The 54,825-nt window shown below is 41.9% G+C and overlaps 1 protein-coding gene across 1 annotated transcript; it reads right to left on the bottom strand.

Annotated features, from left to right (window-relative positions):
• Positions 1 to 13,291: 13,291 nt before the first annotated feature.
• Positions 13,292 to 22,444, bottom strand: LOC135429319 (uncharacterized). Its single transcript, XM_064683586.1, has 6 exons — positions 22,278 to 22,444; positions 17,680 to 18,075; positions 16,352 to 16,730; positions 14,577 to 16,013; positions 13,533 to 14,434; positions 13,292 to 13,481 (listed from the first exon to the last, which is right to left on the bottom strand). Exons 1-6 carry the CDS (start codon positions 22,442 to 22,444, stop codon positions 13,292 to 13,294), a joined length of 3,471 nt encoding a protein of 1,156 aa, XP_064539656.1.
• Positions 22,445 to 54,825: the final 32,381 nt, after the last annotated feature.

Genomic DNA, 54,825 nt, shown 5'->3' with positions numbered 1-54,825 from the left:
ACTGCAAGGAGCTGCGTCAGTGCCTTGGGATGTCATCGCGGTATCGACGCTTCGTCCCCAATTTTGCGTCGGTGGTGCAGCCGATGAACGTGCGGCGTGGAAGAGCAGGATGCGCTGGAGCAACTCAAGGAGCGACTCACAACCGCGCCGATCCAGGCTTGCCCGGATTTCAGCAAGAAATTCGTGCAGCAAACGGATGCGAGCGATTACGGTCTCGGCGCCGTCCTGACACAGACCATCGACGAGGAGGAGAGAGTCATCGCTTACGCCAGTAGGAAACTTCAGAAGGCAGAGATCAACTACTCAGCCACGGAGAAGGAATGTCTGGATATAGTTTGGTCAATCCGCAAGTTGAGATGTTACTTGGAGGGGTACAGGTTCGACGTCATTACCGACCACATTGCACTTAAATGGCTCAACTCCATAGAGAGTCCATCTGGAAGGATAGCTCGATGGGCCTTAGAATTACAGCAGTTCCAGTTCGACGTGCAGTACAGGCGTGGGAAGCTGAACGTGGTAGCTGACGCACTATCCCGATAGTAAGAAAAAAGATGAAGTAATAATATATTGTAAGCATAACTTCAGAGCAAAAATGAAGTCAGTTATCGGTTAAGAACATGCTTACTAAATTAAGAGTGTCCGATTGCGAGCACAATCGAATCACTAGCAACTCTGTTGATATTATTAGGAGTAAAAGAGAGCCAAGCATATAGAGAGGATTTTCGCCGCAGGGCGAAAAGAGGGTCGTGAGCTGCTGCCGCCGATCAGCAACTTCACTTTGGAACCGACAAGCGTGAGTATCGGGCGTGCTTACGTGACGAAGGACGGAAGTAAGGGACCGCGAGTTAGCTGCCAGGTTAGGTAGGAACGACCTAGAATTGAAGGTGCAGCAAGGCTAGGAAAGCTAAAAAGAGAGAATAAAACGAAAGTGAATGTATACAGAGTAAAACGGTGTTTGGCTGTTCTCTGTGTAGAAATTGTGCATTTTCAGGCTTTCGTTTGCGGCGGAGCGATCCCAGCAGCACCCATCACGTAGGCCGACTCTAACCTAACCGCAGCGGAGCGATCCCGGCGGCTCCCCTTTTTCCTTAACAGAATTAGTAACCACTCTGTGTCGGAGATATCCCTAAGGCTCCATACCCCCCTTTTCAGCTTCGCGTCTCGGCAAACTACAAATTTCTTGTAAAGTGGACCTGGGTAAGACTGAGTCATCACCCCGGCCAAGAAGCTACTTTACAATCAGTTATTCATTACAGGCTACTTAACTCATATAAAATCGTTCATAGCAGGCTGTTTAACTGCTATAAAAACGAATAACAGATTAGTCACTATTCTAAAACTGTAACGACTTAAGAAAAATGGATGAGAATTTACTAAAGGAATTACCAACGACTACAAATGCTTTAAAAAAAATTTCAAAGTATTATAATAGGTAAAGGTTAATCCGCTTTACAACTGGAAGAAACATTAAAGCACCATTGTAGAAACTCGTAAGAGTAATTAATTACATAATAATTTTTTGAAACCGAAAAAAAAGAGCAGTCGTAATCAATATTTCAAATACTGGCATTAAATCAGAGTTAGATACTTCGCATTTTAGACGACGCAAACTAGATGATGAGAATGATTATGATGATGATGATGATGATTTTATTGATGCCAATACGAGAATCAATAAAACTGATGAGTATGATGATGATATTAATGCTAATACAGTTAATCAACTCTACACTCAATCTAATGTTGAAGTTGAATATATATTTTATCTAAGTGAATTACCTAGAAAAAAGATACTTGACATAGCCTATGGACCATATAAAGAATTAAATGGGGAATTAAGGTTAGGAAAATCTAAAATTCATATATCAGAAGAAAAATGTATCCCAAAAAGATATTGTTCAAAAAACAGTACCAATTGCCATATCAACACCAAATCAATCAAAATCATCTATAGCCGGTAGTGGTCTGAAGAAGCTCAATACAAATAAAAACTATATTTACTGGGATGATCCTAATGAATTTGTTGATCGATTAAAGCTTCTAATCGCCTCACCAACAGCTGGGCATAGTATTCATAACAATGAGATAATTTCAATTGTTGAAGAACTTGGTCAAGAAAAAATTATTGAATAAATTTATAAAAGGAAACATAATTGTATTGTTCACACAAGAAGTGTATCTGGCAGTCGCCATCCAACCGCCAATGTAACTCCGGAACCAGAAATGGACATTTCTTATTCACCACACTCATACTAATACATTGTACATATATTCTGAAAATATACCGACCAGACCAAAAAATAACCTTCAAGTGAAAGAACGTGTTTAATTTCAACTTCAGGAAAAAGACAATATTTCAGAGCAAAAACGCTCCCACAATTATCAACAATTAAAACAAGGTTAACCGGAAGGCCTGCGGACGCTCTACTACAACATTTGGTCCTTCGAGCCTGATATTCTTCTACAACACCAATCATATCCAGTTCGCCCCAGCAAGCATTGGTGGGTCTGCAATAGAAGATCCAGGAACAGCTACAATTTAAAGCAAGATAACATGTCCATTGCCAAATTTCCGGCAACTCCAGTCCGATTTATTAATATTTGTCTAATATATGTATTGAACATATTTTTTCGCTTCACATTGTCCATCGTTAAAGCGAGGGGCAGTTTTATTCAAGCAAACACAAAAAACTCTCAAAAAAATATTATTCGTGGCCATAAGGGCACCTAAAAAGTGACAAATATTAAAAGAAATAATACAGAAAGTGACTCCAAAAAAGGTCGCCATATTGGTGTCTGTACATATGTATATATATGTACAAGTGCATCCCCAAAAATTTAACCGATCGCCTTATTGATGTACGCAAGTACATCAAGACATATCTGCACACGTATGCTTTCGCTCCGTTGAAAAATAAGTGTATGCGCTTCTCCAATCTATCCTTCCAAAATACCTAAATTAAAGGCACACATTTCCAATTTATATTTAGTAAATTAAAAACCGAAACACTATGCAAATACACACACACACATCACATTATATGTGTAACGTTTGTTATTCTTTCTCCACAGCAGCTTCAAGAATAATTTATATTTATTTTTTCAAATTAATTGGCAAGAGCAAAAAGTAAACAAACATCAGGGTTGTCAAATATCAAGATCGGTTTTCGATAAACTGAGTCTGAGCCACTTTTATATTTTTTGTATGTTTCCACTTTGCCATTTGCGTTTACATAATAAAATACAAACATATTATTTTTTCTTTATTCTTATAATTTATAAATAATAATTATAAGTTAAGAAGTTCCATTGTGCGGCGATTGCGTAGTTAATCAAATATACGTGCGATTTTTATTCAAAAACAACATTTTATTTATAATAATTATATGTCAAAAACTTTCCATTGAGCTGCGTTTAGAATAAACGTGCTTCTGTCTGAGCTCAACAATTAATAAACAATAAGCATAAATTTTTTTGCTTGATCCGTTTCCACTACACGGCCGCCCTGTCAAAATAAAATTAATCTTTTTCTGTTTTAATAAGGAAATCATTTTATTTTTTTCCGATTTTTTTAAAATTTTCCGATTTCGTTGGGCTCAACATTTCCACCGTTTCTGTGCCATTTCTCATTCCGTTTTCGCTCGGCTGATTCAAATTATTTGTATTTGATCACATCTCACCCGATTATTACAATTTTTAGCTCTGTGAAGAGCCTAGTATGCCAAGCGGTGGTGATCAAAACAGCAACAAACGTTTCACCGCACCCTCCGTTAAGGATTCAAAGCGACCTTTAACGTCAGTTAGAGCGGTTTTCGGGAAACTCAAGGTCGAGGGTACCAGCACAACCGTCCGCAAGACTGTGAGTCCGATTCCAACAAGAGATATTACACCAAAAATTACCCGTTTGACTACGCAAAAGATGCAGAAGTCTAGTGAAATGGCACTGAACGACTTCGTTTCGATAATTGACCGACCAGGCCAGTTTGAAGTAAAGATCAATGACGCAGCGGACAGTGACTTGTCACTGTTCACTCTCCAAGTCCGACGAGATCAGATTAAGACCTTATGGGAAAAGGTAGAACGCGAATACGAGTTATGCTCCAAAGCTCTCAACCAAGGCGCCTGCAGCAGCAGTGACCTGGTGGCTATGCAAGCGAAATATGATTACTCGTATCTCGTTTACGAGCGATGTGCGGCTCATCTATGTGAGAAAATAGAAGAAGCCACTGCCTTTAATAGACAAGCTGAGCAATCCCCCTCAAACTTCTCCATGTCCAGGGGTTGCAGTCTCCCGCCATCCGACACTGAAGTTTTCAGTGGGGATTACCTACGCTGGTTTGATTTGAGATTAAGCGCTGATTTGAGATTAAGCGACTATTAGTCAATAGTCAATTGAAAATTCTTTTCAATCTCCCCTCAGCAACACAAGAGTCTGGAACCACCCTTAAAGAGCTTCAGGGCACAATCAATGTTTAACGGCTCTTGACTTGTCCAGGGTGAGCACCGAAAATTTGAATTGTCTGCTCATTTTCTTGTGCTCCTCGAAATCATAATGGGAACAATCGCTAAGATAAGGCAGAGATACCTCAATGGTCCGAGGTGAATTTATTTCTGATCGACCGACATCGCACCTTGGAGGCGATAGAGGATGTACAAACCCACAAAAAGAGAGTCCAACCACCTGAGTCAGAAGGAAAACCATCCCGTGTGTCTATGCCCACGTTTTCTACAAATGTCCGTGCCCGAGAGAGTTTCCGTTATTAAGCAACAAAAGTTGTGCTTAAACTGCTTCGCCAGACAGCACCAGTTGAAAGACTGCACTAGCGCACCTAGTTGTTTCACGTGCAAGGAACGTCACAACACGCTCTTCCACCGTGGCAGACCCCAGGTGCCCTTCGCTTCCACAATTTTTTTGAACCTTCCTTCGTCTATACAGTCCACTTCTACCTCCACCCAAGCTACCGTTCAAAACTACTTTCCCGCAAACTCACATGGTATTGTCCTCGGTACGGCTGTCATCCAAGTGTGTCATTTGGGCACAAAGTATACAGCTCAGGCATTAATCAACTCTGGGTCAGAAGCGACCTTTATATCAGAGCGGTTATTCAAAAGGGTTAAATTTCCATATCAACCCTTCGACGCATAGGTCTCCGGTTTAAATCAAGCTATTTCGGATTTACCCCAAAAACGTTGTCATATTAATATTGGCTCTCCGATAAAGCCCAGGGTTCACATTGAAACCTCGGCCTATGTTCTTCCAAAGCAGGCAATTTGCGCTCCTACACCATCCCCCAAACTGCTTTGAAAGAACTTCCAAAATTACACTTTGCCGATCCCTCTTTCTATAGAAGCCCACAGATAGAAGTGCTTCTCGGCGCCGATATCCTCCCATCCATATTGTTAGGTGGCTCCTATCCCAAAATATGTGGCACTCTCCTTGGTCAAGAAACGATTTTCGTCTGGATCCTTACAGGCCCCGTTTCTAAGACCAGTGCCAAATCTGCCGCATCCTTTTCAACTCAAGTCTCGCTGAATCCAAATGCGACATTGGATAAACTGCTCACAAAATTTGGGAGGTGGAGGATATTCCAGTAAGGCTGGAAAATGAATCCGACCTGTTTTGTGAGCGCAACTTCCAACAAGCCACTAAAAAAGATAAAAACGGCAGATACTTGGTCACACTGTCTTTTAAGAATTCCGATCAAATCAAGTTAGGCCATTCAAGGTCCATCGCACTAGCTCAATTTTTTCGAAACGAGAATCGTTTGGCAAAAAATGCCCCCCTAAAGGAGCAGTACGATGCGGTGATCCAGGAATATATGGATTTAGGTCACAGGCGACAAGTCCCTCCAAGCAATGGTTTGGATAACTTTTATCTACCACACCATGCTGTTCACAAGACTGACTGCTCCACGACCAAGCTCCGCGTAGTATTTAACGCCTCCCACCCGTCATCGAATGGTAAAAGTCTAAACGATGTGCTACATGCGTGGCCCGTTCTGCAATCCGACTTAATCATTCAAATTCTAAGATGGCGCTTCTTCCGATATGTCTTTAATGCCGATATCTCGAAAATGTATCGGCAGATACTTGTGCATCCCAAACGCACGCCCTATCAGAGAATTCTGTTCCGAACAAAGCACAACGAGCTTCGTGACTTCGAGCTCAACACAGTCACGTTTGGAGATAACGTTCGTTCGCTCTATCCCGTAGCAAGTTACATTATCGCAAACAATATGTATGTCGACAATGTACTAGCGGGAGCCCATTCCAAATCAACAGCAGGTCAAGCAATGAATGAATGAATGAAGTCGTATCACAGATTGCCAAACTGTTCGATCCAGCAGGTTGGCTGGATCCAGTCATTGCTCAGACAAAAATATTCATGCAGGAGATCTGGCTGCAAGAACTGGGATGGGACGTTCCGCTACCTGAGAGTCTTATCAGTAAGTCGAATATATTTCTGCAAGAGTATCCAGGCCTTAGTGCGATTCGCATCGTTAGATGGGTCGAATTTCACCCACAGAGGACTATTCAATACCACGGGTTTTGTGACGCTTCGCAGCGTGCATACAGGGCCGCCATTTACGTGCGCACTGAGATACAAGATCGCATCTCAGTACATCTCCTTACAGCGAAAACGAGGGTCGCTCCGGTCAAGACGGTATCCTTGCCACGACTAGAGCTATGCGGAGCAGCACTTCTGTCCGAGTTATCCGCTGCACTCAGTCCCCAGCTACCTTCCGCTGGCGGCGACTGTTTCTATTGGACAGATTCCACAATTGTGCTAGCCTGGCTTCATAAGCCACCATGCGCCTGGACTACCTCTGTAGCAAACAGAGTCGCAAAAATTACGCAGGCCACCGACTCCAATAAATAGTCCCATGTACGATCTGAGTACAACACAGCGGACCTAGTGAGCAGAGGTGCCCCACCAAAAGCGTTAGTCAACAATGAGCTGTGGTGGCACGGGCCAGAATGGTTACGCCCATCTCAGAACCAATGGCCCATTCCTTCAGATCCCCTCCCAGATACGACAATAGAGCAACGCACGATTAAAGTAAGCCTCGCAAGCACGACTCCCTCATTTTCTTTCCGCGAACGCTTCTCCAAGTTCGATCGAGCTCTGCAAGTGTTGGCATACATCTATCGCTTCTTCAAGCGTTGCAAACGATTGTCGCTCCCGTCATCTATTGAACTTGCCTGTGAAGAGAGTAACATTCTCTCGGCCGCTCACTCACACAGTTGTCGATTTTGCAGGCACCTTCGATGTTCAAAATTACACAGGTCGCGCCTGCCTTATTACAAAAGGCTACGTGTGCGTCGCATAAAGCCGCATAACTAATGTCTATTATGTTTTTCAACCTTCTTCACGTAACAGCAAGATGTCTCCACGCCAACAACAAGGCCGATCCAAGAGCCGGCTGGCAACGGAGTCGTTATGATGCCGAGTATGCCGAGGAGTCCACGCGCTGCGAAAGTGCCAAACGTTCATGCGGCTATCTCCAGAGAAGAGACTCCGAGCAGTTCTGGTAAACAAATACTGCCCAAACTGCCTAGCTCACCAACATTCCTGGGAGTCCTGTCGCCGCAAGGACAAGTGCCGCAAGTGCCAGGGCGACCATCACACCCTGCTTCACCTCCAAGTAGCGCGTCGCATGCCATCGCGATCTCCGGAGCGATCCCAGCCAATGCGCACCACCTAGGCCCGAGTGCGACGCTCCACGCTGCCTTCATCCGCTGGTTTCATCCCTCTGTCCACCTTGATGGAGCACAAAAGTACAACCGTGCTCCCGAGAGCACTCATCCGACTTGGAAACGGCAAGGCGACCCGCGACACGCGGGCACTTTTAGACCCGTGCTGTCCGGTAAGTCTTATCGACGCATCTTTGGCATAGGCCTCCGGGCTATCCGTCACCTGCGTCGGTACAGACAACGCTTGCTCGGCCATCATACGTTCCAGGACCTCCAACTTCCAACGAGAGGTCATCCTGCAGGTGCTGCCTACGCTTCAGTACCAGACTCCATCCGAACTCATCAGCGAGAAACTAAATGAGCCATTTCAAAACGTCCAATTGGCAGACGATCGCTGGTTCCAGCCGGAGACATCAAGTCTTGTGTTGGGCTCGGACATATATCGCGGCGCACCATTGGCCCAAAACACGGTCTTCGGGTGGATACTGTCCGGCTCCTGCGCTCACCAGTAGGAACAGAGCCACTTTTACTTCTCCCCTATTTTTTTGCAATACTGCAAGGCGGTCGGCATGTTCACACAAGAAGTGTACTTCTGCTGCGAAGGTGCTGGCAGCGTCCCACTTTTGTGCGGTCTCTATCATGCTCGTGACCAGGTTGTCCACCGTGATAGGTCTGCCCATGATGTCCTCCAGTTCCTGTCTGTTCGCTGCGAAACGTCCACACTCGAATATGACGTGATTGGCGTCCTCTATGATTCCTCTGCCGCACCAAGAACACTCGTCTGTGTTGTCGTGGCCGAATCGCTTTAAGTAGCTCCTGAAGCATCCGTGGCCTGATAGGAGCTGCGTTAAATAAAAATTAGTATTGCCATACTTGCGATTTATCCAGGCTTCCAAGTTTGGGATAAGCCTATGCGTCCAGCGTCCTTTAGATGCGCGATCCCAGCGTGCTTGCCATCGTGCTACGCTCTGCATCCTTGCCTCAGTGCGAATCGAGTTTGCTGTGTTGCTTCCATTGTGGGCTCTATAGCAAACTACAGCTTCTGTTGCCAGTTCGTCTAGCGGGACCATCCCTGCGATAACCAGCGCCGCTTCGTCCGATACCGTCCGGAATGCGCAGCTGACCCGTAGAGCGCTTAGGCGATATATAGAGTGTACGCCCCGGCTGTAGCTGGGAACAGCCATTGCTCTGCTCCAGATGGGGGACGCGTACATTATTACCGCTCTGTTTACGGTCATAAGGAGACGGCGTCTCTGCTGTTTCGGTCCCCGTGTGTTCAGCATAATCCTGGATAGCGCTCGACAGGACTCTGCTGCTTTCTTGTGCACGTACTCCAAGTGCTCTCTGAACGACATCCTTGTGTCTAGCATGACACCCAGGTACTTTAGCGCCCTTGCTGATTCTATTGTCGCACTGCCGACTCTTATGTGCGCTGTTTCCACTCTTTTTCGACTGCTGACTAACACCGCTTCTGTTTTATGAGCAGCCAGCTCGAGTCCAGCTGCTGCTAGCCAATGGTGCACACGGGCAATGCTGTGGTTACACGATTCCTCTACGACTTTCAATTCCTTGCCGACGACTACAAGGGCCACGTCGTCCGCGAAGCCGATGATACTTGTATCGATCGGGAGTTCCAGTCGGAGGATGCCATCGTACATGATGTTCCAGAGGAGGGGTCCTAGAACTGAGCCTTGGGGCACTCCAGCGGACACTTGATGTGTAGTGGGGCCGTCTGCGGTGTCGTATTGCAGCAATCTTCCAGTAAAGTAGCTGCGTATCGTCTCCTGAAGATAATATGGGACGCGGAACGTTGACAGTGCATCCAATATTTTGTCCCACCTGGCTGTGTTAAAGGCGTTTTTAACATCCAGCGTGACGATGAGGCAGTACTTTTTTGTGCCGCTTTTCCATCTCGATCCTTGGATGGCGTTTGTTGCTATGCCGACCACTTTCTCCAGAGCGTCTATTGTAGACTTTGCCTTGGTGAAACCAAATTGGCTTTGGGACAGGCCACCATTGTTGTCGACAGCTGCCTGGAGCCTGTTGCAGATTAGCTTCTCCAGCACTTTGCCTAACGTGTCCAGGAGGCAAATCGGCCTGTATGACGATGGGTCGCCGGGCGGCTTACCAGGCTTCGGTAATAAAACAAGCGTTTGGAGTTTCCATATTGTGGGGAAAGTTCTCTCCATCAGGCACATGTTAAAAAGCTGCACGAACTGCGCGGGCTGCAAGGACATGGCTAGTTTCAGCGCTCGGTTGGGGATTCCGTCCGGACCCGGTGCCTTACTGGGCTTTAGGCTTCTGGCGATCGTCAGCACCTCTTCGACTGAGACTTCGTCGATGAGAGACGGCATGGCTGCTACGTGGCTCGATGGGCTGGCTTGCGTATGTAATACGTCGGGTCTGATTGGGAATAGCGTTTCCACAATCAACTTCAGCTCACTTGGGTCAGAAGGCTGCGCTTGTTTGCCGGCGTAGAGTCTTTTAACGACAGTTTTGTACGCCTTGCCCCAAGGATCATATTCGGCTGAGTCGCATAGCTCCAGGAAACATTCTCGTTTGCTATCTCTTATGGACTTCTTTAGCATTTTTCTGGCACTCTGATACCTTAGCTGCTGTTCGGCATAGTTGGGTCTACCTCGGGCTCGCTGGTATCTCCTCCTGGCTTGGATGCAGTTCCGCCGTGCTTCGGCAATATTTTCGTTCCACCAGTACGTGGGTACATGGTGGCGCCGAAACGTTTTCCGGGTTTGCATGCTCTCGTCACAGGCACGCGATAGCTGGCATGCCATTTGGGAGGCTCTTCTCTCTGCGTTGCCAGCAGTGACAAGCGAATGGACTGCATTCGAGAAGGCCACGGGGTCGAAAGTATCCAGGCGGTAAGCTTTCCGACTTAGGCTTCTAGTGCTGGCTGCAGTTCCTTCACCAATCGTGCATATTATTGCGGAGTGGTCGCTTGCGGTGTATACGTCGCTTAGTTGCCATTTTGTTGCGCCGAAAAGTGACGAGCTTGCGAAGGTGAGATCGATTATGGATCCGATACCACCTCGAGATTCAGGTTTCTGCGAAGCTTTCCAAAGGGCACGACCTCTTGCGTTAGTTGCTTGGCTGCCCCATTCCACTGCCCAGGCGTTGAAGTCACCAGCAATAATGCGTCATCTACTAATGCATCTAATGCAGCTGTAAATTCGCAGAGCTGCATGCTTGGGGCCAGGTAGCAGCTGTATATCCACAGGCTGCCGTATTGTGCGCGTACAAACCCAGTAAAGGACTTTGTTTTTGTCAGCGATGTCGATGGGTCGCCACATACCCAGAGCGCAGCTTTTCCATCCTGATCCTCGGTCCATATTCTCGGGCAGTTGGTTTCTCGGTGGTGAGGTTCGCTGATAATGGCAATATCAATGCGCATCTCCCTAACAGTCTGCTCCAAGATGGCTTGAGCAGCTATGCAGTGGTTAAGGTTTATTTGAAGTAACCTTAACATTTCATTTTGCGTACTGCCTCGCGATACGCCGGACATTTAAAGCTTCCTGTAGCGTGGTCCGTTGATTTTTCTCCTTTCCGTGTGCAAAGGCTACATTTTGGTGGCTTGGAGCAGCTCTTTGCTTCGTGACCTGTGTCCCCGCATCTGAAGCATGCGCCTTTCATATCGTCTCCGCTGGTGCAGTTCGCTGCAATGTGCCCAAAACCCTGGCATTTAAGCACGCTTTGGTTGGTCTATTGCACGAATACGGCAGACAACCCATCCGATCCTACCTTGGCCCTCACAAGCGTCCTGGCTTTTGGCGCTGGGAGAGTAACTGTGGCCCTTTGCTGGCCGCCAAATGCTGGTCGCAGCGATTTGATCGCTTCAATCGACAAGGAGTCGTCTTGTAAGGCACTTTTAATCGCTTCGAGCACTTCCTCCTTAGTCGCCAGCTCATCCAGGTCCTTGATCTCCACCTGGGACGTTTCGGTCAGCGTTCTTACTACCGCCCGGTCACCCAAGGCCTTTCCCACAGCTTCTTGCAGCTCATCTGCGGAGTGCTCCGGCTTCCTATTGAGGCGCAGCAGAAGATCGCCCTTCGCGGTCTTGCGAATGCCCTGCACATCGCCACTTAGGTGCTTGAGGGCCGGGTCGCTCTTCACGAGCCTGAGCATATCGGCATATGTGCAGTCACCCACTCCGTGGACTGTAATGGCGTCGGCTCTGGGACGCTTCTGCGTTCGCTTACGTCCGTTCACTGCTGTCCAGCTCTCTGGGTTGCCATTATGGCCAGCTAAGTTGGAGTTTGCAGGGGCTGTCTTTTGATGCGTGAGCACCGCCTGCTTCGCTGGGTTTTGACCCTGGCGTTTAGCCTTCTTGGAGGGAGTTCTGCGCTGCTCTGGCATGCCATCCCTCGGCCGTTTGGGCGTGCTTGCCTCTTTTTGGCCCCCGAGCTTCGTTGGGCGCGTCTTTAGCACGTTCGGCTCCGCACGTCTGGCAGCTCGTTTGCGCCTCGTCGCACTTCGTTCGGCACACAGAGCTTGAGCGCCACCTTTGCAGGCTTTCTACTCTCGCGAGTTCCTCTCGCATCAGCCCGTTAATGTGGCTTGTCCGTTGCAGCGCCGTTAAGCCGTTTAGGACTATCCCATCTTCTCGATCGTGCCTCTTAGCGTTCTTGGCAGCTCTCACTCGCTTTTGCCGGCGACGACGCAGCCACTCTTTGCTGCACTGGCGTGACCGCCTGGTGTGGGGTGATCCTGTAGCGCGGAGCGGCGCGCAAAGGCATGCAGCTCATCCTTCATTTTTCTATTGGCACCTGCTCTAACTACAGGGCTCTACAGAAAGTCCCTCGGTGGCCAAAGGTTTCCCTCAGGCTTGACCGCTGGGAGTTATACCGCTCCGACTCGGTCACCAGAGCCCCGTTTTTATGGCACCGCCGCGGCGGGGGGGTGGAAATTGGTCTGTTCCGCGACCTTTGCTCCTTTTTGCCCTGTAGCCTGTAGTGAGCACCGATACTGTCTTTCTCCAAAGCTTAACTGCTTAGCAAGAACAGCGTAAGCCCGAAGTATGCTGTACTTTCTGCCAGTTACAGCTTATCTCCTGGTTGATGTCTCCGCTACGCAGTTTGGCAGCTGGCTCTATAGTGCAGATCAGCTGGTTGTGAACTGCCTAGCCAACACTACCAACAGCTGTTAGAGTGAATGCAAGCAGCTGCACAAATACTTTGCGAGACGTTATACACTTGAGTGGTAAAACTACAAAAGCGCACAAACACGCCAAGTAGACGCCTCCACTGCCTCGCCTGGATCGTGGAACTGTAGACGCCACCCCAGGAATGGTCTGCACGGGCTTCGCAGTGAGTACCCCAAGCACCTTTTGGTGTCTTAGGCCTGTCTCGGTTCCTGCACACGTGCACTAACTTCACTTTAATTTCCAGGTTATTTGTTTATTTTCACGGAGCAGTTACAAACGCGTCCGCCTCTATGAAGACAATCTCATCTGTGTGTGTGTGTGTTTTTTTTTTGTATTCAGTTTATTTATGCTCAGTTATTTAGCTTAGGTTATAGTTGGGGTATTGTTTAGCTAGCGTGGATTGCCTGCGGAACGGTCCGCGAGCTCCGTCTGCTGCGCTCAACTCTCCTGAGTTCTGATTACTTCTGCTGCGAAGGTGCTGGCAGCGTCCCACTTTGTGCGGTCTCTATCATGCGTGACCAGGTTGTCCACCGTGATAGGTCTGCCCATGATGTCCTCCAGTTCCTGTCTGTTCGCTGCGAAACGGCCACACTCGAATATGACGTGATTGGCGTCCTCTATGATTCCTCTGCCGCACCAAGAACACTGCGTCTAAAGTGTAAAATTAGCATTGCCATACTTGCGATTTATCCAGGCTTCCAAGTTTGGGATAAGCCTATGCTTCCAGCGTCCTTTAGATGCGCGATCCCAGCGTGCTTGCCATCGTGCTACGCTCTGCATCCTTGCCTCAGTGCGAATCGAGTTTGCTGTGTTGCTTCCATTGTGGGCTCTATAGCAAACTACAGCTTCTGTTGCCAGTTCGTCTAGCGGGACCATCCCTGCGATAACCAGCGCCGCTTCGTCCGACACCGTCCGGAATGCGCAGCTGACCCGTAGAGCGCTTAGGCGATATATAGAGTGTACGCTGTAGCTGGGAAGAGCCATTGCTCTGCTCCAGATGGGGGACGCGTACATTATTACCGCTCTGTTTACGGTCATAAGGAGACGGCGTCTCTGCTGTTTCGGTCCCCGTGTGTTCAGCATAATCCTGGATAGCGCTCGACAGGACTCTGCTGCTTTCTTGTGCACGTACTCCAAGTGCTCTCTGAACGACATTCTTGTGTCTAGCATGACACCCAGGTACTTTAGCGCCCTTGCTGATTCTATTGTCGCACTGCCGACTCTTATGTGCGCTGTTTCCACTCTTTTTCGACTGCTGACTAACACCGCTTCTGTTTTATGAGCAGCCAGCTCGAGTCCAGCTGCTGCCAGCCATTGGTGCACACGGTCAATACTGTGGTTGCACGATTCCTCTACGTCCTTCAATTCCTTGCCGACGACTACAAGGCACGCGTCCGCGAAGCCGATGATACTTGTATCGATCGGGAGTTCCAGTCGGAGGATGCCATCGTACATGATGTTCCAGAGGAGGGGTCCTAGAACTGAGCCTTGGGGCACTCCAGCGGACACTTGATGTGTAGTGGGGCCGTCTGCGGTGTCGTATTGCAGCAGTCTTCCAGTGAAGTAGCTGCGTATCGTCTCCTGAAGATAATATGGGACGCGGAACGTTGACAATGCATCCAATATTTTGTCCCACCTGGCTGTGTTAAAGGCGTTTTTAACACGACAGTTTTGTGCCGCTTTTCCATCTCGATCCTTGGATGGCGTTTGTTGCTATGCCGACCACTTTCTCCAGAGCGTCTATTGTAGACTTTGCCTTGGTGAAACCAAATTGGCTTTGGGACAGGCCACCATTGTTGTCGACAGCTACCTGGAGCCTGTTGCAGATTAGCTTCTCCAGCACTTTGCCTAACGTGTCCAGGAGGCAAATCGGCCTGTATGACGATGGGTCGTCGGGCGGCTTACCAGGCTTCGGTAATAAAACTAGCGTTTGGAGTTTCCATATTGTGGGGAAAGTTCTCTCCATTAGGCACATGTTAAAAAGCTGCACGAACTGCGCGGGCTGCAAGGACATGGCTAGTTTCAGCGCTCGGTTGGGGATTCCGTCCGGACCCGGTGCCTTACTGGGCTTTAGGCTTCTGGCGATCGTCAGCACCTCTTCGACTGAGACTTCGTCGATGAGAGACGGCATGGCTGCTACGTGGCTCGATGGTCTGGCTTGCGTATGTAATACGTCGGGTCTGATTGGGAATAGCGTTTCCACAATCAACTTCAGCTCACTTGGGTCAGAAGGCTGCGCTTGTTTGCCGGCGTAGAGTCTTTTAACGACGAGTTGCGACTGCGATCGTCCCCTTGCCCTAAGGATCATTTTCGGCTCTGTCCTTAGCTCCGGAAACTCCTCGGGTGCTATCTCCTCTGGCTTGGATGCAGTTCCGCCTCTGGATATTTTCGTTCCACAGTACGTGGGTACATGGTGGCGCCGAAACGTTTTCCGGGTTTGCATGCTCTCGTCACAGGCACGCGATAGCTGGCATGCCATTTGGGAGGCTCTTCTCTCTGCGTTGCCGGCAGTGACAAGCGAATGGACTGCATTCGAAAAGGCCACGGGGTCGAAAGTATCCAGGCGGTAAGCTTTCCGACTTAGGCTTCTAGTGCTGGCTGCAGTTCCTTCACCAATCGTGCATATTATTGCGGAGTGGTCGCTTGCGGTGTATAAGTCGCTTAGTTGCCATTTTGTTGCGCTAAAAAGTGACGAGCTTGCGAAGGTGAGATCGATTATGGATCCGATACCACCTCGAGTGAAGGTATTTTCCGAGCCGAAGTTTAGCAGGGCTATATCCAGGGCTGCGAAGCTTTCCAACAGGGCACGACCTCTTGCGTTAGTTGCTTGGCTGCCCCATTCCACTGCCCAGGCGTTGAAGTCACCAGCAATAATGACCTTCCGCCCCCTTGCGTCATCTACTAATGCATCTAATGCAGCTGTAAATTCGCAGAGCTGCATGCTTGGGGCCAGGTAGCAGCTGTATATCCACAGGCTGCCGTATTGTGCGCGTACAAACCCAGTAAAGGACTTTGTTTTTGTCAGCGATGTCGATGGGTCGCCACATACCCAGAGCGCAGCTTTTCCATCCTGATCCTCGGTCCATATTCTCGGGCAGTTGGTTTCTCGGTGGTGGGGTTCGCTGATAATGGCAATATCAATGCGCATCTCCCTAACAGTCTGCTCCAAGATGGCTTGAGCAGCTATGCAGTGGTTAAGGTTTATTTGAAGTAACCTTAACATTTCATTTTGCGTACTGCCTCGCGATACGCCGGACATTTAAAGCTTCCTGTAGCGTGGTCCGTTGATTTTTCTCCTTTCCGTATGCAAAGGCTACATTTTGGTGGCTTGGAGCAGCTCTTTGCTTCGTGACCTGTGTCCCCGCATCTGAAGCATGCGCCTTTCATATCGTCTCCGCTGGTGCAGTTCGCTGCAATGTGCCCAAAACCCTGGCATTTAAAGCATCGCTTTGGTTGGTCTATTGCACGAATACGGCAGACAACCCATCCGATCCTCACCTTGGCCTTCTCGACAAGCGTCCTGGCTTTTGGCGCTGGGAGAGTAACTGTGGCCCTTTGCTGGCCGCCAAATGCTGGTCGCAGCGATTTGATCGTTTCAATCGGCAAGGAGTCGTCTTGTAAGGCACTTTTAATCGCTTCGAGCACTTCCTCCTTAGTCGCCAGCTCATCCAGGTCCTTGATCTCCACCTGGGACGTTTCGGTCAGCGTTCTTACTACCGCCCGGTCACCCAATGCCTTTCCCACAGCTTCTTGAAGCTCATCTGCGGAGTGCTCCGGCTTCCTATTGAGGCGCAGCAGAAGATCGCCCTTCGCGGTCTTGCGAATGCCATGCACATCGCCACTTAGGTGCTTGAGGGCCGGGTCGCTCTTCACGAGCCTGAGCATATCGGCATATGTGCAGTCACCCACTCCGTGGACTGTAATGGACTTTCTACTCTCGCGAGTTCCTCTCGCATCTGCCCGTAAATGTGGCGTTGTCCGTTGAACAGCGCCGTTAAGCCGTTTAGGACTAAGCCCATCTTCTCGATCGTGCCTCTTAGCGTTCTTGGCAGCTCCTCACTCTCTTTTGCCGGCGACGACGCAGCCACTCTTTGCTGCACTGGCGTGACCGCCTTGTGTGGCGGTGATCGCTGTAGCGCAGAGCGGCGCGCAAAGGCATGCAGCTGTGTGTTTGTGTGTGCAATTTTGTGTGTGCTTGTGTGTGTGCGTAAGCCGTGTATGTGGGTGCGTGTGTGTTTCTGTGTGCGTGTGTCTGTGTATGTGTGTGTGCGTGTTTTTTTTTTTTTTTGTATAGGACAGAAAAGCATCAAGAGCCGAAAAGTGTGGGATTTGCACCCAATCAAAACCCAACTACTCTCCGTATCCCTCTCATGGCACCACCGATTGGTATCATGGCATGAAAGCCTCAGCTAGATTCTCATCTGTGATTGACGATTGCGTTGTCTTTCAGCGCGACGCAAGGATTTAATTATCTCTGCAGCTGTGGTGCTAATACCAATCCAATTATTTTGCGAGCTTAGTATGATATCTAGTAAGTCGTTGACTATAAAAGGTCTCCCAATAATTTGACCAAGCTCTTCCCGTTCAGCAGAGAATCTTGGACAGACGAAAAAGACATGTTCAGCGTATTTTATGGCCCGCGCACAGAGTGTGCAAAACGGGTCCGATTCTTGTTTAAACCTATATAGGGTTTAAAGCACCCGTGTCCCGTCAGTAATTGAGTCAGGTAGAAATCGGTCTGACCGTGCTTCTTACTCACCCAAGGCCGCATGTCCGGGATCAGCAATCGTGTCCAGCTGCCATTGCTAGTATTTCTCCTCGCCTACCATTCCTCCATAGTTTCAGCCCGCCTTGTAGTTTGGGGGCTGTTGGTCCTTGTCTCCATTGTCAGAAGATCTAGTGGGATCATTCCGGCCAGCACTAGTGCTGCATCCTCGGAGACAGTACGGTAGGAGCTGAGGCATACTCCCAAGTATCTAATGGCTGGCTTCGAGTGTAAGAGACAGTTGTCGACGCATATTGTGTCTGTCTCCACTACCTTACGGCAGCTGACCAGTACTGCCACCGTCTTGTGGGCAGCCAGTGTTAAGCCATTTGTCGGGAGCCAGTTCACCACATGGCGGATAGCGGTGTTTGTTTTCTTCTCAACCGCAGGCAGCTCCTTGCTGACCGTAACCACCGCAATGTCATCCGCAAAGCCATTATGGTGTGCTGCCGCTGTCCTGCAGAGGTGTCATACAGGAGCACACGATTGGAGAAATAGTGTAACTTATCAGTTACTCGGATATCTAGAGTCCCTGAAGTGCGCGTATGATAATTATTGAATTAAACGCGTTCTTTGCGTCCAGGGTCGTGATGAGGCAGTATTTCTGGTACCCTTCCGCCATCGGGTCCCCTCGATGGCTTGTGTGTCGATGCCCACCACTCTTCTGAATCCTCAATGCTATGAGAATTATCTAACTCGTTGCAAAAGGCAATTTGCCCTAAATCCGAGACAGTTTTACAATTTTGTAAACTTTAAGCGTAAATCTTCAAGTTTGCCATCTTCTTTTTCTCTCGGGATGGTTAAAGCTAGCAATGACTCTGATTCTGCTAACATCCTTACTAATTTTTTACAATCAAGTAACTTTTCAGTCTGTCCTAATAATAATTCTTACCCTTATACTATTACTTCCTCTAGTTCTATGTCTCCTCCTATTATTTCCCATTCCTCTTTAGCTTTAAATTCTTTAAAATCTTCTTTCTCTCCTGGGCCTGACAATATTCCTAGTTGTCTACTCAAGGAGTGTAGTTCTTCCCTTGTTTACCCATTGCTTAAGCTTTTTAATCTATTCCTTGAATCTTCTGTCTTTCCATCTCTTTGGAAAGGATCTTATATCATTCCCCTCCACAAGAAAGGTGGAAAGTCTGATATACAAAATTACAGGGACATTGCAAAACAGTCCGCTATTCCTAAATTATTTGAAAAAATAATCACTTCGAATTTGCAGCATTTCTGCAAATCAGTTGTTTCCCCTGTTCAACATGGATTCGTAAAGAATAGGTCAACTACGACCAATCTGCTTGAGTTTACTTCCTTGGTAAATGATGCTTTCCTTTCGAAAATGCAAACTGATGTCATTTACACTGACTTCAGTAAGGCGTTTGACTCTGTGCACCATGACATTTGACTTTTTAAACTTGACCGAATAGGTTTAAATTGGGAACCTAATTTTCGGTTCCCATTCTATTCCAGCAGGCTGCTTATTCTTAATCTTCCGTCGTTAACCAACCGTAGGACAATTCTCGGTGTTCTCTTTCTACATAAGTTGGTTGTTGGCGATATAGGTTCTCCTTTTCTGCTACGGCGTCTTCAATTCTCTGTTCCGGCTAGACCAACCAGAAATTACCGCCCCTTATTCCTATCGACGTGCAAAATTTTATAAAATTTTATAAATTTTCCCCAACCGGGTCGGTGATTTCCCTTCACTTTCCCAATACTATCTCTTTATCCTATCTACTTAACACTCTATATATCTAGCATACAGTTCTTTACTCTATTAACAATCTTCTTACTTTCTTTTCTCCTATTTATGGTATATTCTTAAATAATATAGCAAATTAAGATTATTTTTAATTTTAGTTAAGAACACTTTTTCCTACTTACACCCTTCTTCTTAGATGTAGGCTCTAATAGCGTCACTGACAAAATGGCCGGACTGGCAAATAAAACACCTCCATCGGTCGGTGATGCTATTAGAAATTTGTGTTCTCTAACTAGGCTTTTAGCATTTAATTTTCATAGTTGTATATATAATGTATTGAATAATTAGGAAAACACTCGTTTTGTTGACCACTAATAAATAAATAAATAAATATATATTGAGACACGTTTTGCGATTTCACTCCGAACCGAAATTTCCATAGAAATTGCTAACACGTCGAAGTCCTCGTGCAATTGGCTACCAAATTCATCAAAAGTCTCGTTCTTCGAGACTGGTGTGAGTAATATCGAACGAGGCCTGAAGCCGCTCGATTTGCTTCAGACTAACAGTAAGACCGCACTCATCAATTGCACTAAGTGTCGAATTACTTAGAGCATATTGAAGTGTTTGCAAACTTTCGTAAATTGAAATGGTTTTGCACTTCAGAAGAGTCACCCTGTTTGCAGAGGGCACTGCACTAAAGGCATTTTCTGTTGCCATTATAAGCGTTGATAGAAAGTGTGTGCGAAACTAGCTGACTACCTAACATTGGTAATCGCTAGTACATGTAAACCGTTCAAAAACAATAGCTGTAAGAACTTCTGCGAACGCAAGTGTCAAGCTATGTAACAAAGCAACGGCAATAGCTTGTACATAAGTTACGCACGAAAGACCATCAAACTTTAAGCGACCGAGAGAGTAAGCAAAGCGACGGCGATAGCTTATATGTATATAAACTGCACAAAACGAAATGTCAGGTTGCTGATCTTTTAAGTTTACTGCTTTAATGTAAGGCAATAATATAACAACTAAAAATAAATCTCGTCGATGTCACCAAAATGCTGCGCTATTGCGCTTTCACAAATAGAAATAAATAACTTTATTTTATTTTTTGTGTTCCAATTTATTTATATATTTGTTATAAGTTACGAAAAGCAGTCAGACCCGAATTGGTCTGGGTTTATTATTTCGGAACAATAGTTATATTCAGGCAAGCGAACCCGAATTGGTACGTGCCGATTTAAGCGAGGCGACAATAGCGGCAAATTAATATGTTTTTATAATGCAAGTGGCCGATGCGTACCAAATGCACGAAGCGAAGGAACTTAACTAAACTCGACGCACAGCATCGAGGCCTTCGCAAAAGGTAATGTTAGGGCAATAAATGATCGTTACAGCGAAGAGCGCCAGCTTAATGTAAATAATCTTAAGAGCGAAATTTAAGCAGTTGCTTCGCAGAGCAAGTATTACAAGATAAGAAGACGATGCTGCTCTTATCAGTGGCGAGGTCGCTCCAGCTGTTTTGGCTGCGCAGCCAAACAACGTTTTTAATTTAATTTTCAATTGTCATCCATTTATAACTTGTCTTGTACTTGTCTGTTCGTTATTGCTCACTCCGATTTATTTATTATTATCGCCGCCACGATGATTTAACGGCCCTTTTGTATTCTGCAGTAGCCGCATCAAATCAGCATAATCAAATATTCATGTAAACATAAGAAGAGTTTGTAATCTTAGTTTCGTGAAACCTTGTTGCAAACAAGGTTGGCAAGCCTATCTTGCACTTATCGCAGATGCTATAAATTGCATATTCTCTTTTATCTCGTCTCTTGTTCATTGTTGATCGAGGTGAAGCGAAGAACTATTTCTGAGCCACAGCCAAATAAATAAATTCGATAAATGAAACTAATTTATAGCGTGTTTTTGTGAAAAGTCAAAATTGACTTTAGTTCTTGGCAGTAGTTTTCAAAACAGTTGCTAAAAAACATTAGTAATTCAGTGCGATTGCCTTTGACGCGGAGTGCAGAATTGCTAGGAGTGTCTTATGGAGGGAGCTATGCGGCAGAGTGGGGCTCTTCGAAGAAGCTGATGTTGAAATCCATGGATTTTGCGATGCCTGTGTGGATTCCTAATTAGTCTGCATCTATGTGGTGGCCAGATATTTTCTAGCCATAAGTCGGAGTTCGTCTCAACCCACGCGCATCCAAAAAGCCAGAACAGTTCTCATGACCGACGGATTGAAGCTTCGTCTCACTATACACCACTCTTTTAGGTACGGGAAAGAGGGTTATGTTTAAAACCGGCTAACCACGGTGCCCGAATTTGTGTTAATATGAAGTAAAAAGGATTAGCAGACATTCTTTGTTAGCATCGCTTTATTAACGCTTTCTTCTCTGTTAATATTATGCACTACCCTACTCTGTTTCCCTACGTTAAGGCCCTGCCGCACTGTCTGGAGCCTTAGCGCTCCGCTACCCGCTTAGGGTTATGTTCGTCGCTTTAGCTTCTACTTACTCTGATCGTCACCGCAAACGAGCCGTACGCTTGCCTCGGTCGCCCAACTTCGCCGCGAGCTTTCGAAACTTCACCTCGGAGCTTTCTCTCTTCGCCGCCGAATTGAAGTTGCGCTCTCGAAGTCGGTGTTGAGCAACCGATCGGCAACGCATGGTTGTTGCGGCGGCCGGCGGTTACATTCTCTTTCTAGCTCCTTGCCCTTAGTCAACTACATGCTTTTCTAATACAATATGTTTAATAATGCCTATATACTATACTATATATATATATATATATATACTATATACTTCCTTACTACTCATACTTAGGATGCTTATAAACTAACAAAACAATAATACTATAAACCTAACGGCTTGCGACCCTGCATTACTCGCTTAAACTATAAACTTAAGGGCTCCTTGCGTGAATCAGGGCTGTGCGGTGGCTGATCCAGGTAGCCACCTCACACCGTGTATTGCACCTCCACGCCAACAGAACTCAGGAAGTGGTGAACTGAGTATCCGTTCACAGAGTATCCGTTCCACTTACTAAACGCATCCTGGAATACCGACAGGGCCCTTGGAGTGATCTTTCCAGATGGACTCTTTATCGAGTTGAGCCATTTGAGTGCCATGTGGTCGGTGATGACTTCGAACCTGTTCTAAATCTCACCTCAGCTTGCAGATTGATCATACTATGGCCAGGCACTCATTTTCCGTGGTCTGCGTGAGAAGGGGACCCAGGCTATGATCACTCGAGACCGTCGGTAACACGAATTTATCGCTGAAGTCTGGGAAGCTTTTATCGTCGCCGTTGTGAGTCATTCCTTAAGCTGGTCTCGCTTATGATGATGATGTCATCCAGATAGGCGATGGCATGGGGGTTCCGCTTATGCCCCCCCCACTGAATTCAAGGCCCTCTGGAACGTGGCGCACGCAGAGTGCAACCCCAAGGCCATCACCATCCACTGGTATAGACCCCCACCTAGACTGTAAACGCTGTGTATTGTTTACTCCTTTCCTCCATGGGTATCTGCCAATATCCCTGCTCCAGCGTGGATATGTAGCGTGCGTGCTGTATGCGGTCCAAGATGTCGTTTATCCGGGTTATATAATCGATGCACATTCGACATTCCCCCGTCTTCTTCTTCACCTGCACGATCGGCGCGCTGTACTGGCTGTACTGACCAATCACTCGTCGATGACTCGCTGCATCGCGGGGTATCTTGGCTAATACCTCTGCTTGATGGGCTCGTTGTCCTTCATCACGATACGTTGGCTGGCTATATGGGATACGCCCTCCAGCCCCTCGAATCGTGCCAGAAGCTCTTGCTGACTCGGCTCCAGGTCTACTGGCCGGACGTCCTATCTGTGCGGACTCCCCTCTCAAGAGCCTTCACCACCACTAACCTCGTGGCTGGCTCCCGCGGCTGGGATTTCCCCCATGGCTAGCACGCCTGTTAGTACGACATCTCCTGTCAGTCCACCCTCGTCGAGCCCCCTTTACGCTCCCATTTCGACTCTCTTACTGGCACCCTCCCGATTCTCTCCACGGGACAGACGGTCGCCCCCTGCGGAATCCCTAACCTTGCCTCCGGGATCGCCTCCGCAGGGCAACCAGTCGCCCCTTGCCGAATTCCCGGTCACTCCACTGTTCCTAGCGTGATCTCGCTGTCTCCACAGCCTATTCTCGTGCCTATCGCACGCAGGAAATCCATGCCTAGGATCACCTGGTCTAGCATCGACGCCATTATTAGCAGAGGCACTTGAATCGTGCGACCCGCTGCACCATTCGTGCAACATCTAGCCCTGAGCCGTCCGCTAGCCGTGTCCTAGTCCGAACCTCCCCGTTCTTGGCTACTTTCGCCGCAAAAGCCCCACTGATTAAATATCGGGTAGAGCCGGGGTCGATTTTGATCTTCACCCCTCTACTCGCAATTGGTCTAGTGATTCCGGGCTTCGTTGACGTCGCTGCCAGCCCGCTCTCGGTCCGGGTGGTGCCGCTAACCGTTTCCCTGAACAGGCCGCCTACAACATTCCTGGCTGCTCACCTCTTTGGGAGCGCATTGCGCACAGAAAACCACCTGAGTATTGGGACATGCGCTTCTAAAATGGTATTTTTACCAGCACCGATAGCATACTGGACGTCGCCTGGCATTTACTCCTGGTTCTTGACCGATCATCCTGTTGACGGCCTCTTCTCGTTGTATTGGCAACGATCCAATGACTATCCCACCGGGAGTCGCCTCGATAACTGGCGGTAAAGGATCTCTGAACGGGTTATTCAGTACGATCGTTGATTGCGCCCGAAGCCTAGATATGCGCCCATGCTACTCGACGGGTACTGTTGACCGTGCTGCCTTATGCCCTCATACTCGACGGCTAATTGTATAAGCTTGGACAGAGACGAGAAATCTTGTCTCCGCACATACAATTTATATTCCGATGCTGCGTTTTCGTAGTTCCTTCCCAGGGCTGTAGTCCGCATGGTGCATTAACGCCCACATATTGCTCGAAGTACCGCGGGGGCAGAAAAAAATCTAGAAACCCCTCTTTGAACTTAGTCCACGATACGTCTCTTAGCCCAATCGTCATGAGCCACCGAGCGACCTCGCCAACCATGACCTCATTGATCGCCCTCGGTAGTCTATCTATATCGATGTCATAGGACAGGGCGCGATCCTCCAAAGGACAATGGATCGGCCTGCCCATCGAACCGTATACCCCACTTCCTCACTTGCTCGGGTACAATACAGTGTCCCCTCATGACGGGACACCCTTAGCACCACGGCGCGTTCCCAACTCTTTCATTTTATCCCCCGCCTCGCTTCGCATCGGGCCCTGTAGCCCGTGATCACCGGAACTTCGAGCAGGCCGGGGGTGCTCAGACGTGGGCCGCAATCCGATTTGGATTTCGAACGCCTATCCTATTCAATTGGCTCGGGTTCGGGCTGGGCCTTATGTTCTGAGGCTCGTATGTATTTGGCCTCCAACTCGCCGAGTGTGAACTCCTGGAAACGAACCTCGCTAGGCGACGACTCAAGTCTTCAACCCGCCCTAGCTCGCTCAGCCCGAACTCGCGAGCAATCGGCTCTAGCTCCTCGTTTCGCCACAAGTGGATTCTGGCCCTGCATTCTGACACACGTATGCATCCTCTTTATTTTTGTGTTCGTTCTCTTCCTTGGTACTTGGGGTTCAGTATTTTCCTTTTAGGTTGCGCTTGTATTCTCTTATATTTATCTATATTTATCTTATGGAATTCTTAATATTTTATTGTCCATGTTGTATTTCCTTTTTTTTGCTATTTATTTTACATTTTTATCTTGTTTGTCAGATTGACTGACTGAGTGATTGATGTTCAACGCATAGCCCATACCGTAAGAGCTAGGAAGCTGAAATTTTTACTGTAGTTACCTTATTTGATAAAGGTTAAATTCATTTGAGGGGTGTTTCACACTTTTCCAAAAATACATTCCTCCTTGGTGGAAATGAGGGTCAAAGATTTGGTGGGTGACGTTTCGCGCTCAAATTCATATCCATGGACTTACATTAAAAATTATTTGAGACGTGTTTGCCATTTTTCGCAAAATAAAAGCTTTCTCGGTGGAAAGTGTTGTCGGCTTTGTTTCAACTTTACGTATTTCAGCAATTTGGGAAATTTCACCCGCAACAGTGGTAAATTGGTGAAAAACGTTAGTATGAAAGTTGTTGGTTTACCGTCCGATAAGTTGCAAAATCATTTTCAAAGCTTTTTGAAAAATTTTATTCTATACGTGCCACGGGCAAGGCCGTGACGCGTAATTTACGCGCTAGTTATTTATAAATATTTAGTTCCGTTTCTTTTTTTTTTATTTTTCCTTCCTGCCAATATTTATTTTATATTAAATTTATTTAATTCCCGTTATTTTTTTAGTTCTTGATCCCGACCGTTCGATTGTTTTTTTTTGTTATTTATGGTCTTCGCTTATTATTTTCTCTGATCACCAAGCAATTTAAGCAAATAAAATAAAAAAATCAAATCGCCGCCTTACGATTTGGAGTTCAATATTCACGTTAATTATGCGCACTATTCATGTTGTTTTGTCTCCCCTTTTTTCTCACCCAAAAAAATATATTCACTGCGTACCAGCCTCGCCCTCCGTTGTTATTGGCCATGCTCGCTCACTCCTATACCGTGGTACCGTGCTCGCGATTACATGCCAGTCTCACTTTGCTTTTATTTATTATTTCACTTCGATTTGTTTCGATTGAACAAACGGGCAGTCAGTGGAGAGAAAAAATGTTTAAAAAATCTTTGGTATCCTTGACTCGCGTCTTCTCGTTTTGTTTTGTTTTCACTCTCTCTCTTTTTTATACCCTGAACCCATTAAAAATGCGAACAAGGGTATAATATATTTGTGCAAATGTATGTAACAGGCAGAAGGAAGCATCTCCGACCCCATAAAGTATATATAGTGACATATCCATAGTCGCACCCACCCTTTAACATAACTTAGCACACAAGCATAAGCATAAGTATAAACACTTCCAATATTGTAAACAAAAAGCCTGGTGATAACATCGACATTGGTCAAGATCAAACTGTCCCCCTTTGGTAGACATAAACAATTCACCCTAAATATCACGCCACTGTCAATGTTCCCATCAGAGTACTATCCCACGCATAATTGCTGACGCAGCTCAAACTTCACTCAATTTTGACTCAAACTCTCTCAAACCGAAGTTTGCTAAGCGACCGCAACAGATAAATGAATCAGTCAAGATTCGGGAAGCAAATCTAATTGTACTCATCATAAGTAGTAGCCGTTAAGTGAAAATAAAGAATATAAATATATTTTTTTAAAGTAATTAAACGAGCAAAACTTAATTGGCGCAGCCGGTAGGATACGTCGGGAAAAAGTAAAGATCGCTAAAGGATAATTAATTCCTAGATCTAAAAACACAATCGCGACCGAAATTGTTGTCGGTAATTGTCGGTGTGTAACAAACTTTTTTTTCGAATACGTATCCGCATAAGAACCTTCGGGTCACTAGTAGTCTAATAACATCGACCCTTCGGGCAATAAAACTACTACAGTTAATAACGACTGGCTTTGCATATCTTTTGATCCCTGCAATACGTTATTACTGGGTCTTATCCATAAGACACACACACAAAAAAAAAAACATTAAAACAAAGTGCAAAGAAATAAAAGTGCAAGAAAACCACAAACTCAAAGAAAAAAAAAACTATTTAAAGTGTATTACACCAAAACCATGACGATGGAGTTATCAGAACAACACCTAAACCAGGCCCTTTCGCAACTTAGACAGGTGCCATGTTTTGACGGATCAACAGAAAATCTCAACGCTTTTATTAAAAGGATCGATTACATCCTACATCTTTATCCAACCCGAGATGTCAGACAACACAGCATCTTATACGGAGCCATCGAATTGCAAGTTGCTGGAGATGCTCAGAGGGTTTCACAAAGGACAGCAGCCAACACTTGGCAGGAGTTGAGGAACGCACTGATTGAAGAATACAAAGTACAAACACCATTTGAAGAACTCCTTCGACGCCTATACAACACGAATTACCAGGGAAACGTCCGTAAGTTCATCGAGGATCTCGAAAATAAATCTTATGTTATATTAAACAAGTTAGCTTTAGAAAATATACCTAGCAATACGACACTTTATACAAATGCCATGAATAAACACAATTAAAGATGTAATAACAAAAAAATTACCTGATAGGCTTTTCATGATGTTAGCCAGATACGACATAACGTCGACACAGAAACTTAAACAAGTAGCGCAAAGAGAAGGATTATACGAAAATAGCGTAACTGATAGACCTAAAACTAATAACGTTCAGGGAAATCAAAATAACAATCGTAGGAACACGGGAAATTATCAGCAAAATGCTAGCCCAGCCACCAGTTCAAGTGGCTATTCCAACACGAATCAGAGTTATCATGTACAAAATAAACAGCACACTAATTCCGAAGACAATCAAAAGGCTCACCACGAGTTCCAACAGAAATTAAATCAAGGTAGAACCCAAAATCCTTTAAACTATCAAAATCAGCCCCATTCACGCTTGAATGCGCCAAACCCTCCGACTAAACGTCAAAGAGATAGCAACAGTGGACAGATGAAAATGGACACATCCGAAAATTTTCATCAGCAAGCCTCGGAACAAACAGAAGAAATCCATTCATAAAATTGATTATGAACGACGAAGTTTTAAAATGTGTCATTGACACAGGTTCAACTATAAACCTAATGAAAACAAACTGCTTAAATTTTCCAATATACAACGAAACACTAAAGGTTCACACCATAAATGGTGTTATTGAATTAAAACAAAGCATAAGATTAGGAGCAAGCAAAATTTGTCCGAGTAATCAAAAATTCTATATTCACGACTTCTCAGAGCATTATGATGTTCTGATTGGGAGAGAATACCTTGAAGCATGTCAAGCAAAAATAGACTATGCACAAGGATCCGTAACCTTAGGAGAGTTTACCTTTTGTTTTAGATATAATGACGAAGAGGTCGAAGAGGACATGACCGCACAAGAGTGCCTTGATCCACCCTCAAAAGAGGACAGACCATTTAACTTCGCTATTAATAACGAATTAACAGAAAACAATGAGTTTAGGCTAGAGCACCTAAACCCAGAAGAAAAAGAAAAAATTAAAAATGTTTTACATAAATTTCGTGATATCCAGTACCATGAAGGTGACAATTTGACTTTCACTAGTACAATTAAACACAAAATTCTAACAAAACATGAGGACCCAATTTACAAGCGTCCATATAAATATCCTCAAATATACGATGAGGAAGTAAATAAACAAATAAGCGATATGATAAAACAAAATATCATACGTAAATCTAAATCCCCTTACTGCTCACCAGTAATAATCGTTCCAAAGAAAAACGATGCATCTGGAAAACAAAAATTCCGGTTAGTCATAGATTACCGCAATCTCAATGAACTAACTATTAATGATAAATACCCTATCCCGATCATGGATGAAATACTGGACAAACTTGGAAAATGCCAATATTTCACAACCATTGATCTAGCCAAAGGCTTCCACCAAATTCAAATGGATCCTGGTTCAATACCCAAGACCGCATTTTCGACTAAACATGGCCATTACGAGTACACTCGCATGCCATTTGGTCTTAAGAATGCACCTGCAACGTTCCAACGTTGTATGAACAATCTCTTAGAAGATTTAATTTTTAAGGATTGTCTGGTCTACTTAGATGACATTATAATTTTTTCCACTTCATTGGAGGAACACATATTGTCGCTACAAAAAGTATTTGAGAAGCTTAGAGAAGCTAACTTAAAACTACAGTTGGATAAATGCGAGTTCATGAGAAAAGAAACTGAATTTCTCGGTCACATCATCTCAACTGAGGGTATAAAACCAAATCCCAACAAAATACAAGCAATTGTCAAATTCCCAATTCCAAAAACCCCAAAAGAAATTAAATCATTTCTAGGATTATGTGGTTTCTATAGGAAATTTATACCAAATTTCGCTAATATAGTAAAACCATTAACACTTAAATTAAAAAAAGGGGGCAAAGATCAATATAAATGACAAAGACTACGAATCAGCGTTTGAAAAGCTAAAAGTACTCATAACATCCGATCCAATTTTAATATACCCTAATTTCGAAAAACCATTTTCATTAACTACAGACGCGAGTAATATGGCAATAGGGGCCGTCCTTTCGCAAGAGCATAAGCCTATATGCTATGCAAGCAGAACTCTCAACGAGCATGAGATAAATTATTCAACGATTGAAAAAGAATTATTAGCAATCGTTTGGGCCACTAAATACTTTAGGTCCTATCTTTTTGGTCGACAATTTCAAATCCTTAGTGATCACAGACCACTCGTCTGGTTAAATAACCTGAAAGAACCTAACATGAAATTACAACGATGGAAAATCAAGCTAAATGAGTTTGATTTCCAAATTAAATACGTCCCAGGAAAAGAAAACTATGTGGCAGATGCTCTGTCCAGAATCCAATTAAACGAAAACTTTTTAGGCGAAGATACCATTAGCACAAGAGCAACTATACATAGTGCTCAGGAAGATAACAGTAACCATTTACAAATCACAGAAAGACCCCTTAATTATTATAATCGGCAAATAGAATTTGAAAAAGGAACCGAGAACGAAACGAAAGTTACAAATTACTTTCATAAAACCAACATAAAAATTACATACAAAGACATGACTAACGCACATGCCAAAGAATTAATAAAAGAATATTTATGCACAAAGAAAAGTGTGCTATACTTCCACAATGAAGCAGATTTTCCAATTTTTCAAGAAGCCTACTTAGAAATAATAAGCCCGAATAATTTAACAAAGGCAATGAAAACTAGTAAAAAATTAATAGATCTTCAAACATTTGCAGAATTCAAGGAACTAATATTGAAAAAACACAAAGAACTATTACATCCAGGAATTGAAAAAACTATTAATTGGTTCAAAGAAACCCACTATTTCCCAGATTATCAAAATTTAATTCAAAATCTAATAAACGAATGGAGATTTGCAACATCGCAAAAACAGAACACAGGGATACAAAATTAACTTTCGAAATAACTCCGGAAATCGCTAATATCCGAGAAAAATATGTAATGGATTTTTACATAGTAGGAGATAAACAATTTTTATCTTGCATTGATATCTATTCAAAATTTCATCATTAATAGAAATAAAAAGTAGAGACTGGTTAGAAACCAAACGAGCTATAATACAAGTATTCAACCAAATGGGTAAACCCATCAAATAAAGGACAAAGACTCAGCTTTTATGTGCACAGCTTTACAATTATGGCTAAAATCAGAAGAGTAAATATTAATATAACCACTAGTAAAAACGGCATATCCGGTAGAACGATTTCATAAACAGTTAACGAAAAATTAAGAATCATTAACAGCGACTCAGACGTCGAAAATAAACTTACAAATTTGAAACAATACTTTACACATACAATCATAAGACAAAGCACAAAACGACTAACAGAACACCAGCGGACATATTCATATACGCAGGTACACCAGAGTATGACACTCAAGCTAATAAAGAAAAACTAATAAATAACCTCAACAAAAAACGAACGAATTACGAAACTGACACAAGATACAAACATTCACCGTTAGTTAAATCAAAGACAACAACCCCGTTCAAGAAAACAGGAGAACTAAGACAAATCGACGATAAACATTTTGAGGAAACAAACAGAGGCAGGAAGATAATACATTACAAGACCAAATTCAAAAAGAAAAAGAACTAATCAAAGTAAATATAACAATTACAGGTCAACAACAGACAGCGACCAGAACATACAAGCACCAGCTTAAACTAATTATTATAATATTACTATCAATAACTGTAAACCATATAAATGCACAAAGCATTGAAATTAATCCTATTAAAGCCCATAACGGTTATCTCATATTCAAAACAGGAACCATAGACATTCCGACAGATTACGAATACCATTGTTTAACGGTTAACATAACAAAAACCGAAGAAACTTTTAACAATTATGAACAAACTAAAGAATTTAATAACCTAATACAAATCGAATACCTAGTAGAAAAATTAAACAGAGAAATAAACGGCTTAAAAATAGCCAAACGCAGCAAGAGAGGTTTAGTAAACATAGTAGGAACAGTATACAAATACTTATTTGGAACATTAGACCAAGAAGATAAAACAGAAATTGAAAAAAAATAAGCAGCTTAGCAGAAAACAGCGTTCAGTTAACGAATGAATCACATAAAGAAGCTGTAAACAAAGGAATAGAAGTCATGAATGAACTAAATCAAGACAGAAAAAGGAAAGAAATTAGATATCCTTATGTTTAACCTACAACACTTTACAGAATATATAGAAGACATAGAGATGGGAATGCAGCTCACAAGATTAGGTATTTTTAACCCAAAATTATTAAAACATGACTATTTGTCGCATGTTAACTCAGAAAAATTGTTGAATATAAAAACTTCTACTTGGCTTAAATCAGATACAAACGAAATACTGATAATATCCCTTATTCCTCGAGAAATAATAAAAAACCCGGTATTTGAAATAATTCCATACCCGGACGAAAATAATAACATTTTGACAGAAATAGCTCATGAAAAATATTTTACACAAGACAAAAAAGTCTATAGCAAAGAAATCAAAAAAATTAATTAATAATGAATGCATGACAGGAATTTTAAACCAAGTAACATCAGAATGTAGTTATACCAAAACTTTGAAAAATTTTCAAATTAACTATGTAGAACCAAATATTATTTTAACTTGGAATTTACCAAAAACAATATTAAACCACAATTGTATAAATAACGAAATAACAATAGAAGGAAACAATTTAATAAAAATCTTTAATTGTTCGCTACAAATTAATGAAATTTCAATTTCAAACAACATGTTAGATTATACTCAAAATATTTATGTAAGCAATGATGTCATAAAAATAGAACCACTTTCGTTTGCACAAACGAAACAAATTATAAATGAACATACAAAATTTAACAATGTATTCCAAATAATTACAATAACCATATTTGTAATCATATTAATAAGTTTAACACTGTATTTAACATATAAATTCAAAAGCATACCTAAGGAATTAATTATAAAATACAAAAAACCAAAAGTAGAAGAAACACCTACAAAAATAGAACATACACCAATTGTAAAAGAAGAAAATATTACACTATACCCAAATTTAAACACCTGAGGACAGGCACTTTTCTAATGGTTGGGGGAGTGACATATCCATAGTCGCACCCACCCTTTAACATAACTTAGCACACAAGCATAAGCATAAGTATAAACACTTCCAATATTGTAAACAAAAAGCCTGGTGATAACATCGACATTGGTCAAGATCAAACTGTCCCCCTTTTGGTAGACATAAACAATTCACCCTAAATATCACGCCACTGTCAATGTTCCCATCAGAGTACTATCCCACGCATAATTGCTGACGCAGCTCAAACTTCACTCAATTTTGACTCAAACTCTCTCAAACCGAAGTTTGCTAAGCGACCGCAACAGATAAATGAATTAGTCAAGATTCGGGAAGCAAATCTAATTGTACTCATCATAAGTAGTAGCCGTTAAGTGAAAATAAAGAATATAAATATATTTTTTTAAAGTAATTAAACGTGCAAAACTTAATTATATATATATATATATTCTTTATCAGCATCAACAGCCGAGTCGATCTAGCCATGTCCGTTTGTCTGTCCGTTCGTCAGTCAGTCCGTCCGTCCGTCTGTCCGTATGTCTGAACGCAAGGATCTCAGAAACTATAAGAGCTAGAGACTTGGAATTAGCTGTAGGTCCTCCTAGCCGAGTTTGTTTCCGATATTCGATAACTTGCCCCGTATCCAAGTAATCTACATCGAAATTCTATTTTTTGGTAAATAATAAGAGCTAGAGTCACCAGAATTCACATGTAGCTTCTAGATTAGTATATGTATATTAAGTATCTTTCATTTTATTGCAATCACCACCTCCCCGCTACTACCTCATAGCCATAAATCAAGTAAATATGCTGACCACCAGTATAAGCCATAATTTAAATGCAATTGTCATTTTGAGAATGCACGATTATTTTATAGTACATTAAGATATACAGCTGAAAATTTCATAAAGATCGTTTAAGAAACACAAAAGAAAATGTGTTTTGGCTGCCCACGTGTTTGGTGCAGCTAGCGCAAAATGTTAGAATTTCTGTATACATGTACCCACACTCACTCATACGCGTCTGCTTTGAATTCTATCAACAGCATTGCAATTGCGATTGTATTGTTTTCTGTGCTGCTATTCTAATTCGTTTTTTACAAATTAAGACTCAACTATTGGTGTGGCTGTTGAGTAAAAGAAGCCGTAAGTAATGCGGGCTGTTGCGATTTCGAACCCTACCGAGGAAGCTATTTTTTTTTTGTGGCTGGTGTGGCTGTTGAGTAGAGGCAGCAGCAAGTAATGCCGTCAGTAACGAGTGCAAGAGACTTTTTTTTTTTTTATTTTTTTTAAAATTTATTTTTATTACTACTACGTCTTACGATCCTTTTTCACCCTTTTCGCCGTGCGGGAAAACTTTCTTTTTTTAGCCTATTGTTTCATCTGCTCCGCCTGTTAACATATCAGGAGTCAGAGTTACTTAAGATTAAACTAAAATTATCGTCGGCTCCTCATAATTTCTAAATACTAACGGTAATTGCGATCTGTTTCATTCATGATATTTCCTTAATCTAATCATTAAAATAGTAATCGTAAGAAACAAAATAATTATAAAATTTGAAACTATATAATATGATACACTTCATTCGACTTAATAATGAAATTATTTTCATTTTGACGGGCGCATTAACATTTCTTTGCGGTTTGTAATTTTGCACCATATTCCTAAGCTTGCTTACATACTCCTGACTGAATTGGTACAGAATCAGATTATCCGCAATTTCTCCATTCTCTTTACCTGTCATGCAAATACCTTCAAATTCCGAGAGAAATTCTGTGCAAGAAGAACGTACTATCTGATCTTACGGCTTCCTTTTAATTTTAACGGTATTGTCGAACAAACTGCGTTCCGTTTTTAGGGACCTGCATGTCAATATGTTCAAGAATAGTTCTTCCCAAAATTGCATCAAATCTAATGACCTCATCTAGAACCACGTGGAACTCTATCTGCATTTCAATCATGTCAATGGTGATGGATATGGTAATGTTTCCGAAAGTTACAACTTGACTTTCCTCGATGCCTGGTAGACATTTTGCTAAGCCACTCACTCTTAAACTTCCAAATTTTAAGAATATGCTTCTGCGGAATAAACACAAAGCGGCACCTTTATCGACAAGTCCTTAAATTTTACATCTGCAAACACAATGTCTTTGAGCTCAGCTTCTGTTGAAGTAAAACTGCTAGTCGGCTTTCTTATCAATTCCATATTTTGAACACTATGTATGTTTAGGATATTTTCTTGTTTTATCGCAATTTGAACTTTTAAGCTTAAAGTGCTGTCTGTCCGCATTTAAAACAATTAAAAGAAACTTTTCTGCAGTCTTTCTGCATGAAATGCAAATGAAAATCGTGTCCGCACCTAAAACACTTTTTTGCCTTTTCGGCCGACTCGACTGATTGATCCTCTCTGTTTATGTGCGACCAATTCCTGCTCTTTTGTTCCGACCCGCCGCGAGACTTTTTGTAGGCCTCAATTTGAAATTTTAGCTGATACAACATTGCTTTGTTTGTTCTGCTATCTGGAATGCGTGCAACAAAGAATTCAAAAATTATCACTAGCTTATTTCTAACATGCAAAATACAACTGCACATAATTATCGGATAATATCGATATGGCTAATCTATTAGGGCTTGAGTACTCTCTAGGAAGTCTCGACCTAATAGCAAGTCATAATTTTCTGATAAATTATGTAAATAAAATGTATGATGAGTGGGGCAGAGTTGGCTGGGTTTCAGCGAAATACTTTGATTAAGTATTATTGTAGCGTTAATTTTGTGGACTTCTAATTGACAAGTTTTTATGGGGAAATTTTGAAAATTTTCTTTCCTTAAATTAAAAGACGATCCCGTATCTTTTACGCATTTTAGAATATTATTATCCATAGTTAATCTGATGTATGGGTTTGTTCTTCTTCGGTTTCTGACTCCGAGGCTGTTCGATGAAAATTTTCGGTAATGATCATATTCATGTGGCCGCGTTGTTCATATTTCGCGTTGCCTTTTACGGCGGATTGGGATCGGATGAATTATTTTGTTGTTTTTGGTAATTAAGGGGATTTTGTGCCCTGAGTTTGTTCAAATTCTGCACAAACTCCTGGTTAATCTGTGGACTACAGTCAACCTGGGATTTTGACTTCTGTGTGTTATTGTTATAATTTTGTGCTTTTGATGTATCATTATAATTTTGAGGTTTCCCATTCTCACGATGGTCATTATTACTCCGATTTTTATTAGAAGTAGGCGGACTGTTTTGATTATTTTGATTTTTGCTTCTATCGAATAATATTAAATCGTAGACACCTTCTCTTTGTGCTACTTGATTTAGTTTGTTTACTGTTGTTATATCATGACGGGCTAATATCATGAGCAATCTATCCGGTAACTTCCTTATTATAACGTATTTAACTGTATTGTTTACCGCATTTGTGTAAAGCGTAGTATTCATCTGATTCTCTTCTAATATGAGCTTATTAGATATAACATAGGATTTGTATTCTAATTCTTCTACAAACTTACGAATACTTCCAGTGAATGGTGTGTTGTAGATACTTCTTAAGAGTTCTTAGCATGGCGTTTGCCTCCTGAACTCCGAGATGAGCGCTGACCTCAATTTAGTCCAGGTGATGGCAGCGGATAGCTGCATTACCGTCTGCGCCTCTCCTCCTATTTGTATCTCTATGGCTCCAAACAGGACACTGCGTTGGCGGATATCCCTCGTCTTATATAATTGCATGATGAAATCAATGCGCCGTATGAATGCGCTTAATTGCTCGGGGGTTCCATTGAATGTGGGCACTTACCTTATCTGGTCCAGTGCTTGTGACAGATGTTGTTCGCTTAATTGGAGTACTGGCTCAGTTGGTTGCGCCATTTTCTTCACTTTCACTTTTGTTGTTATTATTTTCTTGGTGTATTTTTTTTTGGTTTGCTATGTGGATAACGAAGACGTGTGATGAAAAAGCCTTCGGATGTCGGTCCAGTTGGAACAAGTAAAAATCTCGAAAGTCTGAGTAGTGTGACGAGGAGTCACAATGAGGCCCGCGCACAAATAAAACAAAAGGGCATATATATAATCATAGATTAGGAGAACGGAAAAAATGAAGTATTAAGATATCATAATCATAGGCTAAGAGAAAAAAGATGAAGTAATAATATATTGTAATCATAAGTTAACAGTAAAAAGGAAGTAAATGAAGTCAATTATCGGTTAGGAGTATGCTTACTAAATTAAGAGAGTCCGATTGCGAGCACAATCGAATCACTTGCAACTCTGTTGATATTATTAGGAGTAAAAGAGAGCCAAGCATAGAGAGAGGATTTTCGCCGCAGGGCGAAAAGAGGGTCGTGAGCTGCTGCCGCCGATCAGCAACTTCACTTTGGAACCGATAAGCGTGAGTATCGGGCGTGCGTACGTGACGAAGGACAGAATTTAGGGACCGCGAGTTAGCTGCCAGGTTAGGTAGGAACGACCTAGAATTGACGGTGCAGCAAGGCTAGGAAAGCTAAAAAAAAGAGAATAAAACGAAAGTGAATGTATACAGAGTAAAACGGTGTTTGCGTGTTGTCTGTGTAGAAATTGTGCATTTTCAGGCTTTCGTTCGCGGCGGAGCGATCCCAGCGGCTCCCCTTTTTCCTTAACAGAATTAGTAACCACTCTGTGGCGGAGTTATCCCTACGGCTCCATACCCCCCTTTTCAGCTTCGCGTCTCGGCAAACTACAAATTTCTTGTAGAGTGGACCTGGGTAAGACTGAGTCATCACCCCGGCCAAGAAGCTACTTTACAAGTGGCGCCCGAGCAGGGACCCTAGGCGTGAAGGGGCGTGGCACTAACGTGGCCTAAAAGCCCATGAAAGTGCCTCCAGGGTGAGTTAAGACCAAGAAGGCAAAAGTAACTGAGAAGTTAGCTGCCCGCGGCATAGGAAAAAGGAGCAAAGAAAGTCCCACAGGGGTGTCAGCAGAAAACGCACACGTGCAGGCAGACAAGTGGGGACAACGAGAAAAGACAAAGAAGAGACTCGAAAAACTAACGGACGACCATAAAACTTCTCGCTGAGCGAGCGAGTTTGCTGCGAGCGGCTAGCGTGTGTGCGCGCATACAAGTATACGCTCACACGCATAAGCCGAGAGTCGGCAGAGCGCGCGTCAACGGGACAGCTGCGAAGGCCCACCGTGGGGCAAATCGCTCGGTACGCGTCGAAATCGCGCGATCAGTAAGCGCGACGGGAAAAGAAGTGAACAATAAAGTGAATTCGGTCCAATATGAACATTGGAGCTGTAGTGACGAATAATATTTTTTTTTGTGAACAACTAAGCTGTGGAAAAAAAAATGGTGAACATCTAAGACAAAGTGAGCAACAAGGGTGAACGTTTTTCTTATATTATTTTTCATGTGATCACCGGTGCAAAATATAACAACAACTAATGAAAACTAATAATAACTAATTAACAACTGAGTGAAAGTGTCCACAGTGCAGTAACATAGAACCACGGTCAAAGAGTGGACGCGTGTAGCAAAAGGGTACCGTGGGTCGAGGCCGGTACGCAGCGTGACTTTTTAGGGTGGTCAACTAAAAGTGCGACTATTCTTTTGTGCGGCCAATGGTGGTTCTAGCTCGATAAAATAAAATAAATTAAAAAAAGTGAAAATAAATATAACGTAAACGAATTAAAATAAAACAAATTAAAAATTAAAATAATTAAAATGAAACAAATTAAAAGTTAAAATAATTAAAATAAAATCAATTAAAATAATTGAAAATAAATATAAATTAAACAAATTAAAATAAATGAAATTTTAACATATCTAAAATAAAATTAAATAAAATAATTGTAAATAAAAATAAATTAAAAATTAAAATATTTAAAATAAATAAAAATAAAATAAATAAAAATAAAATAAATAAAAATAAAATAAAGAAAAATAAAAAAAAATGATATTAAATAAATTAAAATTCAACGTGATTCAAATAAACGGAAATAAAACAAAATGAAATAAAATAATTATATATAATCATAAACAAATACAATCAAATAAATTCGGAAAACCAGAAGGAAGTAATTAAAACGAGGCGGTCGAGAAAGACTGGATATCTGAACGGAGTCACGTGGACCAGAAGAGGAAAAGGGAATAGCAATAAAAGGTTACGTACGAAAGGATGGATACGGGTGAATGTCAGAATCCAGGGGTGGGCGTGCGGTGGATCCACTCGCGAGTCCGGGGATTCGCATTCCGCCAAAATATGGGCTCGGCTAGCCGAGCTGGAGGTCAGACTCGGGCCCACGTTCGAACACCCCCGGCTTGCTTGAGGTCCCGGCGATCCCGAACTGCAAGGCCCGATAGGACGAAGAAATCGGGGTTATTAACACAGACGCGCCTACCCATGGAGTATAGGGGGCACTGCATCGTTCCGGAACAGGTCAGGAAGTGGGGAATACGCTTCGATGGGCAGGCTGATCCACTGTCCTTCGTAGAAGCCATCGAAGATCAGGCGCTGTCTGCCCTGTGGAGCGGATCCCGGAGGCAAGGTTAGGGATTCGGCAGGGGGTGGCGGTCCGTCCCGCGGAGAGAATCCCGGAGGCGCGATCGAATGATCGAGGTATGTCCAGTGTGCCAGTGAAGGTGCGGTCGGACGATAAAGAGGTGTCCAGAGTGCCAGTGAAGGCGCGATCGGACGATAAGGGTATGTCCAGGGTGCCAGCCGAGGTACGGTCGGACAGCAAGGTGTCTAGAGTGCCAGGAAAGGATCAGAAGCAGAACCGTAAAGAGGACCCGACAGGGCGTAGGATAAAAGGGCAAAAAGGTAAAGTCAGCAGAGGTGTGGATTCGGGTAGAACAGCACCTAAGAGCGTGAAGCTGGGGAGAGTGGCTGGTCCCAACGGGCAGGAGAATCAACCTCACGCCTCGCAAGAAATCGTACTAGCGGGAAAACTAGCCGCATGGGAAAATACGACCGCGGGAGCTAGTCACGAGGCTAGCAGTGGTGAAGGGTCTGGGAAGGGGAGTCCCTTGCAGATCTGGAGCCGATTCTACAGGAGCTTCTACAGGCGGAATTGGCGCGATTCGAGGGGCTGAAAGGCGTGTCCCACATAGCTAGCCATCGGATCGTAGTGAAGGGCAACAAGCCCTTCAAGCAGAGGTACTACCCGAGGAACCCAGCGATGCAGCAAGTCATCGACGAAAAAGGTGCAGGAATTACTCCGGACGGGAGCTATCGAGCCGTCCCGAAGCCAGTACAGTGCGCCGATTGTACTGGTGAAAAAGAAGACCGGAGAATGGCGAATGTGCATCGACTATCGGCAGCTGAACGCACATTCAATTCCGGACGCATATCCAGTACCCCGGATAAACAACATTTTAGAGCGCCTGCGGCACGCACGCTATATATCAACGCTGTATCTGAAGCAAGGATATTGGCAGATACCCATGGAGGAAGGGAGCAGGCAGTATATCGCGTTCACAGTTCCAGGACGGGGACTATATCAGTAGAAGGTGATGCCCTTTGGTCTGCACTCGGCCTGCGCCACGTTCCAGAGAGCACTGGATTCGGTGATAGGGCCGGAAATGGAGCCCCACGCTTTCGCCTACCTGGACGACATCATCGTCATAGGCGCAACCAAGGAACAGCACGTAGCCAACCTGAGAGAGGTGTTCCGACGACTGACGGAAACGAACCTTAAGCTCAACATAGAGAAATGCCGTTTCTTCCACAATGATCTGGTATATTTAGAACACGTAGTGAGCGGCGTGGAATACGGACGGACCCCTCGAAGGTGCTTGCGATTCAGAGGCTGACTGCCCGATTGAACTGCAAGGAGCTGCGTCAGTGCCTTGGGATGTCATCGCGGTATCGACGCTTCGTCCCCAATTTTGCGTCGGTGGTGCAGCCGATGAACGTGCGGCGTGGAAGAGCAGGATGCGCTGGAGCAACTCAAGGAGCGACTCACAACCGCGCCGATCCAGGCTTGCCCGGATTTCAGCAAGAAATTCGTGCAGCAAACGGATGCGAGCGATTACGGTCTCGGCGCCGTCCTGACACAGACCATCGACGAGGAGGAGAGAGTCATCGCTTACGCCAGTAGGAAACTTCAGAAGGCAGAGATCAACTACTCAGCCACGGAGAAGGAATGTCTGGATATAGTTTGGTCAATCCGCAAGTTGAGATGTTACTTGGAGGGGTACAGGTTCGACGTCATTACCGACCACATTGCACTTAAATGGCTCAACTCCATAGAGAGTCCATCTGGAAGGATAGCTCGATGGGCCTTAGAGTTGCAGCATTTCCAGTTCGTCGTGCAGTACCGACGGGGTAGCCGACGTACTGTAACAGCCACTGGAGGCATGTCGTCAGGCCGTCGAGGAGCAGCACCCATGAGGATGGACCGCGTGTATGCTGGAGAGACTCGTCAAAGAGCCCGCAAAGTATCCGGACTATGCTGTCGAGAACGGCCAAATCTATCGCCACCTGGGACACAGAGCCGACGACGAGGACTACGTGCCATGGTCCTGCAGGAGTGCCACAATGCCCCGACGGCGGGGCATCAAGGGGTGAGGAAGACGATATCCTGACTAGCACAGAGGTACTACTGGCCAGGGGACGCCGCACGACATGTGAGGTGCTAGGGGGGGGGGGGGGCGGGGGGCGAAATGGTAGAGGAGTTGAGTAGACTCTTTATAACACTTCATATTTCCACAGATAAAATGGAGCGCGACCAAGACTTCGATCTGGAGTGGGAGTGGTAGAGCGATAGGAGCGACGACCCGTGGTAATGAGCGCCTAAAAAAAAAACCGAGCTTGACGGTTGGCTTCCGCCGAAACCGTTTTTGCGTACGCGACGGTACCGCATCGTTTAGGGTGACCATCACCGATGCCCACAAGGGGATAATCACACGCCATCAACAAAGGAGGGGGTGTGACGCGGAGTCACAATGAGGCCCGCGCACAAATAAATTAAAAGGGCATATATAAATATATAATCATAGATAAGGAGAACGGAAAAAATGAATCGGTTAAGAGTATGCTTATTAAATTAAGAGAGTCCGATTGCGAGCACAGTCGAATCACTTGCAACTCTGTTGATGTTATTAGGAGTAAAAGAGAGTCAAGCATAGAGAGAGGATTTTCGCCGCAGGGCGAAAAGGGCGAAAAGAGGGTCGTGAGCTGCTGCCGCCGATCAGCAACTTCACTTTGGAACCGATAAGCGTGAGGACAAGGACAGAATTTAGGGACCGCGAGGTAGCTGCCAGGTTAGGTAGGAACGACCTAGAATTGACGGTGCAGCAAGGCTAGGAAAGCTAATAAAAAGAGAATAAAACGAAAGTGAATGTATACAGAGTAAAACGGTGTTTGCGTGTTGTCTGTGTAGAAATTGTGAATTTTCAGGCTTTCGTTTGCGGCGGAGCGATCCCAGCAGTACCCATCACGCAGACCGACTCTAACCTAACCGCAGCGGAGCGATCCCAGCGGCTTCCCTTTTACCTTAACAGAATTAATAACCACTCTGTGGCGGAGTCATCCCTACGACTCTATACCCCCCTTTTCAGCTTCGCGTCTCGGCAAATTACAAATTTCCTGTAGAGTGGACTTGGGTAAGACTGAGTCATCACCCCGGCCAAGAAGCTACTTTACTTTGGATGACAAGTTTATTCTGGCCGCCTATAAAGCGGTCCGTGGTATATATCAAAGCTTAAGACTATTGTACATAACGTATTTGTGGTGTTGCTCTTAATATTTATATTTTTAGTGTGCCTAACATTGTTGTGCGGGAATTGATGTTTTTAGTGTGCCAAATGAGGGGTTTGGTAGGGGCTGCACTGACATACTCTGGTTTGGTAACTCCTCCCCTCGTTAACCGTAGCGACGACCATAGAGTTGGAATGGTCGGAGTGTCGGCTGGTAACGTTAACGTGTCTGGCTGAGGGTAGAGGATGGTTGTTGATTTCCGACTTATGAACAGAGCTAGTAGCGCCAACAAAACGATTCCAATCGAGGTATATAGGGTGTAGGTGTGATTGCTGGTGATCTGGCGGAGGTGTAGTATTTGGTTGCTAAAATTGATCGTTTCCAAGTGTAGTTTTTCCAAGCTAAGGACCTTGATGGTTTTGTTACGAATGATTTTCGTGTTTCTGGAAGGAACACATGTGGGTGTTCCTCTTCGGGGTAGACGGTATTGTCATATGTTATTTCATTAATTCTTATCGAGCAATTATAATATTTAATCGTTGTATAGATGATCAGCGTTAAAAATGAATTCTTCGGGTTCAAAAATATCAGAGGCCGGTTTCTTTAAAACCGCAGAAGCTTGAATTTGCATGTAGTAGGTGTTGCAGGCATTTTGAGCTTTGGTCAGGATTATCCGTGGGGTCTTCACAGTATAACTTAGTATCTATTTTTGTACATTTTTCCTTAAACGTTTTAGCTGTGTGTTTATTGTAGGCTACATACTTAGGTGTAATTATAAATTGTGTTTTATTAAATGGTAGAGGTATGATTCTAGCAAAAGTAAAGTTTTGTTGTTCGAATATTGGTATTTTGAATCGGAAAGTAATTGTGTTGGATTGAGATATTGTTTCTAATTTTAACAGATTGTACAAATGTTCGTCTGATCTAATTTGTATATTTCTAATTTTGTATATTTGTTTGATTTAACTGATTTCAAATCGTCTTGGTTGGATTTAGGTACTATGTTTGATTTGTCCAGTAGAAGGCTGTCCGTTATATCTTTTAAATAGTCATTTAATACGTCTATGTTAAATCCTATTTTATTGATGTACTGTAGAGTTTGTATATTTGCATTTTCTGAATTGATTTCTTTGTAAATGGTATTTTGTGAGTTTGTTAAGAATGTATTTATAAGGTTTTGTTCTATGTTGATATGGTCTGTGAAACGTGTTATTATTTCGTGATTGCTTCATGATCTAAGTACCCACGAAAAAATTTAAAAATTGCCAAAGTAAGACAGATTTTAAATATAGTTGTTTTTTTTATGCCATCCAAAATAAAAAAAAATTTTTTGTCCGATATGTTGTTTACTACTTTCTTTATTTCTAAAAGTTCTGTATCTATTACTTGGGCATCATTATTATCCAAGTTGCCGGAAATAGTTGTAATTAAGGTTTCCAGACCATTGATAAACCCTCTTCTTTTTCTGTGATATGGCGTAAGGGTGCTAATTTTATGGTTTAATTGTTTTATTTTAGTTTTTAGTATTGCTATTGAGTCGGAGAAGTAATTATCGCTTCCTTAAATCTCTATTGCATTAGTAAACATTTGTTGTAGTCAGTTAGGCCTATTATATGGCTTTCTATTTTGTAAGTTTTAATTATATAAGCTTTACCAAGGTTGATTTTTGCAATTGGGGAGGTTCCGTTGATCGGGAATACGGACAAGTTTTGGGTAGTGGCGCTTAGGCCTCTGTGGGCGGAGAGAAAACGATTTTGATGAGTTACTTATGTCCGATTTTTGGTTCGTCTAATTTTTGATTTATGAATTTTTTTTATTTTCTTATTGATTAGGGTGGGATCTTTATCTTGTAAGACTGGGTGCTTTGAAAATCGCGCTGTTAACTTGTTTCATTAGATAATAATGTTTCAGGGGCAACTCTATCTACATTTAATTAGTCAATTCTTCATTTTGTTTTTTCTCCGAGTTTAAATTTTCTTTGAGGGTAAAGGTCTTTGCGAAATTGGTTTAACTTTTCTAAACACTCGTGATTATTATTGAACTTAATTGACTCGTTGAATGTGTGGGTGTGTTGGTGTGTTTAGTACTGGAATGGATCGCGTTGTTGTAGTTTAGTAAGGTTTCAGAGAGTATTTCGTCATGGTCGCATGTCAAATGTCGTTTTTTCCTGATTTCGGTAATGATCCTGTATGTTTCTGTCAGTGTTGAATGTAAACGCTCAACGGGTGCTACTCGATTGTTGAAATGAGGTGGTGTGTAATTGTATTCTATATTGTTGGCAAAAATCTTTAAACGTGGCACTACTTAATTCTGAACCCTGGTCATGGATTAGTTTTTTAGGGATGCCGAACAGGCTTATAAAGTGTTTAAGTGACTTAATAACGTTTATGTTATTTCTGTTTGGGATCGGGTAGGCACATGCGAATTAGAAAATTTATCAATAAGTGTAAGGTTGCAAATGTGGTTAATTGTATAGATATCTAGAGGTTGTTTTTAGGTATTTCTGGGATCTGGAATTCTAATCTCTGAGGTTGTCTGTCGTATTTCATGGTTAGGCATATATAACATTTTATTTATAACATTGGAGATTTTACTTTTGGTGAATGTTTTGGACAATGTTTTGGTCCTGTAATATTGGGTGTCACTATTTCTACGTGTAATATAATCGAAAAGGCATAAGCTCGTCTGTGCTGGTTTTGTTGTTGAATAAGAATGATTTTATTTAAAGTTAAGGGCATATGCTTACCCTATGGATACATATATGTACTTATGCTGTTATTGGCTAACAGCTACAAAGAAGGATATGGTCGCTCACTCTCGGAGCGGCTAAAATGCAAGATCAGCGGTTATCCGTGGTGAACGTTCTCACGCTGTCTTGGCCTGCCAATGCGGCATCGAGTTACTTATGTGCGCAGCTCTGTATGTACGTATGTGCATGTATATGTGCATAAATATATACGATTATTTTTATGATATGCGCTTGAGTCTTTCATATATTGGTTTATACTTGCAACTAAGTGTTGCAAGTTAATTTATTTATTATATGTATGAATACACTACACCTCGCTTTTCAGAGATATAACGTAACATAATAAATGTGTAGTTATTTAATTTTTATTTTTATTATATTTTTTTTTGTGTTTTATGTAAAATGTAAAATGTAATAAAAATGATTAAAAGAAATACGAATTTAAAAATTGATTAAGATTTATGAATAAATAAAAATGTAAAAATTTAAAAGTATAAAGATAAAAAAATATAAAAATCTAAAATTTATTATAATAATTATTTTTTTAGATTTGGCTGATCAGGCCGATGTATATCTATATATTTATTTTCTAATTTAGGACCTATTTCATTTTTTTAAAAGTACTTTGTCTCCTGTACTCAAATTTAAGTCTAATGTTTTCCTATCATTTAGTTCCTTATTTTTCTGTTTATGTTTATCTATCATTATTCTTGCTCTTTAATAAACTGTTTCTAATCTATTTAGATTCCTTAGCGTAATCATCTACGTTATATAGTGGTTCTACACTATCTATACTATTAAAATAAGTTGGTATATTTGAGGCTTTCCTAAAAATTAGCTCATATGGACAATAATCATGTGCCATTGATCTTGGTGTATTGTAACAATAAACAAAGTATTAAAGCCATACGTCCCAATCAGTTTTGTCGACTGATATGTAGGAACGTATGGATTCGTTAAAGGTTCTGTGGTTTCTTTCAACAGTACCAACTGTTTGATGGTGGTGTGCAGTTGATGTTATGTTATCTATTTTTAGGTATTTACATATGTCCGTTATTATTGAAGTCTTATATTCTGTACCCATGTCCGTTATGAACGTCTTCATTGGACCGTACTTCAGAAAAAAAGATTATTATATTGCTTTAGCGACAGTTTTTGCATTCTTATATGGGATCGGAATGGAAAGTAGGTATTTTGTTAAATTACAAATTAGTGTAACTGCATACTCGTTACCATTCTCTGATCTTGGTAATGGACCTATAGTGTCAAAAACTACCCTGTCGAAAGCGTTTGTTGGTGTTTCAGTTATTAACATAGGTGTCTTAGTGTGCTTTGTTGTTTTAGCTTTTTGTTTGGTTTTGTTATATGACGTGTCATATTTTTCCAAGAGTAATGACTTTTTATTTTTGATAGCGGTTTTGAAATACCTGTGTGACCACCTTGAATAGGATCATCATGGAATGCAGACATAATTGCTACTTTTTATACCCTTGCAGAGGGTATTATAATTTTGTCGTGAAATGTGTAACGCATAGAAGGAGACATCTCCGACCCCATAAAGTATATATATTCTTGATCAGTATCAACAGCCGAGTTGATATAGCCATGTCCGTCTGTCCGTCTGTCCGTCTGTCCGTCTGTCCGTCTGTCTGTTTCTATGCGAACTAGTCTCTCAGTTTTAAAGCTATCTTTATGAAACTTTGCAGAAGTCCCTCTTTCTGTTGCACGCAGCTCATATGTCAAAACCAGCTGGATCGGACCACTATATCATATAGCTGCCATAGGAACGATCGGTCGAAAAGTAGGTTCTTGTATGAAAAACATTTTTGTTTATAAAGTTATCTTTACTAAACTTGGTATTTATTAGTTTTACTACGTTCCCCATATATATGCAAAATCCTATTAAGATCGGACAACTATATCATATAGCTGCCATAGGAACGATCGGTCGAAAATTAAGTTTTTGTATGGAAAATTTTTATGTTTTTCAAGATATCTTGACCAAACTCGGTATTTATTAGTTTTACTAGGCTCCCCATATATATGCAAAATCCTATTAAGATCGGACCACTATATCATATAGCTGCCATAGGAAAGATCGGTCGAAAATTAAGTTTTTGTATAGAAAATTTTTATGTGTTTCAAGATATCTTAACCAAACTCGGTATTTATTAGTTTTACTACGGTCCCCATATATATGCAAAATTCTATTAAGATCGGACAACTATATCATATAGCTGCCATAGGAACGATCAGTCGAAAATTATGCTGTTGTATGGAATTTTTTTGTTTTTCAAGATATCTTGACCAAACTCGGCATTTATTAGTTTTACTATGCTCCCTCCACTTATGCAAAATCTTATTCACATCGGGCAACTATATCATATAGCTGCCATAGGAACGATCGGTCGAAAATTAAGTTGTTGTATGGAAACCTGTTTTGTTTTTCAAGATATCTTAACCATACTCGGCATTAACTATTTTCCCTGTGCTTCTTAGATACGGGCAAAGCACTATAAGCATTTTGAAAAGGTTGGGTCTGCAAGGGTATTAAATCTTCGGTGTGCCGAAGATAGCACTTCTTTCTCGTTCATTCTGTTTTTCTATTAGGTTTACCGGCTTGAGTAGCGCTACTCCGAGTTTTGTTAGATATTTTTTGCCCATTTGTTTAAAAGTATCAATGGAAATTAATTCAAAGGTAAAGGTCGCTAATCTCAATTCTTGTATTAATCTTTTTGCCATGCCTCAGAAGGCATAACATATTTGTTATGTGCAAGGTCACTATTTTTCGTACATCGTCATTTTTGATGACGTCAAATACGTTGGGCTGAGAAACTTTACTAATGTTTTGCCTTGGCAAATTTCCTTTTTCTTTTCCTGCGCAGGATTAATTTTGTCTACTTTGTTGTCTTGTAGTGACTTTCGAGACATTTGTTATTGTATTTTTTAAATCTTTGATTGTTATTCTAGAGAACGCATCTGCAACAAAGTTATCATTTCCCTTGAGATATTCTGCAGTAAATTCATACTCTTCTAAGTCTAGCCTCATTCTAGTTAATTTTGAACTGGGATTTACCATTGAGAATAAATAAGTAAGTGCTCTGTAATCTGTGAAAATCGGTTATTGCCCAATGAATTGCTGCTAACTCTTGCTCTGTGGTATTTTTGTTTGATTCACCTTTTGTGAATGAACGTGAAGCGTATGCTACTGGTAATTGCTTATCACCATAAGTTTGTGTTTAAACTGCTCCGCAAGCTTGTTTACTTGCATCCGTTATTGTGCAAAATACTTTGTTAAAATCAGAATACTTTAGTAAAGTTGGCTTCACTGGAGCTTTCTTTAGATATTCGAATGCTCTTTGACATTCATTAGTCTAATCAAATTTTACTTTCTTTTTGCATAATCTTTTAATAATCTTTGACATTCATTAGTCTAATCAAATTTTACTTTCTTTTTGCATAATCTTGTTAAGTGACGTGAATAGTTTGCAACATTTTTGAATAAACGTCTGTAATAATGTCAAAATGCAACGAATCGTCTAGCCCTATCAACGTCCGTAGGAACTGGGCATTTTTCAATGACATTGTACTTTTTGTCATCTGGTAAAGTTCCTTGATAAGTACACTTATAACATAGAAAAGTCACTTCGTGCATGAAGAAAGAACATTTTTCTGGATGTAATTTAAGGTTGTGTTTCCTACACAGGTCAAACACATTTGTTAAATGTTTGATCATATGGTTTTCGGAACACCCGATGACTATTAAGTCATCCATATACAAGAAATCTTGTATGGGATCTAATCTAGAGAAAGCGATTGTCATCATTCTTTGGAAAGAATTTGGCCCTTTTTTTGAAAAAGATGTTATATTTCTGGACTCTTCTTTTAGTTCTATTTGGTGAAAACTGGACATTAAATCTAAGCATGAGAAATATCTTCCTCTGCCTAGTTGGTCAAGAATATCATCTATTTTATTTTATTCTGATACAGAGGGTTCTACAATTTTATCCGAGATGAGTTTTTCGTCTTGCTTATTGGCTTCTTCTTTGTGAGTATGAGGAATTCTTTAAGTTTTAATGTACACTGGCTCAGTATCTTTTAGTCTTATTTCTTGTTTATAAAAATGGTTGGTCGTTATTGATTCGGTTTCGAGTCTGAATATGTCTGTATACTTAGTGCAGAGATCTTTCAATTGTGTTATAAATAAGGGGGGAAAGTTATTTTTTAGTTTTTACATCTCCGTTTCTTGAAGATCTTTTCTAATTTCATGGACTGTTTCATAGTCACTAGGTTTCCTATTTTAATGTCATTAAGGTTTATTATTTTTACTGAACATTTGGTGTTTAATATTCGGACAAAAGTTTGCTGATTATTGGAAATATTCTTTTCTGTTGAAATAATTTTAATTTAGCGGACTTCTTCGAGCTGGAAGTATTGTAGCATTATTATCAAGTGTGAATTATTGGTAAATTTATTGGGTAATTTAAATTATTAGGCCGAAGTATTATAGAATCACATGTTTGTGTGAAATCTAATTGACAATTATAGTTTTTAAAGAAGTCTATACCAATGATGCCATCGCCAGGTATTGGGAAATCTTCTCCGACTATGTGGAATGACATATTTTCCTGTAGATAATTCTACGAATGCTAAACCTTAAGAAACTACTGAACTTTTACCAATTCCAGATATTTTGGTTGATGTGTTTGAATTAACATTTTCAAATACATCAACATTTTCTATTAATAGAGTATCTAGTATCACCGGTATCACCAGTATCTACCAATAAAGTAAATGCTTTGCCTGTTTTTGCATTATTTATTTTAATAAAGATACTTAGGTTTAGTTTTGTTTAATTGTTTTGAATATCTGAAGGGCCTTGCTGGTTTTCTGAATTACCTTGAGTAATTCGAACGTTTCCAGTTCTGTTATTATTTTGGTTGTTACCGCGGTTGAAATTATTCCTTCCTCGGTTATAACCACGAGAATTTATAATTACCGTGGCCATTGCCTTTACCCCGTTGGGTATTACGGTAATTATTACCTCTATAATGTCTTCCTCGCTGGTATAATACTGTGCTGGTACTTCCAGTAATTTCAGTGCTGCAGTGGATGTATTTACCCATAGCATCGTCGAAAGTGTTGAAGTTTCCTGCTTCCAGTATAGTACGAAGCTTTTCGTTGTCACAATTTTTGGTCATAGCTGAAATTAATTCTTTGGTAGTGCATTTTTCTGCGTTATCAGGGTCTTGGCCATCATCAATATAAGCTGCTTCAAGTGGCTTACGCAAGTTGTCAATTTCAACAGTATATTGTGATGCTGTTTTTTCTTTTTGTTTGATATTAAACAGTTGCGCCTTTAGTAAGTCGGGTGATTCACCTTTGACATTACCCTTTAGTTTGTTGATTATGGCGGAAATAGTTCTTTCATCTTGCACTTTGTACAAGATATGGCCGGTTATCTTTGATTTGATAACTTTGATTGCTAAGTCTTTTTGTTCGCCTTTTGTTCGTTCAACTATGCGCAAGGCTGTGAGAAAACGATTTAGTGACAGTTTTTACCGTCAAATTCAGGGATTGAGGATGAAACTTGTTTCACATATTCTCTATCCAAGGCTACTTGTTGTGCCATATATTTCTTTAAGCTGGTTATTGCAATATTAATACCAATATTTACTGACACATATGGCAACGTACTTAGTATGATTCCCTTTTCGTTTTTTGAACAATGTATCAATGGACTCATACTAGTATTGAACATGTTCATGTATTCGTATACGAAATCGTATACTTTTATGAAGTCTTTATGTAGTACATTTAGTGTGCGAGTACGGAAATCTGTCTCATTTAATGACCTAATGAGTGCGGCTATATCTGACATATTCTGGTTTGTTTTTTATTTTATTTTAATATATTCAGACCTTATCTAGTCCGTCTGCTCTACTGCTATAGCGTTTCTTAATTTTCTTTGTATGCATTGCATACACCTTCAATGTTAGTGATACAAGAGATACGACAGTGATTATGATTAACAAAATTGTAATATTCTCTAAATTTTCTTTATGATCGATTACTTTTACATTATTAATTACATTTGCGACTGATTTTTCAACCTATGACTCGTTTGAGCCCATTTTAATTTATGAATTTTATACTTTCATTATATTTTAAATGGTATATCTTTGATTTTGTAATTTAATATTATAATCTTTCGTAGTTTTTCTTATTAATAAACAATTTTTGTTTTTTTTTTTTGTATTTCTTATTTTAAATATTATATTAAGCTTCTGCCTTAATATGCCTTTGTATTTGTGTTAATGATATTACCCTACTTCGATCAACGCAGTGATCGCAATTTTTCAGGTTGTACTCTGCCTTGACGCACACAACAAAGTCGGCGTCATTAAAATGTTGTACAAAATTTTATTTTAATTAATGATGCTGCTGTTGTGGGGCTGTTGTTTCTTCTTATTTGGCTGCCTTGGAACGGTTAGCGTTGCCGGTGCAGGTCATCGCACAGGTCGGGCCATTGAGAGGTCTAGTGCAGTCGTCAGGGCATCTCTTTGGTGGTTCAAAAGCTTTTAATAAATTTCTTATTGGGTGAGGAGCAGGTGTAACGGCTTGTTCTTTGTGCTTGCGCTCTTCCGCCTCTAGAAAATGTAACTTATCGGCTAGTTTCCTGGCGTTTTCCCAAGTCGGGGGCTTTGAGTTATTATATAACACTTTACAAATTTCGGCTTTGCGCTTCTTTATGCGCAGCCGTATGCCACCACCATATCTTGGTTTCTTTTTTATTTTCTAAACTACTTTGTTAGCCGTTTTTCTGGCTAAAAGTTGGCGCGCCCTGTACTCATCAAGAGTGATACGTAAGGACATAACATGAAAGAGCCACACCGTACTCACGTAGAAATTGATTCTATTTTTGTTCTCCGCCACTGTTGTTGTTGTTGCCGTTCTTGTTGCTGTTGTTTTTGTTTTTTTTGTGGTTGTTGTTATTGTATAAAAGGGTTCAAGGTGCAAAGAACGAATATATATTTAAGGCCACGTGTCTTCTGGTTGGTGTTGTTGTTGTATTTGTCAATAATATGGACTATTTGGTTTTTGATGATATGTTCATTCCCTCGTTGCGTGACCATGTCACGGTCGCCATGTAATATTGGATATCACTATGTCCACGTGTAATATAATTGAAAAGGCATAAGCACGTCTGTGCTTGAATAAGAATGATTTTATTTAAAGTTAAGGGCATATGCTTACCCTATGGATACATATATGTACTTATACTGTTATTGGTTAACAGCTACAAAGAAGGAGAGTGCGGGTGTACTCATACATATGGTCGCTCACTCTCGGAGCGGCTAAAATGCAAGATCAGCGGTTATCCGTGGTCAACGATCTCACGCTGTCTTGGCCTGCCAATGCGGCATCGAGTTACTTATGTGCGCAGCTCTGTAAGTATGTATGTGCATGTGTATGTGTATACATATATACGATTATATTTATGCTATGCGCTTGAGTCTTTTATATATTTGTTTATACTTGCAACTAAGTGTTACAAGTTGATTTATGTATTATATGTATGAATACACTACAGTATAGCATTTTCTTTATTTGTTCTTTCACTTCCTGTTTATGAATGAAAGGATACCGATATGATTTAACGAAAATTGGTGTTTCATCTATCGTGTTAATGTCAGGTTTGATGTTGATGGTAAAATTAAGTTCATCGTTTTCATTATAGTTTCTTCTTTGTTAAGGTGCTTTGTTTCTATTTGATTAAGACAGTTAGGAATGGTGAGCCAATTGTAATTGTCTGAAGTAATATTGTGAATATCAATGTAATCGTTTGTTTCGTAAGGTTTAGCGTGTAATGGTTGTTCTAGGTAGAATTCTTGGTCATAGTCGGATGAGTTAACAACTTCTATTTGGCTACGTCCGTTAGAAGCATTATAAATGCCGCTTGAAATTGTGAGACATTCATTAATTTCTAACTGATAACATATGAAATCGCCTGTTTGGACCTGTACTGGAAGTTTAATTAGTGTTATATTTAGGGCTGGTATAACGTAAGATTTAAGGTATGAATCGCTATTTGAGTATTCGGGGTTTACAGAGAGAGTTTTTCCAAGTCGATTTTGGCTTTTAATTTTGATAATAAGTCCATACCCATGAGGCCTGTGAAATGTGGGTGACATTCGAAAAGGAGTATCTCAGCTTGGGTTTGATCTTAGTTTTTTGGAAAATTTGGATTGAAACTGTAAGGTATGGCTGTTTAAAACAGTTTTGAAAAGGTGGTTTTTGGGTAATTCGAGATTCTGGTTGTACAAGGGAAGGGTCTATGAATGAGTTGGTCGAACCGGTGTCAATTAAGAATTTATTCGGGGAGCTTGTGATTGAATTAATGATTATGTAGGGAAGGCACCGTGAGTTTTTCTGCTCAAGAATCCTGTTTGTTTTCCGGGGATTGTGACTGAAAATTTCCTGCGTTGGCTGTTACAAGTTATTTCGGTTTGTAGTTCTTGGTTTATGTTGTGCATTTGGTTGGTTCGTCTATCGTTTGGTCTAAATGATCTTTTGTTAGTGTTGGTTCGTTCTTTGTTGTAATGAGAAGTTGCTGTTGTATTGTTACTGTTATCATAGTTTAGGTCTTCTCGATTATGATTAGAGTGGGTTTGGACTGACTTGGTAAACGAATAGGGTTTGTTCTGACGGTTGACAGGGTACCTAGAGTTCTGTTTCTTTTGGTAATAGAAACTTTGCTCAACTCGGCATGCTTCGTAAGCTTCATCGATGTTAGATGGTTGTTGATTCGTAATTAAAGACTTGAGTGGTTCCCGAAGGTTGACCAAGAAGGAATTGAAACTAATCTGATTGTAAAGGGTCTTTTTGGCTTCGATAACAGCCGTGTTCTTGTCCTTGACTGTTAGTAGGTTAAATAATTCTAGCTTGATCTTTGTTATGCTGGAATACAATTGTCCCAGGGACAAGTCTGCCGGAAACATTTCCATTAATCTGATCAAAATAGCTTAATTTTTTCTATTTATTTTTTTTTAAAGTAAGTAATAGTGTCCCAAACTAATTCAGTGTTAGCCGCATTGAGAGCTTCATCGATGAGTCCATTCCTGATGGCTCTAAGAAGGAGGAGACCATAGGGTGTTTGGTCTGTGCCTCTAATAAGCATAATCACTTCTTCTTCGACGTTGGTTATGAATCCCAGAATCAATTGTTGGTGTTTTTTTGTTTTACTGCGTCTACGTCTAATTTCGGGCAAACTACCGAAGGCCTAACCGAATTTTATTTCCAAACCCAATTCTAGACGATTTCATTGAGGTGACCCGGTGTAAGGGGTTGTGTGTTTGTTTATGTGTGTATACTTAAAGTAGTTTATTGTGTGTAGTTGTAACGCTGTTGTTTACTTTTATCTGTAAATATTTGTGATTAATATATTTCAATATAGCAATTTTGCTTTTGTGTTGCTACTTGTTTTTTTTTTGTTGTGATGGTTTTATATTTGTAGTTTAATATTATTGTAAGTGTATATGTTGTTGCTAAAACGATGATCTACGATAGATTCCGTTGACCACATATTTGTATTTTATTTGTATTGTGATAGATTCCGATGCCCATGTCACAAATTGCAATATATTGAACATTTGATTTTTTTTTTTTTTTTCGTTTTAATTTTAATATGTGCCAATCAAAACTCAAGTGTGTTCTATAATGCTCTTAGACTCATGTTTGTGGTCGCCAGATTTGTATAATAAACAGTATTAAGAATAAGAGATAA

This window comes from Drosophila montana, unplaced genomic scaffold (assembly GCF_035044405.1).
Source record: "Drosophila montana isolate Dmon_TW-CO22-7 unplaced genomic scaffold, ASM3504440v1 contig_2634_1, whole genome shotgun sequence".
Taxonomy (NCBI): domain Eukaryota; kingdom Metazoa; phylum Arthropoda; class Insecta; order Diptera; family Drosophilidae; genus Drosophila; species Drosophila montana.
Note: the sequence above shows the minus strand (reverse complement) of the source record. Positions and strands in the feature narration are given on the sequence as shown.

Coding starts and splice junctions, on each gene's coding strand:
- LOC135429319 (XM_064683586.1), bottom strand. CDS start 22,444: ATGGCACTCAAATGGCTCAACTCGATAAAGAGTCCATCTGGAAAGATC. Junction 16,014..16,351: donor CGCTTGTCGAGAAGGCCAAG/GTGAGGATCGGA, acceptor ATCTTGGAGCAG/ACTGTTAGGGAGATGCGCAT. Junction 13,482..13,532: donor GAAGCCTGGATAAATCGCAA/GTATGGCAATGC, acceptor TTGGTGCGGCAG/AGGAATCATAGAGGACGCCA.